The sequence below is a fragment of the Helianthus annuus genome, chromosome 9 (assembly GCF_002127325.2).
Source record: "Helianthus annuus cultivar XRQ/B chromosome 9, HanXRQr2.0-SUNRISE, whole genome shotgun sequence".
NCBI classification, from domain to species: Eukaryota; Viridiplantae; Streptophyta; class Magnoliopsida; order Asterales; family Asteraceae; genus Helianthus; species Helianthus annuus.
Genome location: NC_035441.2, coordinates 156,584,660 through 156,656,748, shown reverse-complemented (window position 1 = coordinate 156,656,748; position 72,089 = coordinate 156,584,660). Strand labels below are relative to the sequence as shown.

At 37.6% G+C, this 72,089-nt stretch overlaps 2 protein-coding genes across 4 annotated transcripts; both read left to right on the top strand.

Moving 5' to 3' along the window:
* Positions 1-33,209: 33,209 nt before the first annotated feature.
* LOC110879863 (ninja-family protein AFP3) lies at positions 33,210-35,218 on the top strand. Its single transcript, XM_022128392.2, has 2 exons — positions 33,210-33,882; positions 34,760-35,218. Exons 1-2 carry the CDS (start codon positions 33,336-33,338, stop codon positions 35,068-35,070), a joined length of 858 nt encoding a protein of 285 aa, XP_021984084.1. The 5' UTR covers positions 33,210-33,335; the 3' UTR covers positions 35,071-35,218.
* Positions 35,219-36,176: 958 nt separating this feature from the next.
* LOC110879864 lies at positions 36,177-40,376 on the top strand. Of its 3 annotated transcripts, none has more exons than XM_035977751.1 (2): positions 36,177-36,618; positions 40,158-40,376. In XM_035977751.1, the coding sequence occupies exon 1, from the start codon at positions 36,234-36,236 to the stop codon at positions 36,612-36,614; it is 381 nt and encodes a 126-aa protein (XP_035833644.1). In that variant the 5' UTR covers positions 36,177-36,233; the 3' UTR covers positions 36,615-36,618; positions 40,158-40,376. The 3 variants fall into 3 exon arrangements, with proteins under 3 accessions (XP_035833644.1, XP_021984086.1, XP_021984085.1); XM_022128394.2 differs by having other exon boundaries at positions 40,150-40,376; XM_022128393.2 differs by having other exon boundaries at positions 36,178-36,618; positions 40,138-40,376.
* Positions 40,377-72,089: the final 31,713 nt, after the last annotated feature.

The following is a 72,089-nucleotide window of genomic DNA, read 5'->3' as shown; positions in this document are numbered from 1 at the left end:
CATGGATTACGGTGGTAATCATGTATTGCGAACTGCCTCGGGCAGTCAACCCGCAGTCATTGGTATCAATAGATCCATGTCGATAATTAACATGCTTCGTTTTTCTCTGTGTACGTGCCGGTTATGCGAAAACTATTTCGAACTCTATATGCTATATCAAACTTGTGTGCTCACCTTTACATTCTATGTATTAACTTTATTTTAACGTATGTGACAGGCAATTAGGATGCTCATCTGCTAGGAAGGCGAGCTTAGAATAAGCGTCTAGAGCATAGTTGTCTGTAGATCTTGCAGATTGAGTCTCTAGAAGCATTTGAACAATTTTTATATTTAAAATCTGAGTTGTCGGAACAGAATATTTGACTTGATGTTATCTGTAATAATTTGTTTGCTATTTGAGGTACGGTATGGGACGTATTATATAAATTGAATAGTGATAATAATTGTTATGGAAACTTCTGGACAATCTGTTTCGCTCAGTGTCATGCCCCGATGATTCCGCCATCGGTTGGGGTGTGACAGATTGGTATCAGAGCCATAACTATAGGGAATTAGGCAAGACACGACCTAGTCCGGGTCGATGTCTTAGAGACCTAGACTATAGTTAGGAACCAACAGACCAAGTTTATGTGCTATATCCTGTTACTCTTCGCTATCACTGCACTCGAATTTTCGAATAGAGTCAAGCGATTTAGTCGAGATTAGGTGTGAAAACCGCAAAATCTTGACTAAATTGTTTGATCAATGTTGATTTTACCAATTTATCAATGATTTTCTCATTTCTTTAACAAACGAGGAGAATTATACCAAATCAGGAGTGAAATCCATATTTTGATGAATAATCTCCTCAATTTTTACTAAAACAAGGAAGAAGTTGCTAAGCTAGGGGTGAAACCTTAACCTTGACAACTTGTTCCAAATTTTTATTTTTCTCATCAAAGCCTCGACGGACTCCAACGACCTGAACTCACGAGTATGACCTAGGGAATGCGTGTTGCATGCCCAAGAAACGAGGCAGAGACACGATCCCGAAAGTCGAAATGTGACGACAAGTCTATTGTGAATAGTCGAATCGCTTTGGGTAGTCAACGTCTAATAGCCGCAGACAATCCATTTCTCGATTTTATGTATGTCGATTCAGAGCCCGCAATTGCCTACTCTGATCGTTCGTCGATTTTATATGTTTTATGTGTATATATCTGTTTATGTGTTTAAATTTTTGGAGGATTTTTCGATTTTACTATCACTTCGATCGACACGCACGACTCTCATAGCTATTCTACCTCAATACGCTAACAAGTCGCTGCAATTCTAGGCGACACTAAGCTATGTTATACGCTCATGTTATACTTGACATGCTATACGATTATACGGTACTACTCGATATAATATACGAACGACACGCGAGCTTTGAATGATAGGTTTCTGTATTCTGACTACCTCTGTGATTAAATGCCTATGTGCCTATGTGCTTCTGTGACTCTGTGCCCTACGTGCTTATGTGCTTCTGTGACTATGTGATTTGGTGCTTATGTGTTTATGTGATTCATGCCTTATCGTGTTCCTAGGCTTTAGTAAGTAGTAGACGTGTGAGGTGAGATTCGATTTGTTGTGTCTGAGACCTACGACGATGTCTATTGCAGACCATGTCGTCATCTGGACACCAAACCCCTCTTACCCGCCAAGAAAAGAGAGACAAGCGTCTCACTGCTATCATCGCCAAGCAAGTGGCAAAAGCTGTGAGCGAGGTGTATGAAAACGTCAGCAAATCGTCTGAGTAGTCGCGAACAGATGCTCCTAAAGATGCTAACAAGACTGTTTTCAGCTTCAAACAGTTTAAGGCATGCGGACCAAAAGAGTTTACCGGAGAAGATGGCCCTACCGCCATGTTTCAATGGTTCGATTCGGTTGAAGTCACTCTGCGCCAAAGCGGCTGTCCTGAAAATCTCCGTACCCTCAATGCGACCGGTGTCTTCCAGTCTCGAGCTCTAGACTGGTGGATGGCCGAACGAAACAAACGCGGGAATGATGCAGCTTATGAGCTGACTTGGGAAGACCTGAAGGCCATCATGATGGACGAATTCTGCCCTCCCCATGAACGCCAAAAGCTGGAGGACGAGTTTTGGAACATCAAACAGAAGGACGGAGACAACGTTGTTTTAACTGCTCGCTTCAAGCAGCTTAGCATTAACTGTCCCGATCAAGTCAAGACGCCAGACATGGCCATCAAGAAGTACATTCGAGCTCTACCTGATTGTGTTGCCGACTTTGTTCACGCCGCCAAGACATCATCAATTGAGGAGACCTACTTGCTTGCCGCCGAGATCAATGACAAGCGGGTAAAGTCTGGTTTCTGGGATAAGCCATCCAAGTCTCTGCATCAAGCTACTACTGCACCAACCGTCGACACCACCACTACTCAGCCATCCAAGTCATCACGCCGAAAGAAGAAGCACAACAACAGCAGCTCCAGCAACAAAAACTGTGCTGTCACAACAACTGCTGCTCCTCTGCAAGCCGTACAGGCTCAGCAACAGTCTTATCACCGACCAGCTCCAGTGACCAATGCACCGCCAGCAAAGCGTACTTACACAGGTCCCCACCCGCTCTGCCCGACATGCTCATATCATCATCCGGTGGGACTCGCCTGTCGTTTTTGCGCTCATTGTAACCTCTACGGTCATTTCACTGCTAACTGTCGCTACGGTCCTCGTCAAGCCCCAGTTCAAGCCACTGCTCATCAAGCTCTACTCCCAGCCCCTCAAGGCCAACCTGCAACTCAAGCACCCGCGGTCAATGCTCGAGTCTGCTTTGCATGTGGTGACCCTAACCACTTTGCAAACATGTGCCCAAACAGGGTAGTGAAACAAGAGCCCCAACAGTAGCAGCAGCAGCCCCAACACCAGCAACAAGCAGCCCGTGCCAGAACCTTCAACATCAACGCCCGTCAAGCCCAGGCTGACAACAACGTGGTTAATGATACGTTCCTTGTGAATGGTATTTATGCGTCATGTTTGTTTGATACTGGATCCGATAACTGCTTTGTGTCGTTTGAATTCGAGAAGCTCCTTAGTCGTAAGCGCTCTTATCTCCCCTCGTCATTCGAAGTTGAAGTCGCTACAGGAAGAGCTGTCACCGTTAACTCTGTTCTCCGTGATTGTACTCTCGAGCTCAACAATCATATCTTCCCTATCGACCTTATTCCGATGCAGCTCGGAAGCTTCGACATCATAGTAGGCATGGACTTTCTTCGCGAAAACCATGCTGAAGTTGTGTGTTTTGATAAGATGATTTGATTCTCGCTCACGAATGGTGATCTACTATGTGTATACGGTGAAACAGCTTCGAAAGGTCTCAAGCTCATGTCATGCATCCAAGCTAGCAAGTATCTCCGCAAGGAATACAGAGCTTTCTTGGCCAACATTGTAGTAGCGGAGAAGGAAAATAAAAGGAAGGCCGAAGTCAAAGACGTTCCAGTGGTCCGTGAATTTCCTCAGGTGTTCCCTGACAATCTTCCTGGACTACCGCCAAGTCGTGACATCGACTTTCGTATCGACCTTATTCCTGGAGCTAACCCTGTTGCCAAAGCTCCGCATCAACTCGCTCCATCCGAAATGAGGGAACTGTCAAACCAACTCCAGGAGTTACTCGAGAAAGGCTTTATTCGCCCGAGCACCTCTCCTTGGGGAGCACCAGTCCTTTTCGTTAAAAAGAAGGATGGGTCGTTCAGGATGTGCATCGATTATCGGGAATTGAATAAGTTATCCATCAAGAACCATTACCCTTTGCCTCGAATCGATGACTTGTTTGATCAGCTACAAGGTGCTAAGTGCTTCTCGAAGATCAATCTACGTTCAGGCTATCATCAATTGCGAATTCAAGAGGAAGACATCCCTAAAACCGCTTTTCGAACTCGATACGGCCATTACGAATTCGTTGTTATGCCTTTTGGTTTAACTAACGCACCCGCGGTTTTCATGGATCTGATGAATCGCGTGTATAAGCCATTTCTAGACCGTTTCGTCATCGTGTTCATCGACGATGTCTTGATCTATTCCAAGTCGAAAACCGAACACGCGCAACATCTACGTTTGGTTCTCGAGCTACTCCAGGGGAATCAACTCTACGCCAAGTTCTCCAAGTGCGAATTCTGGCTGGAGGAGGTTCAGTTTCTGGGTCACATCGTTAATAGTCAGGGTATTCATGTCGATCCCGCGAAGATTGGAGCAGTTAAGAGCTGGATTACGCCTAAAAACCCGTCTGAAGTTCGTTCTTTTCTCGGACTAGCGGGCTATTATCGATGATTTATCGAAGGATTCTCTAAGATCGCTGTGCCGCTTACCGCCCTTACTCATAAAGACAAGCCTTTTGTTTGGGGAACCGAACAAGAGTCTGCTTTTCAAACCCTCAAGCATATGCTTTGCAATGCTCCTGTCCTCACGTTGCCCGACGGAAACAACGATTTCATTGTCTATTGTGATGCCTCCAACCTTGGTCTTGGCTGTGTTCTCATGCAACGGGACAAGGTTATAGCTTACACATCTCGTCAGCTCAAAATCCAAGAGAAGAACTATACAACCCATGATCTCGAGCTAGGCGCAGTTGTTTTTGCTTTGAAGATTTGGCGACACTACCTGTATGGTACCAAGTGTACGATCTTCATCGATCACAGGAGTTTACAACAGATCTTTAATCAGAAAGAACTTAACATGCGTCAACGCCGATGGGTAGAACTTCTTAACGATTACGACTGTGAGATTCGTTATCACCCAGGCAAAGCAAATGTTGTTGCCGACGCGCTCAGCAGACGGAGTTATTTGCTCAGTATTCGCAATACCCAAGCCCAGCATGATCTCGAAAACCTCATCCGCGAAGCCCAGCATGCTTGTTTTAACGAACGCACCTTGAAGAAAGAGAGGATCTATCACGATGGAGCTCAGCCTGTAAGCAAGGCAAATGGGATCTTCTATTATCTGGACCGAATTTGGATCCCTAAGCGGACCGATTTGCGAAAGATTATAATGGACGAAGCCCACAAATCCCGATATTCTATTCATCCCGGTGCCGATAAAATGTACCAGGACCTTCGTTACAAGTACTGGTGGCTGGGCATGAAACGGGATATTGCTCTCTATGTTGGAAGTTGCCTAACTTGTGCAAGAGTTAAGGCCGAACATCAACGACCTTCTGGCTTACTCGAACAACCGCCGATCCCCATATGGAAGTGGGAGAGTATAGCTATGGATTTCATAACCAAACTTCCGCCCACGCCATCAGGTCACGACAACATTTGGGTTATAGTTGATCGTCTGACCAAATCAGCCCACTTTTTGCCAATACGGGAAGACTACAAGGTAGAACGACTAGCCCGAATCTACACCAACGAGATCATTTATAATCATGGTACGCCTCGTGACATCATTTCAGACCGTGATGCTCGGTTTACTTCGCGATTGTGGGAAACGTTTCAAGCAGCTCTTGGTACGTCGCTTAACCTGAGTACCGCATTCCATCCACAAACTGACGGACAGACTGAAAGAACGATCCGTACTCTTGAAGACATGCTCCGCGCGTGTGTCATAGACTTCGGTGGTAGTTGGAACAAATACCTACCGTTAGTCGAATTCTCGTACAACAACAGCTATCATGCCAGCATACAAATGGCACCATTCGAGGCCTTATATGGAAGAAGATGTCGCTCGCCTATTATGTGGCACGAGATCGGTCACTCGTAATTAACCTGTCCCGAGTTACTACAAGAAACAACTGACAAAATCCTCCAGATTCGAGACAACTTGTCGAAAGCCAGGGATAGACAGAAAAGTTACGCCGATAGAAGACGCAAACCCTTTGAATTTGACGTTGGCGATTACGTACTCCTAAAGGTATCACCTTGGAAGGGTGTGGTCAGATTCGGCAAGAAAGGGAAACTAGCGCCTCGATATGTTGGACGTTTTAAGATTCTGGAGAGAATCGGAAAAGTCGCCTACAGACTCGAACTACTGGAGGAACTTAGTAACGTCCACCCAACTTTCCATGTGTCAAACCTCCGAAAATGCCTAGCTGATCATGATCTGATTGTACCTCTCGACGACCTTCAAGTCAATGAAACGCTGCATTTCATAGAAAAGCCTCTCGAAATCATGGATCGCCAAACCAAGCAACTCAGACACTCGCGCATCCCTATCGTGAAAGTCCGATGGGAAGGCAAAAGAGGCGCGAAGTTTACTTGGGAACTCGAAAGCGAATGAAGGCTAAGTACCCGTAGTTGTTTAAATGAAGATCTGAAGCAAGAAATTGGTAAGATCATTCACGGTGCTGTGCAGCTTTCAGCCTAATTTCGGGACGAAATTCCCTAAACAAGGGGAGGCTGTAACACCCCGTGTTTTCAAATGTCAAAGTCAAAGTCAAAGTCCAAGTCAAGTTCGACTTCTTTGACTGTAATTAGTCTATTTTATGTTTTATTATTTGTATTATGTGGAGTAAGTGTTGTAAATCAAGGAATCGAAGTAATCGAATGTTTAATCGACGCGAAACGCTTTACGACTGTGAATAGTAGGAAGTAACAATGCGATAAAGTCAATCAATCAATAATCAAGCTAAACGATTCATCACTCGAACTCGAAACTCGAATTATGCGAATTTGGTGTTATATTACGTGTGTGTGTGTGTGCCTTATGTGTTACCTGTGCGTGCTTACTTTATGTTATGTGTGGTGATCAATCGAATCGAAACTCGAAACTCAATCGAAATCGAATTATGATGAATGGTAGCGAAAGGATAATGTGAAATATAGATGCTTGTATGTAGATATAGTGGTTGGGATTAAAAGTAATTTGAATAGGAAACTATCGTACTCGTATCATCTTCAATCGAAATCGAAATATCAGAAATCGTCACACCGAACACTCAAAGCAGGTTGTTGATCGATCAGGCTCCTAGCCGATCAAATAGCCCAGCCGATCGGACGGACTGTCTGATCGAGCAGGCTGTCCGATCGGGATGCCTGGCTGATCGGCCAGTTCTTTCCTCTTTGGGAAGCCTATAAATAGGCATGTCATTGTCATTCTTTCCACTTTTGGAAATCCTCTGACCGACCAGCTCGTGTTCTTCACTATTTCTCAGATTTCTCTCAATCCCGGTAAGATTTCATCCTAAGTCTTGTACGTTTTTGATCTATGCACACTCCTACACCTTTCTATCTTTCAAATATTGATTTCTAACTGTGAAATCATCAAGATCCAAGTATTCTAGGATGATGTCATCATGGTGTTCTTCAAGAACTTCATGTTTTGGCCTCAATCCACCAAGAATCACTTGGATCTTGTAACACCCCAAAAATGAAAGACACAATAAATAATAATAAACTTAATGTGATTAAGGAATGTATAGTAATATGGTACCTAAATGTGGGTTTTTAAATTAAGATTTACAAGTTAATAAACTTAAGGGGGGAAACATGGTAAATGCCAAACTATTAGATTAATAGTGAGAAAACCACAAAACCCACACACTGTACGTGTGTGGATCGACCAGGAACAAAGAAAAACAAGGGCTCACCCTTGTTCTCACCAAATTCACCAAATTGACAAGGGAAAATCGATGTTTATCAGTTGCATGTAGTAGAACTTCGATCATTTACCCATACCCAATCAAGTGGTAAGTCGAATTTCTGGATTTGATAAATTGTAGAATTAGGGTTTCGACCCAATCATGAAATCATGTTATGATTTGTGTTGTATAGATGATAAGAATACCCCCTAGAGTAGAAATCATGCTTGATTTTGGTTAATTGAAAGAAAGCCTCTATAAACCCACTTTGTGAACTTGTGATTATGAATATGAGGATTATAGGAATGATGAATAGATGTAATTTTACATGTAAATCAGCTTGTAGTACCCGAATGCTAGGTAAATTGATGTAGATTAAAGGAATTGTGAGAATTAGATTGAGTATGATGATGTATAGGATGGAATAGCAAGTCATGCTTAAAATGTTTGTACACTATGCTTTATTAAAGTAACGCACACTAGGTGTTCGATGAAATGCTTGAATGAGTAGTTATGTGTAAATTGGAAAATGGTGGAATGAAAGTAGGATACTAAACGAATGAATGATCATGTTGATTTAGGTGTGAAGGAAGAAGGTTCGAATTCTAAGAAGCCGGAAGGATCACAAGACCGAGGTATGTTCCGTTACATACGAAAGTTTACTTATAATTGTTAATATTTATATTGGACAACTCACGTATATTGTTTATACTAAGTCGTGGTGGTTATGATGCTAGTAAACAAATGGCAAATCTCTTGTGGATTTGTTTATGCTAATGAAGAATTATGCTATGTTATGCTAGTCGACCGATTAATGTAGCTAGGTCGAGTAAGGGTATGAGGCCACCCGACTAGAATGGGTGGTCATGTAAGCAAAAATTGTGATGTATGAAGTTCAACCCGTTATGCGGGTGGAATGTAAGGTTTATGTTGAAAGCAACCAATCCGTTATTACCGGGTTGTGAGCAATATGCTCAAATCTCTTGATGAGAAGATAAGCTTATCCATAAATGGGGTAAATCGAATGCGTAATGGTAACCTTGTATTCGAATGAATGTGGCTAATAAGTGGTGTTGGGAGCGAAATAAGTAATAAAACTAACATTTTTGAATTTGTTGTTGAATGTAGGTAAATCCTCGATTTAGGCGTATGGACGGCTTGGAACGTGCACACTTGGTTTACGCCCGCCTCACGCTTCCGTTAATAAGTCTTTTTGTTTAAAATGGGTCAAGTTTGGTGATATGTATCTAAGTCTATGTAGTATGTGGATATCTTGTCGTTGGGTAAATTTGGTAGTAGTAGTCATGTCGTGTCCAATGTAGACTTGCTTCGTTTTGGGTTCTTGACAAGAATGTTAAACTTTGAAGTTTGGTGTGTAAAACAGGTTGTTAACGGTTTTAAACGAATAGGTCATGCCGAATATTTTAAAATTTTCCTATTTATTTTATAAGTCGAACTAAGCGGGATATGGGGCGTATCAAGTTGGTATCAGAGCCTAGGTTTGAGGGATTCGAGCTGGAGTAATAGCGCTTGAACTCAAACCAATGGCTCGCTCGAAAGTGTGCTCATTCCAAGATCGCCAACGAGGTAAAAATTTAAGATTTCAGTAAACGCAAGTATGCATAGTAAGCTTATAATGCGGATATTGAAGATAAGTATTTTTATATGTAATGAGGGGAGGTGAAACGGGGATTCCAGGGACCGTATAGTTGAAATCGGCCTGAAAATACGATTAAAAGTGTTTAAACAAAGCTGCAGCGAAATCATCAAACGGAAGCCCGTCGCCGACGGGCACCTGGCCGTCGCCGACGCCCCTTTTGATGCCGACGCCCTAACCTCCTGCCTACGGGCAAAAGTGGCCGACGCCACTTTCTGTAACCCATCGCCGACGGGAGGCAATGCCGTCGCCGACGGCTGGCGGATTTCAATCCGCTGAAAAACCTTGTTTTTGTATTATTTTCGCGGTTCGAGTTCCCGAGTTGTTTAAAAACCATTTTATTGTCAAGTAAGACCCACATAAGGCCTAAAATGGTAGATGTAATCACGGGTATTGGTTAAGATCGAATGAAATCATAAAAGCCAAAAGTAATATGTCGGGTAATGTGGGCGAATGATGGAAACCTTAAAAGTGGACAAAGATTTAAAATATAAGAGTACGAATGAAAGAAACATGAATTAATGAACTATGATATATGGGAAGCTTATGATATGTATTAAACGAAAACATGACATTGTGTAGATGGCTGATGCAAGAAACGTCAATGAGGATGATGACCCTACCCGTCAAGAAGCCTTTAACAATAGGGTCATAGAGGTGGCGGAAGGGGTTATGCAAGCCAATCTCCCACGATTAGCTCAAGAGGTAGAAAGTAGGGTTTTGGGAGTCGTAGACGCTATGATGACAAGTAAGATCGAAGAGTTAAAAGAATTAATGGAAGGGGCTAGGGATAAAGGTAAAGATCGATGATGTACATATAAAGACTTCATGGCATGTAAACCTACCACTTACGATGGTAAAATCGATCCGGTGATGTGCCAAAGATGGATCTTAAGCATGGAGGCGGTGTTCAAACGAAGTCGGTGTGATGAGGAGGACCGAGTGATGTTCGCTACGGGACAACTCACTTTTCAAGCGAAAGACTGGTGGGATGCTTATAGTAAGGAGATAGGCGAGGACAAACTTCAGACAATGACTTGGCAAGAATTTAAAGAACCTTTCATGAAGTACCATTTCCCTCAGTCAGCCATCGATAAGATTCAAGAAGATTTCTTACGCCTCCGACAGAAAAACGAGACGATAAATGAGATATCCAGTATTTTCTTGGATAAGATGAAGTTTTGTACGGAGTTTGTGCAAACCGAAAGAATGAAGATCAATCGCTTTTACGGGATACTGAAGGCAGAATTTAGGGAATTCATCACTCCCTCGAAATGTGAAACCCTCGATGAGCTTATTAATCTGGCGCGGGATAGAGAAATTGAAATTAGAAGGCAAGAAGAACGTGGTGAGAAGAGGCCAATTGAAAAAGGTACGAGCTCGAGTCCATCAAAAAGGGGAAGGTTTCAAGACCAAGGGAGGAAGGAAAAGTCGAAAGGTGGAATCACTCCTTGCAAGACTTGTGGAAAGCTCCATACTGGGGAGTGTCTGTTGGGCAAAAAGGGGTGTTATAAATGTGGTAAGGAGGGACACTCGTCCTATCAATGCCCGAGTAACCCAAAGACTTGCTTCAATTGTTTCGAAAAGGGGCACATCAAATCTGAATGCCCAAAACTCCAGCAAGAGTCGAAGAAGGAAGATAAGAAACAAGAAGGTCCTAGGGCCAAGGGTAGAATGTTCCAAATTACATCCGAAGAAGCCAAGTCTCGTCCGAATGTGATTTCAGGTATCTTTTTACTAAACTCCATACCGGTTTATGTCCTGTTCGATACTGGAGCTACTATGTCATTTGTTTCGAATGAAATTATACAACATCCGTCCTTTAGGATCGAACGAATGCCAATGCCACTAGAAGTAGAAATAGCTGATAGTAAGATCTATATGTTACACGAGGTTTGTAGAAACTGTAAATTCACTATAGAAGATGAGGAATTTGACATCGACCTCATACCTATGGTTTTGGGGGAATTTAAAATGATTGTGGGGATGGATTGGTTGGCGCGACACCATGCGGAGATTGATTGTGAAAATAAGGTAATGTTCATCCAGGCTCCAAGTGGAAGACAATTGAGTATTCAAGGAGAGAGAAACGTAGAAACCAAGTTGTGCACCTTGGTCCAAGCTTACAAATACGTACTTAACGGGAGTAGAGCATACTTAGCTTATGTAGGAGATGCCCGACAAACCCTCCCGAAGCTTGAAGACGTTGAGGTCGTGAACGAATTTCCGGATGTATTTCCGGAAGAATTGCCGGGACTCCCTCCCGAAAGGGAGATAGAGTTTCGCATCGAATTAAATCCGGGCGCGAAGCCAGTTGCGAAGACTCCCTATAGACTTGCTCCCACCGAAATGCGAGAACTAATGACACAGTTACAAGATCTCCTAGATAAGGGCTTCATACGCCCAAGTGTGTCGCCTTGGGGAGCGCCCGTCCTTTTTGTTAAAAAGAAAGACGGGTCGATGCGTATGTGCATCGACTATAGAGAATTAAACAAACTACCATAAAGAACCGCTACCCTTTACCTAGAATTGACGACCTTTTTGATCAATTACAAGGGGCGGGCTGGTTCTCCAAGATAGACCTGCGTTCGGGGTACCATCAAGTTAGAGTACGGGAAGAGGATATTCCAAAGACTGCATTTAGAACCCGTTATGGGCACTATGAATTTCTAGTCATGTCGCTTGGATTGACGAACGCGCCAGCCGCATTTATGGATCTTATAAACCGGGTGTGCCGACCCATGTTAGACAAATCAGTAATCGTGTTCATAGATGATATCTTAGTCTATTCGCGAAGCAAAGCTGAGCATGCAAAGCACTTACGTGAAGTACTCGAAACCCTACGCAAGGAGAAACTTTACGCAAAATTTCCAAAATGCGCCTTCTGGCTCAGGGAGGTGCAGTTCCTAGGCCACGTGATCAATAGGGAAGGTGTTTTAGTGGATCCATCAAAGATTGATGCTGTAATGAAATGGGTTTCCCCGAAAAGTCCGACTGAGATAAGGAGTTTTCTAGGCCTCGCGGGATACTACAGGCGGTTCATACAGGATTTCTCGAAGATAACTCTACCCTTAACCAGACTGACGAGAAAGAAAGAAAAGTTTGTGTGGGGTAAGGAACAGGAAGAGGCCTTTCGTATACTGAAGGAGAAATTGTCGAGTCCTCCGGTCCTGACATTGCCAGATGAAACTGAAGATCTGGTTGTTTATTCAGATGCTTCACACCAGGGGTTAGGTTGTGTTTTGATGCAAAGGGGAAAGGTTATTGCATATGCGTCGCGGCAACTAAAGCCTCATGATGTGAACTACCCAACACATGATCTGGAATTGGCAGCGGTAGTGTTCGCCTTAAAGATTTGGAGACACTACCTTTACGGTGCGAAATGTACAATTTACTCGGATCATAAAAGCCTCAAGTATTTCTTTGAACAGAAAGATTTGAATATGAGGCAACGAAGATGGCTGGAACTTATCAAAGATTATGATTGTGATATCCTTTATCACCCGGGAAAAGCAAACGTGGTAGCCGATACGTTAAGCCGAAGAGAGTATCCGTCTCCTCTCCGTGTAAAGTCCATGAAGATGATAGTTACGCCACGATTACTTGAAACGATACGTGAATCTCAAATAAAGTCGCTTGGAGCAGAAGACTTAAAGAAAGAAAGATTAAAAGGCGTAATCAACAAATTAGAAGAAAATTCGACCGGACTCAAGACGCGATTCGGCCGAATTTGGATACCCCGATTTTGTGAAGTCAAGGCCGCACTACTCGACGAAGCACATAAGTCACGATATTCGGTCCACCCTGGGGCTACAAAGATGTATCGAGATTTAAAAACCAATTATTGGTGGCCGGGCATGAAACGCGATATCGTCAAGTATGTCGCAAAATGCTTAACGTGCTCTCAAGTGAAGGCGGAACACCAAAAGCCCTACGGGGAGTCACAACCATTGGGGATACCGTGTGGAAATGGGAAGAACTAACGATGGATTTAGTAACCAAGCTTCCAAGAACGAAAAAGGGGCATGATACAATATGGGTAATCGTAGATCGACTTACGAAAAGCGCCCACTTTCTGCCCATTAAAGAAGCTTATTCTTCCGAGAAAATGGCGGAAATCTACATGAACGAGATCGTGTCTCGACACGGGGTGCCCGTGTCAATCATCTCGGATCGGGATACTAGATTTACCTCTCGCTACTGGCAAAGATTTCACGAGAGTGTGGGAACGAAATTACACATAAGTATCGCCTACCACCCTCAAACTGACGGCCAGTCAGAAAGAACTATTCAAACACTTATCGATATGTTGAGAGCGTGTGCTTTAGATTTTGGGGGAAATTGGGATGACCATTTACCACTAGTGGATTTTTCTTATAACAATAGTTACCACAGTGGCATTCAAATGGCGCCTTACGAATTACTATACGGGAGAAAATGTAGAACTCCCGTATGTTGGGGGGAAGTGGGGCAAAGGGAGCTCGCGCCAAATGATTTAATAGCAGTAACAAATGAAAAGATTGAATTGATTAGGGCTCGTTTGAAAGCAGCCCAGGATCGACAGAAAGCTTATGCAGACAAGAGAAAGCGCCCTATCGAATTTCAAGTTGGAGATTTTGTTCTATTGAAGGTGTCGCCATGGAAAGGCATTATTCGTTTTCGTAAACGGGGTAAGTTAGGCCCTCGGTATATCGGGCCGTTTAAAATCTTGGCTCGAATTGGAAGGGTTGCATATCGGTTAGAATTACCGCCTACTCTAGACGGAATTCACAATACCTTCCACGTGTCGCAATTGAGAAAGTGTCTTGCGGACGAAACTGCACTAGTACCTCTTGACGACATTGAGTTAGACGAGGGGTTGAATTATGTCGAAAGACCAATAGCCATTAAAGATGTCAAGGTGAAGAAGCTCCGCAACAAGGCTGTCCGACAAGTGTTGGTACAATGGCGGCACCGAAAGGGGTCAGAACTCACATGGGAGGCGGAAGATGAAATGAAGAGGCACTATCCATTTCTTTTTGGTATGTATACGTTTAAAATGGTTGTATGTCCAGGTTTCGGGGACGAAACCTCTTTTAAGGGGGGTAGACTTGTAACACCCCAAAAATGAAAGACACAATAAATAATAATAAACTTAATGTGATTAAGGAATGTATAGTAATATGGTACCTAAATGTGGGTTTTTAAATTAAGATTTATAAGTTAATAAACTTAAGGGGGGAAACATGGTAAATGCCAAACTATTAGATTAATAGTGAGAAAACCACAAAACCCACACACTGTACGTGTGTGGATCGACCAGGAACAAAGAAAAACAAGGGCTTACCATTGTTCTCACCAAATTCACCAAATTGACAAGGGAAAATCGATGTTTATCAGTTGCATGTAGTAGAATTTCGATCATTTACCCATACCTAATCAAGTGGTAAGTCGAATTTCTGGATTTGATAAATTGTAGAATTAGGGTTTCGACCCAATCATGAAATCATGTTATGATTTGTGTTGTATAGATGATAAGAATACCCCCTAGAGTAGAAATCATGCTTGATTTTGGTTAATTGAAAGAAAGCCTCTATAAACCCACTTTGTGAAGTTGTGATTATGAATATGAGGATTATAGGAATGATGAATAGATGTAATTTTACATGTAAATCAGCTTGTAGTACCCGAATGCTAGGTAAATTGATGTAGATTAAAGGAATTGTGAGAATTAGATTGAGTAATGATGATGTATAGGATGGAATAGCAAGTTATGCTTAAAATGTTTGTACACTATGCTTTATTAAAGTAACGCACACTAGGTGTTCGATGAAATGCTTGAATGAGTAGTTATGTGTAAATTGGAAAATGGTGGAATGAAAGTAGGATACTAAACGAATGAATGATCATGTTGATTTAGGTGTGAAGGAAGAAGGTTCGAATTCTAAGAAGCCGGAAGGATCACAAGACCGAGGTATGTTCCGTTACATATGAAAGTTTACTTATAATTGTTAATATTTATATTGGACAACTCACGTATATTGTTTATACTAAGTCGTGGTGGTTATGATGCTAGTAAACAAATGGCAAATCTCTTGTGGATTTGTTTATGCTAATGAAGAATTATGCTATGTTATGTTAGTCGACCGATTAATGTAGCTAGGTCGAGTAAGGGTATGAGGCCACCTGACTAGAATGGGTGGTCATGTAAGCAAAAATTGTGATGTATGAAGTTCAACCCGTTATGCGGGTGGAATGTAAGGTTTATGTTGAAAGCAACCAATCCGTTATTACCGGGTTGTGAGCAATATGCTCAAATCTCTTGATGAGAAGATAAGCTTATCCATAAATGGGGTAAATCGAATGCGTAATGGTAACCTTGTATTCGAATGAATGTGGCTAATAAGTGGTGTTGGGAGCGAAATAAGTAATAAAACTAACATTTTTGAATTTGTTGTTGAATGTAGGTAAATCCTCGATTTAGGCGTATGGACGGCTTGGAACGTGCACACTTGGTTTACGCCCGCCTCACGCTTCCGTTAATAAGTCTTTTTGTTTAAAATGGGTCAAGTTTGGTGATATGTATCTAAGTCTATGTAGTATGTGGATATCTTGTCGTTGGGTAAATTTGGTAGTAGTAGTCATGTCGTGTCCAATGTAGACTTGCTTCGTTTTGGGTTCTTGACAAGAATGTTAAACTTTGAAGTTTGGTGTGTAAAACAGGTTGTTAACGGTTTTAAACGAATAGGTCATGCCGAAAATTTTAAAATTTTCCTATTTATTTTATAAGTCGAACTAAGCGGGATATGGGGCGTATCAGATCTAGCCGATTTCCACATAAACGAACTAAGATCTGTCACAGATCTGAACATTTACATGGTGTGAAGGATTGAAAGAATGATTTCCAACTTTCTTTCAACTCTTTTACACTCAATGCCTTCAAACCGGTAGAAACGGAGCTTGAGCCAACTCACTAATCATTCTAATGGTTGTGTGGTTCAAGATTCGGATTCTATCTACGAGGTTCACCGATCTCGAGATAAACTATAAACTCCGTTCCGAACCGTTCACCGGCTGGACTTGGGTGATTCCTGTCCGAGCAGGGGAAACAAGTAAGAACGAATGTGCCATGGTTCAACTCATTGCCAAAATACCTCGATATAATGTCAAACAATCAGAACAGCCAAGTGTTAGACAAACAGGCCGACCATGTCAGAATGTTGGCCGATCGAACAGGCTGTTCGAACGAACAGCCCAACCGATCGGACATGTCAGCCGATTGACCAGGCCAGCCGATCGGCTAGCACATGGCCCCACACTTTGACAATTTCATGAAGTATAGTATTGAACGAAGTGATGTTCGATCGAACTACGGTTTGGGTTGAATTACTCTTCGGATCATGAGATACTATGCTTCAACACTTAATCGGTTTTTCAACTCGTTCGACGTATTGGAGTGCCACCCGATCGAACATGATGTTCGATCAAGTGACATCCTGCTGAGGACTACTACTGAAGTGTCTAACCGATCGGTTAAGCCGGCCGATCGAATGGCCTGTTCGATCGATCGACCTGAAAGGTAAGAACACTTCAATGTTCTCAAATACTACAACGAAAATCTCAAAAGGACAAGCCATCATACACAAACACATCCTACTCAAAGGAAGAAACAATCCACTCGAACAATCCTACCGATCGAGCCTACCGGCCGATCGAACAGACTGTTCGAACGGACTGTCTAACCGAACGAACAACCCGTTCGATCGAACCTCCAGTTCGATCGACCAGGCTGTTCGACCCATCATTACTTGTTTCCATTTTACGCGTTACTCATTGTTATCCTATCGAACTATTCAGGCTAACCCTACTCTCAAGCGCTCCCTTCAATCCATCAATCCATCGCTGTGAGTATACTCGAACCCTTTTTGCTTTAGCACTTTTTGGTGTTACATACGTTACTTATCAAAAATCACAATCGAACACACTACTCAATTATTTAAACGCTAACCGTTCTGCATGTATTACGTGACTAAATGAATGCTTGTTGTTATGTTTACACGTGGAATGCTGTCTACCTGCCTTAACGACGTAGTACAATAGTTTGGACTCAGCACCCGTTCACACGGGGGTTGTTAAGGACAATTACATGCATGGATTACGGTGGTAATCATGTATTGCGAACTGCCTCGGGCAGTCAACCCGCAGTCATTGGTATCGATATATCCATGTCGATAATTAACATGCTTCGTTTTCCTCTGTGTACGTGCTGGTTATGCGTATGGGATAATGAACGTATTAAATACTGTCGCAATTTAGTTGTTATGGACTCTCTTGAGCAATCTTATTCGCCTAGTGCCTTGCCCCGATGATTCCGCCATCGGTTGGGGTGTGACAATAAACATCTAAAATCTCATTGAACTATTGAATTCCATGTTTTGTAATACAAATGGATGGATATATAAAACAAGTTCTGATCCTATGAAAGAGTTCCGGAATTCCTCCAATTAGATATGCATTTAACTTTAAAGTTCACACTAAACCATATATCGATTGAGAATCAATATATTGATCTAGAATGCATGGGTTTACTGCCTTTACATTCGGGTAGGGGCAGATTGCCGCTCGTGATTCGAGTGGTAAAATCGGGTTGCGAAAACGGGAGATCCTTACCAATTTAGTTGTCTCTTGGGGGTATTGACTTTTTGTATGTTTGAGATGATAATGACGTGAACTTAATTATTTTTTATTTATCTTATTACAATTAGAACTACTTTTTAACTCTAGACATGTTTACTTAACCATATTGATTGTTTATTTTTATTTTCGTTTTGATTAAAGTTTGCATAGTCTATAATAACTCGTCAATATATCATGTAGCAAATACATCCTCGCCAACATCCTCATACAACCCTGCTGCAAAGCGCGGGCACCATTACTAGTATTATATATACACACACATATGAAAACAAAGAGCTCGTGAATAGTAACCAAGAGTTTAAGCATCCGATTTTTATTTTTAAGTATTTGATTACTAATAGTACTATAAAATTTTATCTTTTAGTAATTTTAAATCCGCTCCTATGCTTAATTATTTTTTTACCATTCCATGTTATTGCCTCGCACGTTGTAATCATACGTTACCGCGGGCATTATTTATTAATCAATTTGAACTTTTAGTAATTTTAAAATAAATTATAAATCCGCATCTATATTTATTTATCATTTTACTATTCCATGTTATTTGCTTGTGCGTTGTGATTGTACGTTATCGCGACCATTGAATCAATATGCATCTGGTATAGAAATTAACATGTGCTTTACATTGATCAAAAACGGTAAGAACGAACATTGTACCGGCACCGAGTTGTTCATACAATATCGATCGGTCCATATTGTCATGGTACTGGTACCGATATTCATTTATCTTCGCAGACAGTTTTGTATAAATGATTTTTTTCCCAAACCGGAAACAATAAAAATGAATCTAGGCACCGGTACCGATGTTCGGTACGGTAGCGCTACAGTGTTAGTTTAGTAAAAGTAAAAACAATAAAATAAATACCGGTACCGAAACCTTGTTCGTTTGGTTTCAGTTTGGTTTACTACGGTAGCAGCACGATATCCGTTATCAAGAAGGAAATCGTAACTATGAATACATCCCAAACCTTTTTGAAATGATGGCTAGTGAATCGGATTGTAAGAAACCAACTAATTCAAACCCTAAAAAAAATAATTTAAATCAAACTCGAGTTGTTTTTGATAAACAAGTTTTGATGTAGTAGTGGTTGTTGAATCTTTTTGTCATGTTAGAGCCCGGGAGTGGGTTTAATGACCCAAATAGAAAGTTGAAGGGGCCGCTAGTTTCATCTTCATCGGATTTTGTTCGTCAATCTTCATCGAATTTTGGAGCACCGTTTTGAGGTAAGTTTTACATCAATCGACTCGTATCGTCGTTCTGATCAAAAGCCCTAAAACATCTGTTTCCGTTAAGTTTTTTAAAGGGGGACCAGTGGAGGAAAAATATGTGAAATGTTTGACTGGCAGGGAGAATATCAAAAGTGAGATTGTTAATGATCAATGAGGTCTACTAGTGATTATTACATGCCAATTTCCCTAGTTGTTTTTAAATGCAAGTAAAAACGGTGAAAATGATGCGAGTGATCTAAGCCCATAAAAAAAGTTATCCAAGCCTTGGTTCAAGTCCAGCACTCCAACGTCAAGCACAACATTCTAAAGCCATCCAAATATCCAAGCCAGAACCATACAATCATAAAAAACAAACATTAGAAAATGAAACAAACAATAAGAAAATATTAATCTATTTGACATTAAATTGTAGATGGGCATGTATTTTTTATACATACATTTTATACGAAGGGGAATAGCGCCAGGCAATCATGAAAGAGAATAGTGTCAGACAACTGGTACTTCCTCAATCGTCCGGTCAAATTACGATTTGTCCCGTTTAAATTTACAATTTTACCATTGGTTTTTGTTTTTTACCCTCTAAGTCAAATTACGATTTGCCCTCACTTCAAATTTACAGTTTTGCCTTTGTGTTTCGTTTTTTTCTGTCAAATTATGCTTTTGTCCCTGGTGTAAAATTACAGTCATGCCATCGTTTTATTGTTTTTTTAACAAAACTATCGTAGTATTTTGTTTTAATTGGTTTACTCAGTGTAGTTTTTATTTGTGCCAGGCGGCTGCCTGGTAGACGCTCATTTGTTCTGAAAAATTACGATTTTGCCACCAGTTTAAAATTATAGTTTTTCCCATCGTTTTTTAGAAAAAGTATGTTAGTGTTTTGTTTTAATTGGTTGACTCGATGCAATCTTTTTTTAGACCATATTATGAGTAGTATGCACAAGTAAGCGAAACACATATGTACATGTTATGAGAGAGAAATATTCGGCTTAGTGCCCCACAACGCGGACTAGGCAAAAACTAGTTTCAAAACATTCTCAAACCTGTTATCTTTTTAACGCCAAATGTTACAATAATTATACTCTTAAATTACATCAATTAATCCTAATTTACCTTATATCAGGATTTGAACCCTTTATCACCTAGAGAAAGCTGGAATCACGTCAAATCTGTTATACAAATACATAGAAGAATAGCAACATGTACTAACTCAATAATGCCTACACAAACATCAATGACCTGCAGTAAAACAAAACTAAAGAAAAAACCTAAATCAAACCTACATATATGATATATCTATAAACCTTTTCAAAGTCTCAAATTGAGACACAGAACCTACACCAAAATCAAGTGAACTTACACATAATGAAGATCCCATTGATTACATAACATTCCATAGTCTTAAATCAACTCAACCTACAATTGCTTCAAATCTACCTACACATAATGAAATAGTAGAATTTTTGTTCACAACCCAAAAAACATAATGCATGTAGATTTTGTTCCCGTAGATAATTTCATTGGAATTTTGGGATACTTGCCTTCGTTAAAACACAGACCGAAGATATGATTTAAAGTAGTGGCTCGATTCTATTTGGATTCGACAAATATAGGTAGAATTCAAATCAACAAAAGATGATTCGATTCCTCTAAAAACCCTAGTTATTCATCAAGTCCTAACCCAATCGGACAATAGAAAGTAAAAACACATGAATTTTGGATAACTTCCACAATCCATATCTAGAAAATATAACTCAAAATACTTAAAATAATTTCGTTTTGAAAACCTAACTCACTAACATCTATCTAGTTATCGACTTGACTAACAAGAATCTTAACAACCCTACAAACCTGTAAAAACCTACTCGTTTAGGGTCGGCCAATACTAGCTAGTTCACGGGTTTGGTTGTTCATACAAAGCGTCACTACAAGTCAAATTGCTAATTTATGATTGACTAGTTTCCATGTATAGAAAATCAGTGGCAAATCCAGATTTTTTTTCATTTTTTTCACGGTAAATTTTGAATCATTGACGGACCACTGGAGAGAGTATCATCGTGCCACCAGCAGAATCACCTGATCATATCCATCTTCACTAGGCAGCAGAACCACCCGATCATATCTATCTCCACTAAACATAATGTCTATACACCAATTTAGAAGAAAACCCAATAAATATAAAAAAAACACACTTTATGAGAATAGAACCTATGAGATATTGACAAAACCTTATTCCATACATATCACTAGACTATAAAGTAATGGCCCCCCTTGCCGAAAATTACGTTTCTCAATGAAGATTGTAGTCAAAAGTCAAAACATCCTAGTCACGAAACCACAGCAGCCACCGTGGCCCACATTATTGGACCACATTTTTGACTTCATCAGTCATACTCATCACCCACCGCCCTTCCACCCAACCCCCTTTTTTCTTCTTCTTCTTCTTCTTCTACCGTCCAAAAACACCAGTTTTTACTCCACTCCTCTCATCTCCTGCAAAAAACACACAATAATCAATGGATCAAACATCTCCACCAACAACCCCTCCGGCACCACCACCCTCCACCACCACTGCCCCCACTCCTCTTGTTGTCCCCAAGCCTTTCAAACACCCTGAAATGTAATAAAAATAAATTTCGTTAATTTATCCAACACAACACAATTAATTAATTTAGTTTTGTTTTGTTTTGTGGGTTATATAATAATTGTAGGTATATGAGTCCTACGGATTCAATCATGTCCCCTGTTTCAAAGGGAATATTTGCAAGAACAAAGTCTAAGAAATTATCTCGGCAACTAAGAAACACTTCTACAAGTAAAGAACAGCACAAGGTACATGTTCATCTCATGATTTATTTTTGTTTTAATTTAATATTGAATAGTGAATTGGTCTAAAAATATATGGCAGCTTCAACATTCCAAGTTTGGTGCTCTTGAAACTTGAAGGATTTTAATGGGTAGGTTGTGGGAATCTTGATGGAATTTGAAGGGAACCAAGAAAAGGGTTGATTGAACTCTTGATGCTTATGATCTTCATTAATATTAATATTATCCCTCTGTTTAATTTTGATTATAATTTATAATTGGTTTATTCCTCTGTTTAATTTTGATTATAATTTATAATTAGTTTTTTTTTTTTTTTTGTATTGTAAATTACAAAAATAAAAAAATGAAAATAGGTTTCAACATGTTACTCCAGAAGTTTGTTCTTCCTTCGACAACGTAGTCAAGTAGTCATAATACAAGGCCTGAGTTTGAGTCAAGTCGGTATTAACTCGGGTTTGAGATGGTAATAATACGAGTCGGTTTGAAGTTAACTGAGCTCGTATTCGTCTTGCCTCCAACTCGAGTCAACTTGTAATTTGACAGGTTAACTCGGTTTTCTTTATTTTATACGAGTCAATGAGCAAGTTACCCGAGCCAAGTCAACTTAACTTTTTATCTCAGCAATCTTCTAGCTAGTGAAGTTGTATCACATAATGGAAATGTGGAATAAGATAATCTTCTTAGTCACGAGAATGATTTTTGTTTTTGGTTGTGTTATGAAGTATATTGAATGAATATGCATACACAACTATATAGATATCAAGCATTTCTTGCACTCCACTAGTTAATAGTTTTGTTAACTATATAGAAAGACTGGCAATATAAAGTTGGTAGAAAAGATTGTTAATGCACAACCAAACTTCCAACACGAGTAGAGAAAATAGTGCATGATTACTAATACTAATGACACAATCTTGATGTCTAGCAAATATCTACGCATTTATGTGGGAGGTGTTTGTTTTTTCTTCTAACATTTTCAACAGAGCTGATGTCTGCAGGCGCGTAAACGTTACCCTTGAAGACTGTTTTTTTTAAACAGATCTGAACTCAACTTTTTTCATGTTAAAAAATAAGCTATGGATCCCCTTTTTAAAACATCTTCACAAAAACCCTAACATTCTTCTCCCTCGTATACGCTTAAAACATCAGCCCCTCCCACATCGGCCTCCCAGACGTCGCCACTCCTCCTCCGACCAGTTTTCTGGCGACCTCCCTCTTCTCCTTCGACCAGGTACTTCTTTTTTGCTTCTTGATTTAGCTTCTTAGACCTAATTTTTGCTTCTTGATTTAGCTTCTTTTTTGCTTCTCGTTTGTTAGCCCTTTTAGACCTAAATTTGCTTCTTGATACATACAAAATATTGGTGTTAAAGTTCTTGAATGTTTATATTTCATTGGTGTTTATATTTCATAGAAGATAGTTACATTAATGTTGGATTTGTTGAACATAAGGTTCTTGAATGTTGCACACAAAGTAGATGTTATTGGACATGTTATATACATGTTGTGATTCTTGATTGTCTTGTATGTTATGTGTGTGTACATATTTTCAGTTTATGCAGACAGTATCAACTTATAAAAAGTTAAAAACAATCAGTCTTATATTTTCAGCTTGTAGAGCTTCAGGCCACATCTTCAGTTGCAGACATGAAAACAGATGAAATCAGCTTGCAGACAGTTTATGTCTGCAAAAACAAACATCACCATAGTGAATGTCGAATAGTATATACATACCATATTTTCGGAGCAATAGCATCCTCAATGGTTCTGGGCGAGTAACCCAATCCCATCCCCCCATTCTTCCACAAAAATACCACCCCTAAGATTGTCCAATAACGCCATCAGACGACACATCATCCTCGACAACGCCCCAAAACTGAGGATGAGTGGGTGTTGTTATCTCATTTTGAGTGTGAAATTACATTAAACATTTGTTATGAATTACATCGAGATAGATGGTAAGGCTGGTGGGTGTGGTTTCGCGCCCCCGGCCACATCATCAGTTTTAGCGCCTCATGGCGCCCCTACCCACCCCGCCTCCGCCAATGAAGGCGCTATCTTTGGCCTCCGCCAAAGGAATAGCGGGCGTGAGAGGAAGAAAGCAATAGGGCCCACCTTCATCAACCAATCAGATTTTTTTTATTTATCTTTTTTTCATTTTCTTTTTTAATATAGTTAAAAGGGGTTTTATATGGGGCGTTATTCTACACCATGCAAGTTAACGGTAAAGCCCCCTGCTTATGTGTCACCTACGTGGCGTGATAAAGCCCTTAGGGGCTTTAAACTACACCCACCAGCCTAAACGGGCAACAAGCTGCGTCGTTGCCCCTTTTTGATAGCAAAACTAAGTCTTTTAAAAACTCCATCCATAGATCTCGGGGTCATAACATTACTATGCATGATCTTTTGAACTCGACTAAATGGATCCACAGCTTCTGACGTCAGGAAACCAAAAATATCAAAAGCAAATTGGATAAACATATATTGATTCTCAAGGCATCCTCTCGTGTTTGGTCACTCTCCCATAATCAGAAGCAGCCTTTAAAATTGTCTCATTTGAAACAGAGATTTCATATTCCCTCCAAGTTTACTATTCTATTCTCAAGTCATTTAAACACGTCATCAAACCTTCTACTTAGGGGGTGTTTGGCCAAGCTTTTTTTGACAAAGCTTATAGCTTTTTTAGCTTTTTTTATAAAATAAGTTTAACTTGGTGTTTGGCTTAGCTTTCTAAGCTTATTAGCTTATATAAGCTAATTTGAAGAAGCTTATTTGATGATGGTTTTTTAGCTTATTTGAATAACCTTCTTTGTGTAAGGGCAAATGATATAAAATTAGCTATAAGCTATCAAATGATAGAAAATAAGCTATAAGCTACTTAAAATATAAGCCAAAAAATAAAAGCTAGGCCAAACACCCGGTTATTAGGATTTAGGTGGCCCAACAACCCAGAGCATGTGGGTTCAAGTCCAATATAGGATAGGTGCTAACTATTATTGTTATAAAAAAGTTAAAATGTCAATTTTTGTCAAATCTTCAATTGATCCCAACCAACAAGGAATCGTAACTCCCATCTTCAAATCATAAAGGTCAATGTTAATAATGAATTTGTTTTACAGTTATGCCTACGCAAAAAAAAAAAAAAAAAAAAAAAAAAAAAAAAAAAAACTTAGAATACCACTTTTGAAGAGAAGTATATGGGGCAGAGGTACATATATGTGCATTAGGGGTGTTTATTGTAGGTCCGGCTAGGGGAGGATCTAGTCGTCCAATCCTTGTATACAAACCACCCCGGTTGTGCGGAATCCAACCGAGATAGCAAACCGAGATAGAACACGTAAATAAACGACACACAAGATTCAATGATTAACAACTCTGTATTAATACTATGAAAATCAGTTACAGCATAAGGTTTACAAACGTATTCTGTAAACTCTCTCTCAGTTCTCTCGTGTGTGTGTTCTGTGCTTTCTCTGTGCTCTCTATCTAGAGACTGTCTATTTATAGTCACAGCACCACGAAACGGAATCCAACTCGGCGAAACAGAACCTAGCTCGACGAAACAAACTATCAAACGACGAAACAGGGACTTGGTCGACGAAACTGATGTGTTTCGTCGACATCCTTTATGTTTCGTAGACTTTGGGCTTTGGCCCAACTGATGAGGCCAGAATTGAAGTGTTTCGCCGTGGTTGGTTAAGCCCAAATGTTTGCTTGTTTCGCCGATCTGTTTAACCCAAGGACCAAGGTTCAAAGCCCTTCTATATCTTGGCCCGCTTTTCTTGTTCTTTCACACGACGGAGGAAAGTCGTGTCTTTAACCGAATCACGTTAACCCGAGTCGCGTCCACAAATCGTGTATCAACATTTATGATTCTGGTTAAATTGTTTTTTTAGTTCAAACCATTTATTCTTACCAAACCAAAGAGTACAACTTTATATAAACTTGCATAAAATGTAAAATTAACATACAAAAAATATAGAATTTTAAGTAAATGATACAACATCAAATCAACCATGCAATGCAACAAAAATATAGAATTTTAGCATAAATACTTTAATATCGACAATCTAAAATTATATATAAACCTATTTAACAATAGTAGTTCTTTCCTTCCATCTTTGAGGTTTATTATGAAATGAGAGCTAGGTGTAGCTTAGAAACCCTATTTGTTATGATATAAGAGCTAGGTTTTGCTTAGAAACTTTATCGTTGTTGGTTGCTCAATATAAGTCCCCACAAATACATGAACCTTGGTCATTACCAACTCGCCTATCCTTAACCAAAGAGTCATCACTATCATCCAATGTCAACCCCTTGTTGCAAATCGTAAAACTTTGAGTTAACAACCATTTCCGTCCCTATGGTTTGTCTAATTATGTTAGTCTAGGCCAATTTCAAATTTGTGTCATTTCCGTCCCTAACATTTTTGAAACATGCCAGTTCCGTCCAGAAAAGTAACACCGAATCAAATAATTGGACAAACTATAGGAACGAAAATGGCAGTTAACTCATTTTTTTTTTTGAGGAGCTGACATATTTTAAGAATGTCAGGGACAGAAATGATACAAATTTAAAACTTGGCTTGAATTGGCATAACTGAACAAATCACAAATTTAAAACTTGGCTTGAATTGGCATAACTGAACAAATCATAAGGATGAAAATGACAATTGGCTCTAAAACTTTTGTAATTGGGCAATGTCAAAAGCGAAAACCCTAATAGACATTGATAATTGACTTGTCGTTCAATATTGGAAAACCCAAGAAAGTGTCAATCACCACACCAATGAAAGTTGTTCTCAAAGAGTCATCACCAACCAACAACAATTTCCAAGAAATCAAAAGTCGGACGCCCAGTCCTATTAAGCCAATAGCAGATATGTTCTTTTATTAGAATGCGGCATCATCGAAGAATAACACATCATAAGATATAAAATCATCATTTTCAAAAGTAACACCAAATTTATGGGGTCGGGGTTGATGACTTGGAAGTGGCTAGGATGGCCAGTATCGCTAAATGTGGAGCTGGCTCTTTCCCCTTCGTGTATCTTGGTATCCCCATCGGGGCTAATATGAAACGGGCAAGATTTTGGCAACCGGTTATTGATAAATTCACAAGTAAACTATCATCGTGGAAGTCTAGAACTTTATCTTTTGCGGGAAGAGTGACTTTAGCCAAAGCGGTCTTGGGAAGCCTCCCTTCCTATTTCCTCTCAATTTTTCATGCCCCTAAGAGTGTTTTGAATAAACTTGAAGGGCTCCGGCGTGACTTCATCTGGAGGAAATCGAACCGAGGTCACAAAGTCCGGTGGGTGCGGTGGAAAAGGATGTTAAAACCGAAGACTTTTGGGGGTGTGGGGATAGGCGGGATTAGGGAGTTTAATCTTGCTATGATCTCGAAATGGTGGTGGAGGTATAGGGAAGACCCGAACCATTTGTGGGTTAGGGTAGTGAGATCAATCCACTCGAAAAACAATGAAGACAATTTTATCCCGGTTAAGAAATCGATTACGGGAGTGTGGAAGGATATCAGTGGCATTGAAAGGGTATTAGACAAGTTGGGTATCAAACTTCAAGAGAAACTAAAAGCGAAAGTGGGAAACGGGTTAACCACTCGGTTTTGGAGAGACACCTGGCTCACCGATCAGCCCCTATTAAAACGGTTCCCCGATCTGTTTAATCTGGCAAAGAGAAAGAACGACAGTGTTGCCTCCTACTTGCAGGGCCCGGTTACTAACGGTTTTTGGAGTTGGGATTGGGTTAGAGCCCCGGAGTCGCCGTCGGAATGGTCTAGTTTTGCAACGCTCATGGCAATGCTGCAACAGGTTGTTTTCAGTGGTGATAAAGACTGCTGGGCATGGCAAAATGATGTTGGGAATCCTCTCGAAGTCAAAACAGTTAGGATGGAGATTATGGCTAAAGAGATTGAGCAGGAGGGGGGTGATCAGACTCCGGTTTACTGGAATAGTTGGGCAACCCCGAAGTCCAATTATCTCCTTTGGAGAGCCCTCCTCGGTAAAGTCGCCTCTAAAGTGGGTCTTCAGAAGAGAGGTATCAGCTTGCCGAACTTGACGTGTGACCGATGCGGCATTGAAGAGGAGTCTGTCGACCACATTTTTGCCTCATGTCTTTTTGCCAAAGGTTTTTGGTGGAATGTGTTCGTATGGATTAAAGTCCCTTTACCTCAAGACATGTCCAAACTGGGGAATATTTTCACCGTTTTGCATAACAGCCCGGGATGTAGACGGTGGAAGAAGCTCGTGTTGATGATAGCTACTGCGACGGTGTGGAAAATCTGGCATGCTCGAAACACTAAAACTTTTGATGGCATCTTTATTCCAATCAGAAAGATGGTTGATCAGTTAAAGGAGGAGACCTATTTGTGGATCTGTCATCGCGCCAAGATTCAAGTTCCGAAATGGGAAGACTGGCTAGATTTTAATGTGACGAATGCTTTGTAACTGTCTTTGCTTTCTTCTTTCTGTTGTTTGTCGGTTTCTTGTCTGTTTTCCAGCCCCTTGCTGGGCCCTTTATATATATATATAAAGTGCGATGCCGTTCAAAAAAAAACACCAAATCTTATCTGGACACCACTCAAAATCTTTAAACTAATGCTTTATAAAAACAAAAAAAATACATGAATAAAGTCTAAAAGCTCAGATAGAATTTGTATAACAGATGTTTATAAATAGAATCTTAAGACTTTGAACAATTTATATGGTTGCTTCATCTTTTCTTCGGCCGAAGGATAAAATTGGAAGGAATGTCATCTAAAAGGAAATAGTTCAAATGATATGAAGCCAAATAGGGGTAATTATCAAATAAATTGGAAAGAACCAAAAGCATCGGTTCCACTAGAAAGATGCTTTACACATCAAACAAATGTCACCATCCACTTTCTATGGTCAAATGACTTTTATTTTCAAGTGAATTTGCTTATCATACACTTAAAAACATAGTTTAACTAATTAGAACGTGTCTAATTCTTTGATTCAGCTAATTTTGGATACTTTGTAACTGTATATAGTTGAAACATCTCAAATCATAGTGTTCAAGTTTGTAAGCTTCTCTTTTGCTTTAGCTGTCATTTTAGATAATTTTGGGGTTAGTAATTAGTATCTGATACACAATATGGTATGATTTTAAAGCAATATATGATGATATATATAGCATGCATAAGAAATTATATTCTATTTTACATTTTTTGTAATTTAGAATTTCGAAAACTTTAAAGTTGTTCGTAGAAAAATTGCGGCAATAAAATATGCCAGTTTGTTACAAGTTCATGGCTTGGATTAAACAAAAACCAGTTGGTGTACAACTTGGTATATAATACAGTTAACTAGATATTGTTTTTAATTACAACATAAAAAGATATATCTGATGTAAAGGGTAAGTGGAATTAATAATAAAAATCTATACATTATAATAAATAAAAACAAACTTTGGCCACTTGGCGTTCACTTAGACTATTAAGTGTCATGTGGCAACCTCTTAATCCATTCTTATTGTATTTAGGAGGGAAAACACAAGGATTCAATCACAACATATGGTTTAAAGTTTGCCCATTGAATAATATATATTTAAATATTTCCTTAATTATGAACTAAAATTTAATGTTAAAAACGTAAGAATCTCATTAACATTAAAAGCAAATACAATAACTAATTTTTTCCTTAATTATCAATTGGATTGAATTTAGAATTTTTGAAATAGTATATGGTTTCGGCTCTAATTCAAATCCAAATTCCATAGTTAATTATTTCCTTATAATAAAATTTGATTTAAAATAGTAAGTGTGTCATTAAGATTAAAAACAAATATAATATTTATATCCTTCCTAACTTATCAAATAATTATATTTTTTTTTATTAAATTGTATATGGTAGGAAATCATTTTCGAGTTTAATTTAAATTTAAATTCAGTAACTAATAATAAGTTTGAACCAAATTTGATTTAACTAAATAAGTTTAAACCAATTTTAATTTAATAAGCATAATCATCTCATTAACATTAAAATCAAAATTAGTAATGGAACACTTCTTTCATTTAAAATTTTATATGTCATTTAAAATTTTATGTAAAGATTTCTTTAACGCTGTTAAATAATACAATTTATTGTGAGAACATCCGTGTAATACACGGGACTTAAACTAGTATAAACTAAATAAATCCAACTTGTGTGTTTAATTATATTTTCGGTAGCATATAACATCAGTTATTACAACTTGAGTAGGGTATGATTGACCAAAGGACGAATACAATTTGAGAATTGTATCTAATTTACAGAGAAACCTTCGAAATTTCTAATTTCTTCCAAGGGCTTTTTTCAATCAGTCTTCTAGTTCCATTTATATCTGTTATAAATCATCTTAGTTTTATTATTAAAAAAATGGCTAGTGGCTCAACTTATTTTCTCCTTAGGTCACCTGGTATACTTTAACACCCATAGGTATTAATCCTAGTTGGCATCCGTTAACACCTGGTAAACCGCTCCTGAGACCAAGCGTAATGGGGCGTTTTTTTTTAAAATTTTTGCCCCAAAACGCTCTATAACGCCCATATCCCCATTACGGGGGGGCGTTTTGGGGCGTTTTAAAACCAAAAATTCGTTGCCGGCGTTTAAATTAAAACGCCTAAGTGGTTTGTGTGATTGTTGACCTACCAATGACATTTACCCACATGTGCCACATGTATGTTGTGTGCTTTTTTTTTTCCTTAAAAATAATATGGGCATTATGGGGCATTATACCCACTACACCACTTTTGCTATAATGCCCCCTTGCTGACTAGGACGCCACATGGCGCAAAACGCCCCATGGTGGGGGCATTATAGTGTTTAACTAGGGCTGTAAACGAACCGAACGTTCAGTGAACAGTTCGTGAACCGTTCGGCGGGAAGTTCGTTTATGTTCGTTCGTTTAACAAACGAACGAACATGAACAAGAAATTCCGTTCGATTAGTTAAATGAACGAACATGAACAAAGGTCTCGTTCGTTCAATTGTGTTCGTGAACGTTCGGTAAGGTGTTCATGAACATTCGTTCATTTGCGTTCGTTTATGTTCGTGTTTTAGTTAAAGATTTTTTTACTTTCATATATTTTATCTATATTTTTTATACTATTAAACTTTTATTTATATCACTACCCTAACAATTAAACTAGAAAACCCTCTTTCACCTTGTTTATGCACCATTTCCCTTTCTTTTCTCATTATTTACATCGACGAATATGATCTACCTCCGTTCCACAATAAGGGATTCAAGTTCTAGATGCTACTATCTGGGCCATCCACCTTTATCCTTCATCGCGTTCGCCAAATTTATTTGTGTTCGCTTGTGTTCGTGAACCGTTCGTGAACATACTCATTTCCTTAATGAACGAACACGAACATAAAATCTCGTTCGGTAAGTGTTCATGAACCGTTCGTGAACACATTTATTTCCTTAACGAACGAACACGAACAAGGCCTCGTTCGTGTTCGTTCGGTTCGTTTACAGCCCTATGTTTAACCACTACACATGGTCTGAAGGGTGTTAAGAGACATTAAAAATTTCACATGTTAAGAAGTTAACTAGGAGAGAGAGTGAGTGAATCAAGCATTGCAAAATTTGCACACACAATAACAACATGCTATATATATGTATTTTAATTAATTTTAAGGGGCGTTAATGAGGTTAAACCATTTTCTTGGTGTGCGGTAAAGTGAAAGAGGGTAAAGTAGGTGATGTGGTGCCTACGTGTAGTTAAGGGGCGTGAAAGTATACCCCATAGCCTTACCTTCTACTTCAATGTAGCAGTTTGCAATTGAGATATATGCACTGACGGATCTAGAAAATTCGCATAGGGGTAACGTTTCAATAAAAAGGGGTAACGAAATCGAAAAAACATTAATTTTTTTCAGAATTTACACTACTGTCGGAGCATCACCGGAGCGTTTTCTATCACTCTATGTCCGCCCCTAGATATATGAGCTACTACTATAAAAATAATTCCCAAAAACAAATTCTTAAAAATTTATCTTCCATCTGATCTGTTTATATCCTAACAATTTTATTTTAGATAAAAGTATTTTTTTGTTTTTTCCTTTACTTTAAGTTTATTTTGACTCCGCTTAAGAATAAAATTATTTGGATATCAAATCGTCACTATAAAATGTTAGTATCCAGATATCTTCTTCCGCTTAAGAATAAAATTATTCGGATATCAAATCTTCACTATAAAAAGTTAGTATCCAGATATCTTCTTAACAACACAATCACGCAGAGGAATAAAAATAGCCATATTAATATTATTTTATTATGAAGATAAGTCAAACACAAATGATGATAGTAATATTTTCTTGGCAAAGAGCAGAGGGTGTGTAGTGGAAGGAGAAGATAATGTCCGTGCCTTAGGGTATTTTATGTCATGTAACGGTCCAGTCAACAAAGAGGTATTATTGGGCGTTTTCTAAAATGAGTGTAGTGGTGACGGGGCATTATTGAGGCATTAAATAAAATAAAGAAAAAACACCTAAAAATCTTATTGGATAACAAAAAGGGAGATGAAAGCTGATTGAACAAAGAGAAGGGGGCAAGGCGTTTTTAAAACCACGCCAAGGGGTTTTTTTTGAATTTTTTTTAAAAAAAAGCCCTATGTATTGGTTTGGGGGCGTTTTAGGCCTTTTTTTTAATTTAAAAAAAAACGTTCCACTACACATGGTCTCATATACTCTTATTTTATTATAAGTTTACCTATAAATTTATAAAATCTAAAATTATTTATAAAAAGAACATAATACTTTTTCAATATAGACTAAAATGCATGATTAACGTGAATCTCGTCTTTGACGTCCGAGGAAACAACGCCCACTGTTTCGTAGAAACCAATTAACCGGCAATCTATATTCTCTAAATCAATCAAATTCAACCACGTGTCTCAACGGCGTTCGCTGTCATTATCCAATCCCAAAATTCAGGAAAAAACAAATTCACCGAAACAAATTGCTTGACACGTTTCGTCCCACCCTTCATCCACGTCATCTCGACACTGGCATACAGCTAATCTAGAGAGAGAAACTAAAACAAACCATGCAGCAACCACAACACACGTGTCAATGACTCACCAACATTAATAAACCCATACGTGTCAACTTCCTACAGGCCCTCTTAAACACTAGTTTCGGCAATTTAAGTTTTCCACTTGCGTGGCCCTTTTCGTCTTTTTGTTAGTTCGAGGGCATTTTCGTCTTTTAACATGTCACTTATAAAATTCTCATTGTGTCTCCATCCCCCTTCTCTCTCGCCGGCTATTTCAAATCCTCTGTATTCTCTAGCGAAAATTTTACTACCGATCAGCTGCTTTTTTTTTCACTTTTTCACACAGAATAAAAATATTTCATAAATTTTTTATAATTATGACTGGAAGTAACGATTTGTTACCGAGGTTGTCGTCCGACAGCGGAAGTAACGATTTTCCGGCGGACGTTGAGTTGAGTTTAGGGTTGTCGTTGAACGGTAAATTAGGGTTAAAACCGGAAAGATTGGTGGGTAAGGATAACAATATTAATAATAATAAGTTATATCGTGCTTCTTCGGTTACGGATTTGGTGAATTTTCCGGTGGATGTGGAGTTAACGTTGTATTCGCCGTTAACGAGGACGTGTTCTCTGCCGCCGGAGACGGAGGTGGAGTGGCGGAAGAGGAAGGAGTTACAGTCGCTGCGTCGGTCGGAGGCGAAGCGGAAACGGGTTGAAAAGATGAAGAATGTTGTGGTGGTGAAAGGGAAAGTAGAAGAGGATTTGGAGGCAAATCGGAGGGGTTTGAAACGGTCTCCGACGCCGTCTCCGTCGCTTTCGTTACCGCCGGCGCCGCTGATGAGGTTTTCGTCGCAGGGATCAATTGGGTCTCAGGAAAGTGGTGGATCTTCTGGGGTATCTGATTTGGATAGTCAACCTTTTTCAGGTATGAAAGTTTTTTTTTTTTTTTAGTTCTTGATTATTACTAATTTTCTGCATTATTTACGTGTGGAAGTTAAAAAGAGGAAATTAAGAAAAATAAGTTGATCATAATTGTTTTTTTTTTCTTCCTTCTGAGTTAAAAAATATATTTTAAAATTTTTATTTGATCAATACAAAAACAAACGTTAAGGGGCACATTTTTTGCGTAACAGCTTTGAAAAGTACAAAATCATAAATTTAAACTCCTTTATAACATTTTTGTAGTTTTGGTTTGGAAGAGGACAACATGCGTTGAATATTGAATATTAGTTCATCTTTAGATTACTACTGTTATTGATGTATGTTTCGTTTGTTTCTTTTTCATTTGTACTGTTTCTTGAGCATCTTGCTTGAGTTTTATAAAATTCCGCCCTTTTTCAAAAAAAATTAGTTCATCTTTAGGACCGTTACAATAATATTTTTCACGTGTTGTATGCTTTTACCACAATCCCAACTTGTTATAGACTTCTAAATGTAAACATTTGTAGTTTATACGGCGTTTGGCACGCATGTTTACGTGTAATATGTGAAAGCATATGATTTGGACACTCCAATTAGGAAAAGTAGATATGATGATGTGACATAATTTAGGGTTTAACATTATTAAAATTATTAATTGAGTTTAAATCCAAGAAAGGTTCTTAAAATGTGAATAACAAAATATATGTACCTTCAAATTTAAGACGAATTACACTATTAAAATCAACATCGAAACTAGAACCTTCAATACTTTGAAAGAGCAGCACCAATGCACATAGATTGATGGACATTTTGTTGAACTTGTCTTTTAAAAAACGCGTCATCTTAATTCTTACTTATATTTCCTTAAATCTTTCTAACAGGAACAAATAGAGAGACAAGTGAAACCAACGATCGCTCTGAACTTAACAAAGTTAAATGCAATCCAAAGAGCAAAGACCACAAACATCGTGCATATGATGAAAGGATGCCGTGCGTTTCCACGAAAGGGGATGGGCCAGATGGCAAAAGGATACAAGGGTTTTTGTATAGATATGGAAAAGGGGAAGAAGTTAGAATAGTGTGTGTTTGTCATGGCAGCTTTCTAACTCCTGCGGAGTTTGTTAAACACGGCGGCGGTGGTGATGTTGAACACCCACTCAGACATATCGTTGTTACCTCTTTGTTTACTTGATATTTTGGGATTTCTTTTTCGAGAAGGATCTGGTGTACTATGATTTTCTAACCAAAGATGCATATGAAAGTACACAAGTATACCAAGTATTGTTGTTGAAAATGTTTCTATAGGTTTCTTTGTAAGGGTTTTTCGTTTGACTTGTTTCTATAGGTTTCTTTAGATCCCGTCCTGACTACTCCATTTTCTGTATCTTTGGGTATTTGTGTTATCCGTTCTTTAGGTGATACCCAAAATGATAAACTCTCACCTAAATCCATTCCTTGTTTTCTTAGCTATGCAGTTAATAATCGTGGTTACTTGTTCTATGATCCTCGTACTTCTTGCATGTATATTTCTCGTCATGTTATCTTTCATGAGACTGTCTTTGATATTCCTGATTCCTCATTAGTTTCTTCAGCTTCATCTTCTTTTGTTTTTCCTCATCTACCATTATTCTGTCTTCGTCTTTTTCTTCCTCCACGTCCCCTTCATCTGATTCCACTTCATCCCCTATCTCATCATCTCCTATTCCATCTTCTTCCTCATCATCCCGACCCCCTTCTCCACCTCCACCTCCCTTATTCATTATTTTAATCCTTACGGGTTCATGTTATTTACTAGCATTTGTTTAATCCTAACAAAGAAGCCAAAATGCAATTTTATACGGTCAGGTAGTGCTAGCTGCTAGGCCTATTGCTTGAAAAGTTCAGCGTGTGCACACCACTGGATAGGGGTGAGGTCCGTGAGGAAACATAACCAGATAGTCGAAAACCAATCCGTAACCAACAAAGACCCTGATGTAACCAGAAACCAACATAACCAATGATTTGGTTTTAGGCTTTTAAAATAACCAACGGTTCGGTCTCGGTTTCGCATACGGATGACAAACCTCCCTTGCCTGAGCGAATTAGATCTCTTGCCCTATCTATTTGCTTAGAAAAAGGATATGAATACGGGCCATATGGCTGTTAAAAAAAGCCCAACATACAACTCAGCCCATTAAGCTCTTAACAAACAGCCTGCCAATTGGGCTCATCTATTATCCAACCTCAAAGTTTTTCCTCTTTACAAAACACGTCCCTACATTTATCTAAACAACCCTTAACACCCCTCAACTTCTATAACCCCCATTTTATCTCACCTCTTCCATCACAAACCCTAATCCCCACAGATCTTCATCAATGGCATCCACAACCAAATCCTTCGTCCAAACCCTAAGGCGCTACATCAAAAAACCATGGGAAATCACCGGTCCATGCGCCGATCCAGAGTACAAATCCGCCATTCCTCTCGCCGTTGACTACCGGCCGTTTTGTCCGGCCACTGAACCGGCGAAGGCCATCGTTCCGACCGCCAATCCGGAGAACGTGTTCGACATCAAGTACTTCTCTCGCGATCAACGCCGTAACCGCCCGCCTATTCGCCGTACTGTGTTGAAGAAAGACGACGTCGTTAAGGCGATGAAGGAGAAGACGTTTGATGTTGCGGATTTTCCTCCGGTGTATTTGACGAAGGCTGTTGAGGAGGATTATAATGCTTGTGGTGGAGGTTATTGCAAATAATCAGGTGAGTTGTTTGTTTGTTTAACCCTAGTTTTCTGATTTTAAGTGTTGTTGAGATTCTGAACTACTTGTGGATACTAAAATGAGGTGTTTTGTGTTACTTTGATTATTTGATATGAGTTATTAATTGGTGTGATTATTAAAAATGATGTCTTTAGGTTAAGTAAATGGATGAATCGTAGATATGGTATGGACTATGGAGTCACTGTTTTCATTAAGGATCAAAAGTGATTATGATTTGTGATCTTATATTAGCTAGTTATATTAAGATAAACATAAACTCTCTTAGACGATTAGACGATTTTTACCTCATGATTCTTAACAACTTTCATCACCAACGGTTACAGTTTCTTCGATTTGTGCAATCATGCCTAGGATTTTAAAGAAAATTCTAGTTTCTCTAGACTTTTATCCAGAACTTGAATTCCCTCGGTCTTTCATGCTAAAACATTTTTGCAACCTTTAATATTATTTTAGGCTGGTTGTTATGGTGCGGTTTATTTCTAGCCTTTTGTTTTCATCTCACAGCTATGCCCCTTGATAGACTTGTCATTTTCAGTTGCTTTATTAACCTGCAAGTGATAAACTTGATCAGATAGGGATGCACAATTGGTCCTGGGCAGTGCTCCCGGGCTAAATAATCTTATCCTGCTAAGCCTGTTGAGCCGGATATTCTAATTGTTCTTGGTATTCCATAGAAATGGCTGATTATAATCTATCTCGAATTCCGGATCAAACCTGTTTAGTCTTGGAATGCTTCAGTTAGGTTGGTTCATTGGCCTTGGAAAATATAGTTATTAGTACTATTTATTTGATTTAAAGTTGTTTATTTCTCCCTTTATATATATATATATATATATATATATATATATATATATATATAGGGTAGGGATATGGTAAAAAGTGTCTAAAATGTGAGAAGGGTAAGAAGTGTTTTAAACCATTGGATATTTGATCTAATGGTTGAGATCAATAGGGTATAAAAATATAAATTGTGTTTAAATTAGAAGGACATTATGTAAAATTGAAGGGCAATAATGTCTTTTCCAATGTTTTAAATATGGTAACCGTATCCTACACAACCAAAACCCCCCATTAATCTCCTAAAAACTAGCTATTCAAATTTAATTGCTAAATTATATCGATCCTCAATTCTAAAAATACAAAAATATGTAACTGCTGCAAGAAACGTATAACACTATACATCCATCATATAACACTATACATCTATCATATAACACTATATAACAATATATAACACTATACATCCATCATAGACATGCTACCAGAAAAATATAACACTATATAACACTATGCATCCATCATCTAACACTATATAACCAAAGAACACTATATAACACCATGTAACACTATATAAAAAATATATAACACTATACAGTTCTGAATGGTAGTTGCACTACAAAATTAATAATTTATGGTGTTATATAGTGTTTTTTGATGGTTGCGCTACAGAATTATATAACACTACAGAATTATATAACACTACAGAATTATATAACACCAAAAACCATATTATAACACCATATAACACCAAGTAACACTATATAACACTATATAAAAAATATATAACACTATACAGTTCTGAATGGTTGTTGCACTACAGAATTATATAACACTACACAAATTCGTAGGTTAATTCCTAAATTCGAATTCCTATAATAAAGGGTGGCGGTTATTTTAGGCAGTTATCTTTTAATCAATTAATTGAAAGAAATAGAAAATTACTAATTCACCCTTTTGAATTAATTTAGATATAGGACACTTGTCCTCACCACATTATTTCTCACCCTTCTCACAAAAGTAGGACTTTGTACAGGATCCTCTACCTATATATATATATATATATTTGGTAATAATTTGTATTTTTTTCTTCCCATTCCTCCAACCGAACACCTTCTATTACCATCATTCCCAATTGCGACAAATCCTGCTTGAAATTGTATCATCGTCATCATCATACTCAGTAAATCCCACCAATAGCAAAGCTAAGGTAGGATCTGAGGAGGGTAAGATGTAGACAGCCTTACCTCTACCCCGTAGGAATAGAGAGGCTGCTTCCAGTGAGACCCCTGGCTCGATCTGCTTGAAATTGTATGTTGTCATTTTATTGTTGTTTGCTGTGAGAGCCGAGGTAATGTCTCACATATTTATGTTGCATTGTCTATTACTTGTCATGTTTTTGAATTGGAGGAAGGGTGCAGATTTTTCAATCCATAAAATAGGTGTTCAAAGGGGTCACGGGTATGGTCTGGTTGACCCTTCAAGACTTATGCCGTTTTTAAATTAAATTAACAACCATAATATTAAAATAAAATGTAATTTTAAAAACTATTACTTATGTCAAATAGGCCCGGGGTCTGGTCTTCTGATTAAGCAACTAAAATGTTAAACAGCCTTTAATACTTCTGATCAAAGCTTGCAAATAACACACTGCATCTCTACCTAAGTCAACCCTACAAGTTATAGTGGTTGTTTTCCACCTCTAATGCAACGGGTTTCCGAAAGCATTGCCTTCATAAAAACAGAGGTCGTGAAGTAAGCTAACTTGATCATCTACTTCCGTATCCATATTTTCTTCTTCCTTCCTCATTCTTTTGAACAACCCTCTACACCCTCGTCGTCGTTGTTGCCTTGAAGCCTCTTTTTGTAATGTCTTTTTAGTCTTTACTATGTTGTTCCACTCTCTTTCTTTTGTTTTCTTATTTTAACTTTTTTTAGATTTAGGTTTCTATTTTTTTACAGCTGGGATATTATTGTATGCGTGTATAAATATTTATCATGGCATGCCTCATCACACTAAAGTCTAGTTGATGATGTGGCATTTTCTGTAGGTGAAACCTGCAGAGTAGACATTTTTAACCGTGAAACCTATCATTTTCTTCTTTTTGGTGGTTTTAAAAGGATGTGTTAAATTTAGCATAAAAATATGTTATATGCCTGATTTGATAATTTGATTTATCATTTTGATTGAGCATCAATGGGGAGTTGGTTTACCTCTAAAAGTTAAAACTGTTATCTGAGCCAAATTGTAATTCGGTTTTTTAACTGTTTTGTATTTTGAGCCTTGATCAACCATTTTCAGTAGCTTTTTCGTTGATGAACATAATGACATTTGCTCAGGACAACTTAAAAAAGAATGGATTGATCCCATAATTACCTGATTTTCTTTATGCCTTGTTTATATGATGAATGCAACAAATATCATTCCAGATATTTGATTGACACCAAAGGGGCAAAACGTCTCTTTATCAATAAGACTAGATTTGGTATAGATTATGGTAAGTATGATAAGGATGGTTCATGCATAATGTCAGTATGTTGATGGGGAAGCCTATGAGACTTTTAGTTGCATTTTTTTAAACCTTATAGTTTTTCTTTGTTATATTAATTAATTGATTGATTTATGTTATTACCATTAAAATCTAAACATTGTGTGTTATGGGTAGATGATATATTGGTCCATTTGAGTTGATTATATTCATTGTACTGTGTGTCTAACCAGGTAATCTGGCAGGATTCTAGAACGATTTGCCTGGCACCAATAAATTCAAAATTGACGCAGAAGCTCTCTTTTTGGGTGGTTTTTCCTGCAGTCACATGGTTTCATGTATCGTTTCTTGTTTGTATGTGTTTTCATGTCTTTATAAGACCCAATGCAACAACTTTGTCATAACTCTTTGTAAGGATTTGTTGAAAGAAATTTATTAATTCTCTGATATGAAATAACCATACCTGGCAAAACTGGGATTCAACTTATTTTTTTGAGATTGGAAGAGGAATATAACATGTCAGGGAAATTACATTGAAACAGAAGGCAAACAGGCAACAAGCACTGGATCATATGAAGAAACGGTATTCAGTAAATAACTCAAATTATCTATAAAACCCCATGATCTGGCCATAGCAGTCCTTAGCATGGGTATAGAATTCAGCAGCAACTCACTTCAATATTTTATAATAAGGATAACCATCCATAGTTAATAAAGACTGCACTTCGATCTTCCTAGTTACACATAAATCCTATCACCACTACCCATCATTCGATTTAGAACCTTTTGAACATCGAGTCATTGATAGTACCAATTCTTAGCAGAGCCATATATTAAATCTAAAGAGAAACAGGTGTATCAGAATCAAACCATACCTGTTTAGTGGTGATTTCCAAACCATTTTAAGATGACAGCCAAAAAAAGTCGAATGTTCGGGAAACATGAAACTACGATAGCGAGACAGATTTTTCATAATGGAGCCAGAAAAGATGAAATTATGATATTCAGATACCGAATTCAAGAAACACTACCCAAGAAATCTGAACCAACGATGAAGAAGAGGAAGCAATCACCCCTTAGCTGTGATTGTGTTCTAACTTCCAACTTTCTAAGGATGTAGACGAGCACTACGTGAAGCACTGGATCAACAATGAAGAAGAGGAAGCTATCACTGATTGCCCATTCTAACAAACGAGCGTCCATTCCAACCCACCTCAGTTAAACGAGTGCCCATTATAAACCGTTCCATATTTTTCTCCTTTCCATTCAGCCACCACAAGGGGTGGTGTTCCTGGCGTGGAAAGGCCACCACGCCACTTTTCCATGCCCACACCATGTGGTCCAACTATAACCCATAATGACCCAAAAAGTTATTATATACACCCATAAGAACCCAAAATTGGGTAATTAGGTCAGTTTTGTCGGACCTGGAAATAATCAACGTTCGAAAAACTAGACAAGTATTGGAACGTATAATCTCATTGGCCTGCTCCACCGGAGCCATTATCACCACTTTCATCGCTAAACTCAGTCCATCCACGGAACATAAGTTACCGGTTCAACTGGAGTTTAACATAATGGGCCAAAACAAAGCTGTTGGACTGCAGTCTGATTTGGTTGTGAAAACTATGGATATAAACAACCAAGAAAATTAAAATTATAAACTAAAATTTGTATACCCATTGGGATTTCCAAATATGTTTAGCACTATTTTAACCCATATATAATTTTATCACACCAAGAACATTACAATTATAAAACAAAAATTAGTGTATTAGTAGATTTTTCTATTACCTAAAGACAGAAAAAAAATAATAAAAAGAAAATGTCTACAACTATGGTTCGGGTTAGCGAGCCGGGTATCACCTAATAGCATCGTCATACCATCTTGGTATAAAAATTTTAAAACTAGTCCCGTATTCGTGAAATTATTATAAAACTAATCCCATACCCGAATAGTCGTCCCAAAAGTTTCACTGTTTCAGCTTTGTCCATTGGATTCGGATGCGTTTGCAATTCCTTCTCAAAAGCGTGAATTAGTTTTGTATAACTGAGTGTTACGTAATAATTTTTGGGAGGAAAGTTGTGAGAAATCATGTCTTCACCAACAATAGTGTTCATGTTGATTTTAATCATAGCTTTCTAAAATTTTTGATCTTTGGTCGGGGTTTTCAAACTAAGCAACATATGTTTGTTTATTTAGTTAAGTTACTAAATTTATATGAACAACAAAATCTCAATGCGGTTCAATCCTGGAAAACCCGACTACCCGACCCTGAGTATGTTGAGAATTTTTAACATTCCTATAATTGGATAAAAGAATGGGCCAGACACATATATTGGGCCGAAATTCAAGCTTTAAGTATGTTGAGAATTTTTCACTCCATGCAAAGCCTAAACGACTCCCTCTGTCTCACGTTGGTATTACGTCCACCGACATCCAAAAATGTCCCGGTTGGGATCCTTTTATGTTAGATGGGCTGCTAGACTTGTCCAAAATGTGAATATGTATCCAGAAATGTGAATGTGTGCATGAAATTTACGAATGTTGATATTTTGAGAATCTCAGAATCTAATTAAGATTCTAAACTCAAGGTGACACTCCCCTGCCACTTCATCATCATAAGTTCATAACCATTGTCAACTACCACTGACCACAGGTCCACAACCATTTATTGAGGTCTGAGGGTAATTAAGGCGTAAAATTAATCGAACAAACATGGACGCTTAAACATAGAAATATTTTTGTTTTTTACGTTCAATAAGAAAATTATTTAATTATTAAACGAACAAACATATTAGTAAAATAGCGCATCACATAAGTATTATAATTAAAATTACATTATCTATTTTCTTAACTAAAGAAACATCATAAATAACATAAGACTTTCCGTCTAAGGGTAGAGGGTATAGTCAAACACCTTAAGGTGTTTACATGAAATTTTACCCAATAGTATTATGCCATGTCAACTCTCCATTCTACTCCTCATTTTACACTCAATCACTAGGTATAGTCAAACACCTATCAATTAAAAAAAAAAAAAACAAACAAAAAAACATGATTGGTCCCTCCTCTCTCTCCTCTCCTCTCAAACAAATCGGTGACTACACACCGAATTCCACATCCTCTCTCTCCAACTCAAACACCTAACTTAATCAAGTGGGGGTGGTCACCGATCGGTGACTCCACTCAAACACCCTTATACCCTCCACCCTAAGGGTGAAGAATGAATCGCTCAACTTTCAATTGATAGTACCAACTGTAATCTATAAAGACGAATTGAAGTATAGCAGATTATTGTTTTAAAATTACAATAAAAGGAAAAAAAAAAAACTAAACCTAAGGCCATGTGTTATGGGGCTTCATTAGGGCGCTGACATCATTACGGGAGGGTGCCGACGAGGGCACAGGGCAGGGGCTTGATGGGGATCACAGGCATAGAGCCAAGTTTGGTAAGTTTTATTTTTGTATTCTAATTAATAATTAAGATATAAACCAATTTCAAGTTTTGTGAACTCAATACCATATTTTGATAAAGTTCACCGTAACACACTTTAGTGGTGTGAAAGGTGAAAAAAGTGTGTCTACGCGCAAGGGCGCAACATACAAGGGGCCCAGGGGTGCCCCGGCCCCTGCCGACGTTTCTTTTAGTAGCGTTAATTTTTCCAAATTTCGTCCAATTTTTTTTTATAAATATAGAGGTCACCCCCACCAATTATATTTTGCCTAAAAATTCCCGCCCCATACCAATTTTCTTGTCAAAAACTTTTATAGGTGTTGTCGTATTGAGTTAAAAAAACGTGAAGAATGAAACTATTAGTAAAGTTTTATACTTGTTTTTAAACTTGAAGTGGGTTTTTAATAAAGTTCGAAACTCATTTTTATACAAATAAAACTTGAAGTACTTACCATTTTTCTCGCATCATCATAAATATATTAGGTCTTTGTATGTTAAACAATATTTATTTTTTTATGTGCAAGAACGGTCCTTTGAAGTTTGAATGAATGAAGATTTATTAGATATTTGGAGTTATTACTGTTTGATCCGGCCCGAATGTATAACCAAAAACATAGCAATAGAAAAAAAAAATTGGGTCCCATGAAAGTCATGCCCCGTGATACTTTTGGTCAAGTTCCACCACTCCCAACACGACCATACTTTATTATCTACATATACAATTACAAGATGGGGGAATAGTGCCAGGCAGCTGCCTGACACTCCCCCATTGGACCAACCATTTTTTAATTTTATTTTATTTCCAGTTTAAAATTACGCTTTCGTCCTTCGTTTAAAAATACGTTTTTGCCCCCAGTTCAAAATAAAATTATAATTTCGCCCCTAGCTCAAAATTATGCTTTTGCCCTCGGTTCAAAAACTCATTTTTAATTTTGTTCGCAGTTTAAATTTACGATTTTGCCCTTCGTTTAAAATTACGGTTTTGCCCTCAGTTCAAAATAAAATTTTGGTTTTCCCTCTACCTTAAAATTACAATTCTGCCCTCAGCTCAAAATTACGTTTTTTCCCACAGTTCAAAATAAAATTATGACCGTACATGTGTCGTCGTTGATTGCTACCATGAGGTCTTTCTTATTGTTTACGTTTTTGTGGGTTTTTTCAACTTTGATAAAAACTATATATATATATATATATATATAGAGAGAGAGAAAGTATAATGTACAAAAAGGCTTATCCTACATTAACGTACGCGACAACATATATAACTTGCGTGATTTTTTTTTGATCAACTATAACATGCGTGATTTGTATCCCATGCGTGATTATCACAAAAACTAGGGTTCCATGCGTGATTTTGTACCTCCATCCGTGATTAGCACAAAAACTAGGGTTCCATGCGTTATTTTTCCCTGATCTGATGGTTGACGCTGTCGCGTACGTGAAGTACGATAAGGCGTCTTGTATGTTAACCGCACTCTATATATATATATATATATAGTTATGTTTATTTTTTGGCAACATTCCAATATTAATTTTACTGAAAATGAAGTTGTATTCAAAATAAAGTATATGTTTGGTTCCAACTGAATCACTGCCAACCACACAATATCAGTACTAATACATGTACTCATTTCCATATAGTTGATACAAATCTCAACCTTATCATAAACAACTTTTGCATATGTTTGCATTGGTAATTTCTACGGACTATAATTACATAATTCGACTACCCTTTGACAACGGAGATTACATATTAAGTTTTTTCTTTTGTATATCACGTCTATGTTTAGTAAATGATTTTTCTTAATAGGCAATCGCTTTAAAATTGTCAGTGTTATTTGTTTTCACAAAATTAAAAAAGAACTTGTTATTAAGACCAAATTGTATCCAAATAATTTACTTAGTTACTAATAGTTTAAAATAACCTTCTAGGGTATTAACTTTTCATTTTGTAACGTTTGGAGGTATTAACTTCTAGGGTATTAACATAGTTAGTCCGTGTGGTTTGCACAAAATAACATACTTAGGTACTAATAGAATTTGATTTTAAACCTACAAATAATGTTAATACCTCCAAACGTTACAAAATGAAAAGTTAATATCTTAGAATGTGACTTTAAACTATTAGTACATAAGTATGCTACTTTATGCAAACCACAGAGACTAACTATGTAATTAACTCTAAATTTTATATGTATCACAAGGATATAATTATGCACTTTTTTGGGTAAAGAAGGATATAATTATGCACTTCAACTACACAACGACGATAAAGTTTTCTTATAAATATATTATCTACATATACAATTACAAGATGGGGGAATAGTGCCAGGCAGCTGCCTGGCACTCCCCTATTGGACCAACCTTTTTTTAATTTTATTTTATTTCCAGTTTAAAATTACGCTTTCGTCATTCGTTTAAAAATACGTTTTTGCCCCCAGTTCAAAATAAAATTATAATTTCGCCCCTAGCTCAAAATTATGCTTTTGCCCTCGGTTCAAAAACTCATTTTTAATTTTGTTTGCAGTTTAAATTTACGATTTTGCCCTTCGTTTAAAATTACGGTTTTGCCCTCAGTTCAAAATAAAATTTTGGCTTTCCCTCTACCTTAAAATTACGATTATGCCCTCAGCTCAAAATTACGTTTTTCCCCACAGTTCAAAATAAAATTATGATTCCCCCCCCCCCCCCCCCAGCTCAAAATTATGATTTCGCCTCTAGCTCAAAATATAATTACGATTTTGCCCTCTATACAGACATACATGTTATGAGAGAGAAATATTCGGTTTATTGCCCCGCAACACGGGCGGGGCAAAAACTAGTTTCCAACAAATCTCTAATGGAGCACCTTCAAAACACGTAGTCTTATAGTAACCAAGTTCCTAGGTATTCCACTAAGTTACTCGAATTTTGTTTGTTCTTCTAAATTCACTACAACACATTTATTAGATGTTTTAATCATAGGTAATTTTTTATAAAGTTTTAATATCTTTTATTAGAGTTAATTACATAGTTAGTCTTTGTGATTTGCACAAAGTAACATACTTAGGTACTAATAGTTTAAAATCACATTCTAGGGTATTAACTTTTCATTTTGTAACGTTTGGAGGTATTAACGTTATTTGTAAGTTTAAAATCACATTCTATTAGTACCCAAGTATGTTATTATGAGCAAACCACAGGGACTAACTATGTTAATACCCTAGAAGTTAATACCTTCAAACGTTACAAAATGAAAAGTTAATACCCTAGAAGGTGATTTTAAACTGTTAGTACCTAAGTATATTATTTTGTGAAACCACATGAACTAAGTATGTAATTAACTCCCTTTTATTATTATAAAGTTTGATCTAACTGTTTGTTTTTTTTATTGGTAGTTTTGACCTTTTAAGTTAAGCTAACATGTAACTATTAGAGATATATACTTAGAGATAAATATAACTTATAGATAAGATAATGTTTGTAATTTGAATTGTGTTTATCTTGTATCTCTCATCCTCTCTATAAGAGAAGGTTATTGATTATGAATGAAGCAAGGAAATCAGTTTTACGGTGCCATTAACTTTCTTATGGTATCAGAGCGATCAACGCTCAACCCCTAGCCGTCGTTTTTTCCGTTTTCCCGATCCAAATCGTTTCGACGATTTACAATGCCGGGCACTCAAACAGAACCCAAAAACGATCCCAAAACCGATCCCAAGCTGTCGAGTCTTCACCCTGCTTTCTCCGTTACGAACATCCAAAATAAAGTTCGTACACTCGATGGCACGAAAGTTACATACTCTTCTTGGGTCAAGCTTTTCAAGTTACACGCAAAAGCGTATAAAGTTTTAGATTATATCGATGGATCGAAGCCGCCAGAAGAAGCCGATGAAGGTCATGATGTTTGATACGAAATTGATGCTCTCATCCTACAGTGGATCTACGCAACGTTATATGACGATTATCTGGTTCGCATTCTTGAAACCGATGCCACGGCTCGGTCCGCATGGCTCAAGCTAGAGGGCATTTTTCTCAACAACAAGGGCTCACGGGCTACCACCCTTGAACACGACTTCACAAATCTTACACTTGGTGCATGTTCCTTTTTAGATGATTATTGTCAAAAATTAAAAGAGATTGCCGAGCAATTAGGTGATGTTGGATTTCCGGTCAGTGAACCGAGATCGGTGATGCAACTCGTCCGTGGTTTACCTACCGAATATGATGTTACCGTGGCTATTATCAACCAAACAACACCATCGTGGGACGATGCTCGCACCAGTTTGCAAAAGGAACAACAAAGGCAGGCAGCGAAACAATTTCCTCTTCGACCGTGCTGGTTACTCCTAACCCGTCCAAGTCCAACAACAGTGCCGAGAACCCCTATCCTCCGCCCAACCCATCACAAACTCCCTCTCAGCCGATGAGCCAAAACCCACCCGACCAACAACGTTTTTCTCCTTCCTATGAACCGGGTGGCCGTGGGGGTTACAGAGGCCGAGGTCGAGGCTACCGGGGCCGCAGACGTGGCTATCGGGGTCGTGGGGGATCCTATCCACCGTGGGCTTATCAACCTAACTACAATTATCAAAATACCTCAGGCCCAAACCAAACCCAGCAGGCCCAATACCAAAAATAGACTCCCCCTCCTACCCCTTACCCGTCCCAAGCATGGGCTCCAAACCAACCACCACCAGCCTATCCTACAGCCCAGTTTAACCATACACATCTCGCCTATCAACAGGCCCAGTTACCATTCCTTAATACCCAGCCCAATACCCCAACCCAATTCCCGGACCCGGCTGCCTTTAATGCCTTGAACCCGTCCGATGCCGGCTCGGCTTTTAACATGATTCAGCTCCCGACTCCAGATGCCTCTTGGAACATGGACACCGGTGCTTCTTCGCATATAACGGCTCACTCCGGTAAAATACTTTCTCCCTTGTCTTATTCGTCAAGTACTATATTAGTAGGTAATGGTCACCAATTGCCAAATCGGGACATTCCACCCATATTGTTTCCAACAAAACCTACCACCTTAAAAACGTTTTGCATTCACCTACCGTTATCAAAGATTTAATTTCTATTCAAAAATTTACACGTGATAATCTTGTTAGCATTGAATTTGATCCGTTTGTTTTTTTGTTGAAGGACCTCAAGACGGGAACCTTCCTTTCACGCCATGATAGCACGGGGGATCTCTATCCATTTACACCACCGACTTATGCTTTCGTCTCCACATCTTCATCCACCCCGTGGCATCAACGACTTGGTCACCCTGGCGTTTCTATCTTAAATTATTTGTCTAGTCATAATTTTATTCAATGTAATCGACTTTCTAGTTTTTCCGTTTGTTCATCATGTCAACTTGCTAACAGTACTCGTTTACCTTTTAATGATTCTGTTTCTGTTACTTTCGCACCGTTTGATATTATACATTGTGATCTTTGGACCTCCCGGTCCTTAGCAATTCAGGGTACAAGTACTATATGGTTCTCGTTGACAATTTCACGAAATATGTTTGGGTGTACCCTTTAAAATTCAAGTCCGAAACATTCACCACTTTTGTCAAATTCCATAAATTTGTTTCCACCCAGTTTAGCTGTCCCATTAAACCCTTCCAATGTGACCTTGGCGGTGAGTTCGATAACCATAATTTTCATAACTTTGCCTCTCAACATGGCATGGTTTTCCGGTTTGCGTGCCCTCAAACATCGCCTCAAAATGGTAGAGCCGAACGCATGCTTCGTCGCCTTAACAATATTATACGAGCTCTACTTGTCCATGCACATCTTCCACCACCCTTTTGGGCGGAAGCCCTTCATGCCGCTGCCTACTTACACAACATTCTCCCCACACCATTATTAAACCACCATACCCCCGCTTTTGCCCTATATCATCGACACCCGACCTATGACCATCTACGCGTCTTCGGATGTGCTTGCTACCCAAATGCCACAGCCACACAACCAAACAAACTTTTACCACGTTCCAAACATTGCATCTTTTTGGGCTATCCTCCTAACTTTAGAGGATATCGGTGCTTGGATCCTACATCCGGCCGCGTCATCATCTCTCGACACGTAATTTTTGACGAGGCAGATTTCCCGTATTCTTCACCCACTTCGGTTATGGCCTACCAGTTTTTGGATATTGATAACTCGCTCGCAATCCAATTTCTTGTCCCACACCGTCCCACTGTCTCGTCGGCTGAAGTCCCACCTCCCCTCACTGACCCACAAACTCCTTTACAATCGTCCGGCCCAATCCCTACCTATGGCCCATCTTCACAAACACCTAATACCGGCCCAACTCATTCACCTCCCCAACCCGTCACACCTGTTGCATCGACCGCTGCCCCATCGGTTCCACAATCATCACATCCGATGCAAACACGTTCTAAAGCGGGTATCTCTAAACCCAACCCTCGTTTCAACCTATCCACGGTCCGCACCATTTCTCCACTTCCCACATCGCACGTCAAAGCCGTTCAAGATCCAAATTGGCAAAAGGCTATGCTTAACGAATACAGTGCTTTGATTGATAACAGGACATGGGATTTAGTACCTAGACCGATAGGGGTGCCTATTATACAGTGTATGTGGTTATTTAGACATAAATTTAAATCGGATGGGACGTTGGAACGATACAAAGCAAGACTGGTTGTTAATGGGAAGTCGTAGACATGGTTGCAAAAGTCGCTAGGCGTTCCCTAGTCGGTAGACCGGGGAGTTGAGCGTACTCGGTCTAGGCGGAGAGTACTCGGGGAGTACTCGGAGATGTAAAATTACAAAGAAATTACTCTTTGGAGATTAAATATATGTCAAATAACATAAATTTACTAATATTTATAACAAAATACGTAAAAATGATATTCATTCTTTAATATGATAGGCGTAGAAATTATGTTTTATTATTATTTAAGTCAAACTAGGCCTGAGTTGACCTACTAAATCCAATTCTGGCCGAGGTTGACCGCGTTTGACCAACTCTGAGTAATTAGGCGGAGTCGAAGAAAGTAGCCTCGGCAGCCTACCTTGTAGCGACTACTCGGGGAGTACTCGGCCTTGGAAACCTTGTTTTACAACCATGGTCGTAGACAGTAGGCGTTGATTGTCATGAGACCTTTAGTCCAGTTGTTAAACCAACAACCATACGCACAGTCCTCAGTCTCGCAGTCACAAAAGCATGGCCTATTCACCAGTTAGATGTTAAAAGCGCATTTTTGCATGGTAATTTGGAGGAAACTGTGTTTATGCATCAACCACCAGGCTTCACAGATCCAAATATCCCGAATCATGTTTGCAGGTTGAAACGCTCGTTATATGGACTCAAACAGGCACCTCGCGCTTGGTATACACGATTTTCCAGTCACTTGCTTTCAAATGGGTTCAAGGGCAGCTCATGTTATTCATCGTTATTCATTTATAGACACGGGTCTTCTATTGCGTACTTACTACTCTACGTCGATGACATTATTGTCACGGCTTCGGACCCAAGTGTGCTACGGTCCATCATCACTATGCTTTCTAAGGAGTTTGCCATGACGGATTTGGGTTCGCTTCACCATTTTTTGGGGGTTGCGGTCACTCGTGACAATCACGGTTTGTTCTTATCACAGGCTCAGTACACACGTGACATACTACATCGAGCAAATATGACGGACTGCAAGCCTTGTGCAACCCTTTGTGATACCGGCTCCAAACTAAGTGCTTCAGATGGTGATCCTCTTCCGGACGGTACTTTATATCGTAGTCTAGCCGGTGCTCTCCAGTACCTCACTTTCACTAGACCGGATATCACTTACGCAGTCCAACAGGTGTGCCTCTTCATCATGCTCCACGGAAGTCGCACTTTGCGTTCTTAAAACGGATTTTACGTTACCTACAGGGGACCATCCATTACGGGTTACACATTTCAGCCACCGCCTCCATATCTCTCACTGCTTATTCGGATGCTGATTGGGGTGGCTGCCCGGACTCTCGACGCTCTACTTCTGGCTGTTGCATTTTTATGGGTGATAACCTTATTTCGTGGTCTTCAAAAAGGCAACCAACCATCTCCCGGTCTAGTGCTGAGGCTGAATATAGAGGCATCGCTAATGCGGTTTCAGAGACTACGTGGCTACGTAATTTGTTGCATGAACTTCACGTCCCTATCACCACGGCCACTTTAGTTTACTGTGACAATGTGTCAGCTGTGTACCTCTCCAAGAATCCGGTCCAACATCAGCGAACCAAACATGTGGAACTCGACATCCACTTCGTTCGAGAAAAGGTACTGATTGGTCATGTCAAGGTGCTACATGTTCCGTCCTCGTCACAATACGCTGATATTTTTACAAAGGGGCTGCCAAGAACTTTATTTCAGGAGTTTCGTTCCAGTTTGAGAGTTCATCCGCACCACGCTCAAACTGCGGGGGACTATTAGAGATATATACTTAGAGATAAATATAACTTATAGATAAGATAATGTTTGTAATTTGAATTGTGTTTATCTTGTATCTCTCATCCTCTCTATAAGAGAAGGTTATCGATTATGAATGAAGCAAGGAAATCAGTTTTACGGTGCCATTAACTTTCTTAGTAACTTGAAGAAAGTTATTGAAAAATAACGAAATTTAACTATTCCGTTTAGTCTTATAAGCAATGTAAAAAATATTGTAAGAATAAATCAATATGAAAACCTACATAATTTTACAGGTTAAAAAAGTTGAATAACTTTATGTAAATAGTATCAAATGTTAGTTATTCTTTAATAATTTTCATGTTCTTTATAGACAAACTTTGGAAAGTACTAAGGCATTTTGTGTCCATTTTAAGGGAAACAAAACACATGGTGTTGTTTTTTCTTTTGGAAATCCAGAACAGCATAAAAGAATATGTAACTATTACGCATGCTATTGGAGTTGTATAGTTTGTTTGGTACAACAATGTCACTGTTGCGCATGTTATTCTCCCGTCCACTGGATATACAATGTTATCTGGTTGATTTAATTGTTCAACTTTCACATCTTTTGCTTTCATTTTTCAATCCCCACCTCTTATTCTTTTTTTTTATTTCTTATAAATTAGTATATAGTCAAATTGTAGACAATTTTAAAAACTTATTTCTGCATATATAATTTGTGTTTTTTTTAACAATTTTATCATTTATATATATAGTAATTTAGTTGTAGTTTCTTAATTTAATTTAAGCGCAACATCATGGATAATTGAGTATTTACCAATGGGGTGGTGGTCCATTAGGAAAGCCAAAGCCTTTAAACATTTAAATTTGAGAGGGGAAGGTCTTGGGTTCAAGTCATATAAACGACAGAGAATAAAACAAATTCTTTAAAGCCATGCTTTATGGGCATTCTACCCCATTTTAATTAGAGGTCTCATTCAAAAGAGACAACAATTATCACTTCACTTCTTAAAACCTAAATTTCAGATCTACCAACCCAATATATCATCAATTAAGTTTTCCATGAAAATGAAATTCAGATCACATAACTTGGTTAAAATAAATGGATGAATTGATTAGTTATTAGTAATTAGAAGTGGAGAAAAATGACTTAAAAACTTATCACGTGCATGTGATCGTGGTGACACTTAATTGTGTTAATGGTGTTATTCTGTCCAAATTGTATCAAAATTTTACAAATGGAATTCACAAATTAACCAATAGTTTAAGTAGGAAATGGTAAAAAGACTGAAGCAAAAACCTCATGAGAACTGATATACAATTGCACAAACATACATAAACAAATTCACAACTCAAAACTAGCAACCAAAGAAAGAGCGCAAAAGATTTTGAGTGAGTTGATCAAGATCGATGTAACACATTACTATAGGGATGATAATGAGATGAGTATTGGTAACATAAATCTTAGACCTAATTGTAAAATAATGTCTTGTACCTGACCTTATACCTGCCGTATAATATCAAGTAATTAGATACATACATGTATTAAGTATACTCATTAGTTTATTAAAAATCATTTGCTGAGATGAGTACACAAATTTTTCTCTTACCAATCAAAGTTTTATATATTTAATGTTTTTAACTAAATAAAGTAAATATAGTAAATTACATACATATTATCAAAATATATATATAATATGGCAAAAGATCAAATACAAATAATTTTAACATACTAAACATACAAATTGAAGGAAAACCCAAAAAGATAAGGTGGCATTTTTGTAATTACCACCAACTATCAAAGTTACAACCAAAAATACCTAAAAAAAAACAATTTTTTTTTTTAACATTTTTTATTAAAAAATCGCTACATTTCGTTTGGAAAAAAAAATTTTTTTTTTGCCTGCTACTAAAAGTAGCGATTTTTTAATAAAAAATGTTAAAAAAATAAAATAAAATAATTTGTGTGTTTTTTTTTATTTTTTTAGATTTTTTTAGGTTTTTTGGGGGGTTTAGTTTTTAGCATTTTAGCTTGGGTGGGGGGGGGGGTTAGGTTTTTTTTTAGGTTTTTGGGGGGTGGGGGGGGGGGGTTAGGTTTTTTTAGGTTTTTGGGGGGTGGGGGGGGGGGGGGTTAGGTTTTTTTTGGGGGTGGGGGGAGTGGTTAGGTTTTTTAGTTATATTTGTAGAGTAACTTTGATAGTTATTAATAATTACAAAAATGCCACCTTGTCTTTTTGAGTTTTCCTTCAATTTGTATGTTTAGTATGTTAAGATTATTTGTACAAGAACTTTACCCTATATAATATCAACAAATGCATAAAAGAGCTCATTTTTTACATAATAAAGATCCTTGAATGAATTATTACTTTACAAGTGCCAAGGAAAAATAAAAATAATTTTTTTAGGTATATGTTTCTAGCAATTGGGTATCATCCAATATTATATCCATACCTAAACTTACGAATTTTTTTTATCAATCTCGTACCCGGTTCAATTCCATATCCGAACACCGGCCCGATGTTTGCATTCTGGGATTTCACGTCGAATTCGATTTTTTTGCCATCACTATCTACTACCACATAAGACATGTTCTTTATTGATTTCTTGTAAGTTTACAATCAAATATGAGAAAATATAGAAAAAAATATGCTAAAACCTCATAGGAAGACTTGTACCCCACCCTAGGTTCAACCAACTTGATAGTTGATACATAAGCCTAATAGTAATTCCATACTACAAAAAAATAAAAAAGATTTCGAAATTCTTTTTGCGAGAAGCTAGTGGCTAGATCATTATCAGTTAACTTTCTAATCAAGGGCGTAGCTTTGTGGGGGCGGGAGGGAGCGGCCGATCCTCTGAACTTTTCACTCAGTAGTGGAGGGTATGTAGTTTTCGTATAGAAATTTTTGGTATATACGTTTTTGACCCCCCGATTTTATAGAAATTTTTGGTATATACGTTTTCGACCCCTCGGTCGAAAATCTCAAGCTTCAGCACTGGTTCTAATCTTTGTTTGTTTAGTTAACACCAAAATAAGCTTGGTCCCAGTTTGCTGTCCAATTAATATATGATTTAGTAAAAATAATAAAAAATTTCACATCAGAATATTTTTACGAACCATCTGTTGTAGGTAAAATTTATCTGGATTTAATAAAACAATAATAATTAAGAACATAACAGATAACAAAAGAAAAAAAAACATTAATCAATACTTACCCATTAAAAAAAGCCGGAAACTTGCCCTAAAGTTGAGTCTCTTTCACATAAAAAGATTACCAGCGTCAGCACAATACCGTTCTAATGCTTGTACATGATGCACATGAAGTTGTACACTCGCCTAGATTTGTGAATTTGTTTTCTGTAAAAAGGTGCGAGCAATATGTAACCCTAATTTGTGCATAAAGTATAGCTAAAACGGGAATCTGCCCTAAAGTTTAATTCTTTTTCCTAGGTAAACAAAAACATTTCCTAATTTAACATGAAATAAATCAATCTATCTATCTATCTATATATATATATATATATATATATATATATATAGAAAGTATAATGTACTTCAAGGCTTAACCTACATTAACATACATGACAAAAAATATAACATGCGTATTATCATAGAACGTGCGTGATTATAGTCCCATACGTGATTATGTGGTCCCATGCGTGATTATGTGGTCCCATGCATGATTATGTGGTCCCATGCGTGATTATACCCCTGATCCAACGGTTACCATTGTCTCCTACGTGATGTATGATAAGGCTTTTTGTATGTTAACATTACTCTCTCTCTCTCTCTATATATATATATATATATATAATGTAAGTATCTATAGAAAACCCACTTTAATTTAGAAAACCCGGGAAACTCAAAGCTCCCGATGTTTTTTTTTCTTGAAAAAATTTACACATGTTATATACATGTTTTTAAGGGTTTTGGGCAAAAAAAATCAAAAAAGCGCCGAGTAGATATTTAAAAAAAAAAATAAACAAGTTTTAGTGTAACACATGTTACAAATATGTCAAATGAATGTAACATGTGTTACACCAAAACTTGTTTATTTTTTTTAAAAATATCTACTCGGCGCTTTTTTTATTTTTTTTGCCCAAAACCCTTAAAAACATGTATATAACATGTGTAAATTTTTTCAAGAAAAAAAAACATCGGGAGCTTTGAGTTTCCCGGGTTTTCTAAATTAAAGTGGGTTTTTTATAAATCCTTCCCCTATATATATATATATATATATATATATATATATATATATATATATATATATATATATATCTTGCACTTCATAAAGTTAAAGATTTGAATAGAAATTACAGGAAATATTTTGAAGTCACGTGTGAGAGTTAAGATTTGTTTTGTTTTGATCCAATTGAAGCCACATGTGAGAGTTAAGATTTTGATCCAAAGATGGAAGTAAATGTGTATGAAATCTTTCTGGCATGACTGCAAACTGCAGTCTGAGTGTTTAATTTGTTGTGTCTCTTTCCTGATCTGTTATTGTTTAAGTAGGAGTAGGAAGACTCCATTAAATCTTTGAAGGTAATTCCATTTTTATTAGTGACAAACCCTAAGCAACAAAAAGTTAAAGGGTGAAAGTGATCACACTCATGATTTCTACTGTGTCAACTCCAGTAAATAATACATGCATGTCTGGACATTAAACTTTGTCTCTATCTCACATAAAAATGATGATATAAATATAATAAGACATAGGATATAATGAGAAGAAATTTCTTATTAAGGCTATAGGGTGTGGTCATGACCCTCATGATCACCATGAGCATCCACATCAGCGTCATGTCACCTACTTCTAAGTCTATGGGGTGTGGGGGTCATGGATTGGAACATTATTTCCACATAAGATCATTAATTAAATGGTATACCATCCCCCTTCTTGATTGATGGTGGTTACCATGGATTAAACCACGATTACCACGACCCTCCTATTTGATAATTTTAAGACAAAAACAAATTAACAAAAATAAAGGGGATAGTGGTTTGGGTCATTACCACACCCTTAGGGTAGTGGTTTTGAATAATGGATTAAAAATAGATGATGTGGTGCCTATGTGGAGGGTCATGGTGGTCATGAGAGTTATGACCACACCCTATAGCCTAATCCATCATCCAAATCCACTACCCTAAGGGTATGGTCATGACTCAAACCACTATTATTTTACTTTAATTTATTTTTGTGAAAAGTAAAGAAAATATTAAATATGGAAAGTAGGCTCATGGTTGCCATGGTTTAATCCATGGGAATCATGGTGGATGAGGCAAGGGGGTGGTGTAGCAATCCATTAATGATCCTACGTGACGATTAATGACTCAACCATGCCCCTCACACCCTATAGCCTAAAAGGGTTTCTATCATGATCAGTTTAGGAGTCTTTTTGTTACGAGAAACTATGAAAATTAATGAATCATTCTAAATTTAAATATCCAAATTTTCAGTGGATTGAAAGTTTTAACTTTTGTATCCGCGGTATAGTGGAGTGTGTTTTTAGATCGTTTCATGGAAGTATGTTCTTCTCTCGCTCCCTTTGGATCTTCTTTTTTGTTTCGTTTGGCGTGGTTAGTTTTTGTTAGTTTCTCTTTTCTAGTCTTTTACTTGTTTTTGATGTTCTTCTTCTTCTTTTTTTTTTTTTTTTTTGGGTCATTTACAATTTTGTCTCATCCTGTCTAGTTTCTTATTAATAAGGCTTATATTATTAGAAATTTTCCTGTTAATTAATATTTAAAGCATTTTGGATTATCATACTTCTCACCACAAAAACATAAGGGGTATTTAATTATTACAGTTAAGTTATTCTATAACGGCTAAAATAAACAAGAACGGTAAGAATCCACTAGAGAGTGACACGTGTCTAATGAAAAAAATAAGTGGGAAAGATAGTTTCGCTCAAGAGAAAAAACTCAATATGCAAATGCTAGAAAATATGTGGAGAAAGAGTCAATAAATATATGATTCTCTTTATGCTCTTTCACTATTTTCTTTTCCTCAAAACTAATATCAACCCTTCAAATCTAAAAGATCAATGACCTAAAATCTTTCTTATTCTTCTTATTTATTTTGTATTTGATCTAAATCCATAATTATAATTTTACACTTTTGTTTGTTTTTTTTTATGATGGGGATTGGTTCTCACACAACTCACTTACAAAATTGTACACTAGATTCTCGGTGTTCATCTAAAAATCATATATAAGTTGGAAAAAAAAAACCCTCCCATTGTACATATTGTAATATTTGTTACACAAAAGTTAAAGAAAGAAGACTGGTATATTACGCTTTTACCCACCTACCTCTCTATCTACCCCATCCTTTATCTACTCATCCTTAGACCATGTGTTGCCATCTGACCTTAGTTATATTCATACAACTGTCATATTTTTTATGTCACTTTATAAGTCCATATTTATTTGGGAACCCCATCAGATCTTGATCTTTCGACACCTTGTCTCTAAACCAATGTTTAAGGACCCGATCGGAGGTCAACCCGGTCGTCTTACGGGATCAAAGGTCGAACCGATCCGACCGGATTTAAGACCCGGATTACGTCATAAATTATATAAAAATATATAAAATATAGAAAAAAGCTATGAAATAAACTCTAAAAAATAAATAAAAGATTAAGTAAATTATAAAGTTTAAACATTTATAAACAATATCATATAAGTTTAAAAAACTTATCGAACCCAGAGGACCAAACCTGCCATCCTTATAAAGATTTGAAAATACGAAGCATAACAAAGTTTGAACCTGTTTTGTAAAGACCTAAAAACCATAGGGACTATAAGCGTCAAAACCGCGAAACTTTTAAAAACAAACACAACAACACCTGCCATTCCGGTTATCACCATTCCGGTTATCACCTTCTCTGGAGAATTTCCAGCAAACCTGGAATCTTTATCTAAACGTTTTAAACTCGTTCTTCTTCGCGATAATTCTTTTCTCCACTCTAATCCTAACTAAATCTGGAGTATTATCTTGTTTTACGCTGTGAACTATGTTTATCCGTTAACCCCCCAAAAAAAAAAACCGGCCCGACCTCCGGGTCACTGTAGAAACAGGTTAAAGGGCTGAACCGGCCTGGTGGTGTTTCCGGATCCCGGCCAGACCAGCCCGGTTTTCCAAACGTTGCTCTATACAACTCGTATAGGGCTATTTGGTCATATAGAGAGAGTTGTGTTTGATCATGTTTCGTTGTTGACACATATGGCTTGTATGACCCCACACGACTCATATAGCTTTTTTTCCAAGTTTTTATTGGGTAGGTTTGCAAAATGTGTAGCTACACGCCACATATAAGAATAAGCCTATACATGTAATATAACATTGTATGTGTGGTATAGTGTTTTTTAATATATTTAAAAAATATATAATAATTTATAAAAATATATAAAAGAGTTAAATACTATTTTAGTTCTTATGGTATGCTCAAAATATCAATTTTAATCTAAAAGATTTTTTTTTTACTTTTTTAATATAATAGTTTGACTTCCATATTAATTTTGATCCAATTCACTAACTCCATCCATATTCTATGTTAATTTCTATTGAAAAGACCAAATTACCCTTAGCCTATTTCTAAACTAATATTTATCTATCTACAGTAATAAATAATAATATAATATTCTCTATACGCATTATATATATATATATATATATATATATATATATTCTCTTCTATTAAATAATAATTTAATTAAATCTACTTTAGATTATTACAAATTAATGAATATGTGTCACACCCCGATATTTCCACATAATCCGGTGGGCCCGGTGGGGAGTATCGTGACGTAGTTGATATCATCATAGACAATTAAACACAGATATAGCACAGCGGAAGGCTTGGAAGTTTAATTACTTTTACAACCCAAAGTGTTCAAAATTCAAACGAAAGAATATACAGGCGGTTGTAAAAGAGATCCACAGGCGGATCATTAAGTAAATACATAAAACAGAGTTTGACAGACTTTAGTCATCTAGGGATTTGCAAGATCCTCTTTATTAATGCCAAATAGCTCCAGCCTAGTTCGTGAGGTACCTGTCACTTAGTATTTGAAAAATACGTTAGTTTTCATTGGTAAATACAATTAACTGACTCATTTGAAAACATTTATGAAAATTGGTTTAAGTGCTTGAAGCACAAAAATTCTTTTATAACTTGGGACAATTTCATTTAAAATCTTGTATACAGCTTTACATGTTTGTCATACTTTTGGGGCCGGTTTGGAAACCGGTCATGATTAATTGACTCACCAATTATAAAACCCACAAAGGAGTTATCCCCAACTTGTGGGTAATTTATTATTTGGCATTTGCATCTGTCGGGTGTATGCCTACACCCTGATACGTGGTCGAATAACGGTGCTCGGTTATGTTTAAGTTTGAGTTTTTACTTAACTTTTAATCTTGAAAAGCCAACTTTTGATTAGATTTATATTTTGCAGGTCTAGAGAAGTTTAAGGTGCTTTTTGGGAGCTTTGCGAGCTACCGGGATGAAAAACGGACAACCGGGACGTGTTACGGATCAAACGGGAACTCAAGAAGCGAAAAACGGAGAATGGGAGATGGGGAGGTCGTCGGCGATGCCCCTTGGTGTCACACCCCAACTGATGGCGGAATCATGGGGGCGCGACACCGAGCGAAACAGATTGTCCAGAAGTTTCCATAACAATTATCATTACCATTCAATTTAAAATAACATGTCCCATACCATGTCTCAAACAGTAAACAAATTATTATAGACAAAATCTAGGCAAATAGTTCTATTCCGACAACTCGGATTTTTAAGCAGAGCAATTGTTTATCTGCTTCTAGAGACTCCTGATTACATTAGTACAGACAACTATTTGTTGGCCTCTAGAAACTTATTATAGCCTCGCTTTCCTAGCAGATAAGCGTCCTAATTACCTGTCACATACGTTAAAATAAAAGTCAATACATATAGTGTAAAGGTGAGCATACAAGTTTGATAGTAGCATATAGAGTTTGAAATAGTTTACGCATAACCAACACATACACAGAGGAAAACGAAGCATGTTAATTATCGACATGGATCTATCGATACCAATGACTGCGGGTTGACTGCCCGAGGCAGTTCGTAATACATGATCACCACTGTAATCCATGAAAATAATTGTCCTTAACAACCCCCGTGTGAACGGGTGCTGAGTCGAAACTATAGTACTATCGTCGTTAAGGCAGGTAGACAACATTCCACGTGTAAACATAACAACAAGCATTCATTTAGTCACGTTATACATGCGGTAACGGTTAGCGTTTAAAGTATTGCGTAGTGTGTTCGATTGTGATTTGTATAAGTAACGTATGTAACACCCAAAAGTGCATAAAGCAAAAAGGGATCGAGTATACTCACAGCGATTGATGGATTGAAGGGAGCGCTTGAGAGTAAGGTTAGCCTGAATAGTTCGATAGCATAAAGATAAGTGACGCGTAAAACGAACACAGGTGTCGAGGGGTCGAATGGTAGTTCAGCCGGATGGTAATCCGATCGGACGGCCAATTCGTGCGGATGATAATCCATTCGGATGGTTATCCGGTCAGACAGTAGTCCGGTCGGATGACTATTCGAGTGGATTGTTTCTTCCTATGAGAAGGATGTGTTTGTGTATGATGGTTTGACTTTTGAAGTTTTCGTTGTAGCATTTGAAATTATTGAAGTATCTCTACCTTTCAGGTTGGTCGACCGGATGGTAGTCCGATCGGACAGTAATCCGATAGGTTGACACTTCAGTGAGAACAAGTTCACAACAGGTTGTCACTCGATCGGACAACAGTCCGGTCGGGTGGCACCACTAGTGCATTGAACATGTTGAAAAATCGATCAAGTGTTAAAGTCAAGTATCTCATGATCCGAAGAGTAATCCGGTCGGATGATAGTCCGATCGGATAGCAATTCGTCAATACTTAACTTTAAATGAGGTTGATCAAGTGTGGGACCCAAAGTGTCGGTCGTTCGGGCGGCTGGTCGCTCAGATGGCTGTCTGGTCGGACAGTAGTCCGGTCGGATAGTCACTCCGTGCTGGTCGTTCCGTTCGTCTTTCACTTGGTCGTTTTGATCGTTTGTAGTTATATCGAGGCATTTTGATAACGTGTAAAACAACAGTAACCTTGTCACTACTTGGTGCTCCTGATCGGACAGGAATCACCCAGATCCGGTCAGTCAGCTTTTCGGGATGGTATTCCATGTTTAACCCGAAATTGGTACCTCATGGCTAGAACCCGGATCTTGAGCTAACACGACCACAGATCGGGTTGTAAGTCGGCACAAGTTTCGATTCTATCGGTTTTGAGGGCATTGAGTGTAAAAGAACGAGAAAACTTGTGGTTATTTCTTTCAACTCTTTTATCCTTTTGGAAATGTTTAGATCTATGCGAGATCGTTGTGAAATCATGTGGAAATCCTTCAGATCTGAGTTGTTCTTGGTGGAATGAGGTCAACCTTGAAATTCATAAGAACTTCATGATGACGTCACCCTAGAATACCCCAAATCTTGATGATTTCACGGTTAAAAGTTAAGATTCAAAAGATAGAAAGGTGTAGGAGTGCGTGTAGATTAGGAAAGTACAATATTTAGGTCGAGATCTTACCTGAATCGAGAGAAATCTGAGAAAAGGTGAGGAGAGCGTGCTGTTCGGTCAAAGGATTTCCAGAAATGGAAAGTGTGAAAGTGACATGGGTATTTATAGGATTCCAAAAGAGGAAACGGTGGGTCGGTCGGATGACACCACACCCGGATGATAGGTCGGTCAGATGACACACCAACCGGATGGCAGCCCGGTCGGATGGCGATCCGGCCGGCTGGCATCTGGTTCGAGTGCGCGGCGCGACGATTCTTGATATTTCGATTTCGATTGCGAGCGATGCGAATGCGATAGAATTTCCTATTCAAATTACTTTTAATCCCAACCACTCATATCTCGCATTATCTCTTCTCCACCAATTATCATACAATCATCCTTAATTCGTATTCGATTTGCGATTGCGATTCGATTGCGATGAGTTCAATTGCGATTCGATCGATTACCACATAACGTAAATAAACATGCACAAGTAACACATAAGGCACACTCACACATATAATAATCACCAAAATGCGTAATTCGAGTTTGCGAGCGCGACGTTGATTAGATTAGTTCGATTATCGTTTAATTGACTTTATCGCATTGTTACTTCCTATTATTCACAGTCGTAAAGCGATTCGTATTGATAAATATACTTCGATTACTTCGATTATAATTACTTACTCCACATAATACAACTAACGCAACATATGTGACAACCCTCACAATTACAGGTACCGTACAATTAATTAATCTTAATTATGTGCTTAATGACTGTGCTTGATTACAACTGACAATTTAAACTGCTTTCTGATTTATGTTACCTACATACATATGCATCATATCTCATACTGTCACTCCATTTATTACACACAAACTTTAGTGACAAATTTGATGCACAAAGCACAGTTAGCACACTGAACGGATAATTCAGAAACATGCTGATAATGCCAGCACACAGACAGACAATGTTTTTGAGGCCAGTATGAGCCAGGACAGGATATTACACTAGTATGGAGTGTAGGAAAGTGAAGACCATAAAACTGCGTCACTAGGTGATAGTTTAAGTGTTGGGAAGTGCCTAATACACATTTTAAGTGCAGAATTCTGCATTTTCAGCAAAAATTCAGCATTTAACATGCTAGTAATGTGCAAAAATATGGCAGAATGGTCTTGTATGCTTTCCTAAGTGTTGGGAATTAAATGTGACACAAAAATATATATAAAAGACACTTTTCGGAATAATTAAGCACTTTAACGGAACGGTATCTAACTGAACAACCGGACCTTACCCGGAACACCAAAATTTTGCCAAACACATTGTTTTATTATTTCTTGGCTATTCATGATCCCCGAACACCCTAAAACCCACTAAAATACCCACTAACTAACATATGGAATTATATACTTAGAATTGAACTTGCACTTACCAACTTGTTACAAAATTTACATCAACCCCCCCCATACCCGATTTCGGTCACAAGGACCCACCCCCCATACCTCACTAGATTTACTTCAATATTTTATTTGATTACTTGCTTGTATGAATAAGCAAAATATGTAGTAAGATGATTATAAGTATGGTGCTTACAAGATCATATCATTCCATATCTTCCACAAGATCACACCATCTCTTTCACTCTCCTCTCCCTCCCTCTCGGCTCACCATAACCGCCACCATCACCACCTATTCACCATCATCTTCTTCTATTTTCAAGTTTCATTCAAGATTAGAAGGTGATTCAAGGGAGCTTGTAACTTGTGGATCGTCAAAGCGCTTCATTACTTGCTTTCATCATCCATTTTCACCATCTTTTCACTAGAGATCTTCCCTAGCTTTAAGCTAGTAGTAAGTTCTTGTTAAACTCTTGTTCATCTTGTTTTTATGGTTAAAAGTTGTGGTATGATAAGCATGTTTAAAATACTAAAGAACAAGAACTGAAAACATGAGCATAAAACTTTACATGGAGATTACATGATGAAATGTTGTTAGTATGTTGTTGTAGTGAATATGTTGTTGATTGCATATTGATTCTTGGTTGTGTGATGTTAATCACCATACGGATCTTGTTAGATGATGTTTAGAAATATGAATTAACAAGACTAGAAGGTGATTATGTGATATATGGAATAATCATCTTCTAAGTCTAAGCATGAACTTGGAAGAAAGTAATTTTTCTTGAAATATAATTAAACAAGTAGGTTGATGAGCATGTAGATCCAAGTTTTATAAAAGATTTTTGTAAATAAACCAAGTTAGGGAATTGATTTTTGGAAAAACCATGACTTTACATGCACTTGCACCATTTTTGGACATAAAATAAGTGTGAAAACATTTTATTCACAAGAAGAGTTCAAAAGGTTAATTTTTGTAGAAATGGTTTACAAGTTGTAAACACTAAACTTTTGTAAGAAAATGGTTTTTAAAGAAATAAATACGTTTTGGAAGGTAACTAAACCCACTAAAAGCTTTACCAAGTTACTACGCGTTTTCGGGATGTATCAAGTTCATGATTAATATGTAACGCATGCAGTTTTGCTCTTAGTGATGTATAATTGTTTAAGGATTGATTGTTGATTGATTTTAAAAAGAAAATGATATGCTTAATAGCATGGACACCTCCGTTTTTAGGGGAAACCCTGGCGAAATTTTCTAAAAATCACAAGACTTAGAAAATTATTCTCTAACAAGTGTTTACAAATGTGTTTAACTTTGTTTTCGGAAGTAAACATCGCCATAAGTTTTGTTACAAAATTTCAAAGTGTCGGAGGTGGGTTTTCGTAAGTAAAAGCGGATAAATATATATTTAGAACATATATTTTATACTAAAACGCTTGTGTGAATATTTGTTTGATTTGTGAACTAGTTATATTATTTTAGGGCAAAATAATGAAACTTAAAGATTATTTTGGATACAAAGAGTGAAAATATATATTATTTTTGGGAAAAATATATATTTTGAGAACACATTATTTTCGACAAATACGTTAGATATATTTTCTAAGTGGGACTTAAAAATGTATTCTTTTCGAACTACCAAAATACATGTATAAAATACCCCCATCCTTGGGAAGGGAATACACACATAAAATATGAATACGAAATAGTTGTCTAACTATTAATTCAAGACCTAAAACATAATGTAAGTTAAAATAATTATTATTATTATAACTTGGAATAATATCAAAGTAACGTAACTCAAACCGTAAATACAAAAGCAAGGCACGACCCTTTCGTCTAATAGACATTAGTACGGTGTAGGTTATCGTGTAGCTGACAAGGTTTGAGTACGAGTACAGGAGACGCATTATAGTGAGTTCATGTCCCCCTTTTCTCTTAACTGTTTTCAGTTTTATAACTTTGGGGGTGAAATACATGTTACAATTATTACAAACATTTTTATACATGGTATGGTTAGCTTAAGGAGGGCATACTACTTAGATCATGTGAGTGATGGGCAGGACACTTAAGGCCATTAATCCTCGTCGTAGGACCGAGGGACATGAGTGATAGATCTATTTGGGTGTAGCGAGCCCACACCCATGAGGCCGGGGCGGCCCATAGTGGTGACTGTGTCTTACAGCCGGAAGCCTGGTGCAACTCCGCTAGGTTTGAGTTTTCCCGTATCACTTCACACATACCAGTGGCTTTGCAACCCATTGGTGATCTCTTTTTCCTTAATGCTATATACTAGGGACTTTCATACATACAGACATATTTCAAAGGTTTATACATACTCACATACGCATGAACTCGCTCAACTTTTGTTGATTTATCAAACTACATGTATTTCAGGGAATTGATCGGATCTGGAAAGTGTCTGCATATGTGTCAAGCTGCGTACTAAATAAAGATGTCATCCAGGACTGTAAGGTTTGGGAGGTGTAACCCTTTCCTGGACGGGTCACACGTCTCCAAACCTCGTTTTATTTTAAGTCTTTGTGGAGTCTCAGGAACACGGTTAAACATTTTCATGGGTTGTAATTTATTTTGGTAGCAACGTTCTTAAGAAAAGTATGTATGGTATTTTCTAAGACTTAATTAATGGATGAATATCTTCTGTTTTATCATATAGCATTGTTATGATTGTTGCTATGGTATTAAGAAGTCACACCAAATAAACCCACGCTTCCGCAAAAGCCAGGGTGTGACAACATAAAATAGGCTATATACAGTCAAAGAAGTTAAAACAGGGATTGACCAAGGAGAGATAGATTGTAATTAGCAATCTTTTCTTCCTTTGACTTCAATCTTGACTTTGACTTTGACTTTCGAAACACTGGGGTGTCACACTTGGAAACGCCTATCGGCCAAATATGCGCGTATCCAGGAAAACAAGCCGTCGGAGAAATTCTAGCAAATGGGAGGCCATCGCCGACGGGTCCCCAGGCCGTCGGCGACGGGCTTCATTTTCTTCATACACGAAATTTGCTTGTTTGGTGTTAAAAACGAATTCTATTGGCTCTTGGGGCATTGAAGTCAGGGGTTACACATTATTTTGAGTTTGAACTTTGATCTTGGACCCTTTTCTCATCACCACTTCACTTTCAATCAATCCACAACACCAACCACCATCTGAATCATTCGATTGAAGACCCGATTCTTCATCACTTCATTCCCTAACCCTAACTACCATCAATCCATTCATCACCATTATTTAACCTAAACCCTAATCATCATCATTCACCATTCAAAAGATTCAATATGTTCCAAATCAAGTTTCCTTTATCCGGTGATAGCGTTCGTCCTTCCATGAGCGGCTAATTCCTTGGAGGTTTCACCCCGGTGTAAACTTTTGTAAGATTTAGGTTTTGCTATGTGTTGATTTTTGTTTTGTGACAACTTGAATTACATTTGAAGCTTGAGACAATTGTCCTACGTTTGTATTGCATTTATGAATTGTCGAATGAATGATTAAATTTGACTTTGTGAAAATGTATTTATGCCTTGTCTCTTGATAGGATTTGTTAGTCCAAGGTAACGAAGTGCATCATGGTCCATTATCTATGACGTTGATAGTGATTGGCACCTAAGCTTTGTGATTATTGACCCGTTAATGAATTAATTCGAGTAAACCAAATTAAAACACATAGTAATCCTAGGTCTTGCATTTGTTGAAACCGGGTGTGAACCTTGTTATTTCATATTATTTTATTAATCAAGTTTTCTCGCAATCGTAATTCCTAGTAGTTACTTAATTCAATCGATTCCGTTAGTTTAATTCACATCTTTTCAATCAAACAAAACTACAAAAATACTTTAGCAAGCTTCATAAGTTGTGACATTTGTTTAAATTCATTCAAATCCATTTGCAAACCACATACTCTTCGTGGTTCGACCCCTTGCTACCACTAGCTATCGTTAAGGGTAATTAGGGCTTATAAATCTTATCTTTGACCGGAGCGCGACACTCCGATCAAATTTTGGCGCCGTTGGGTCCGATCAAAGATAATATTTATAAACCCTAATTACCCTTAACAAATAGCTAGGGGTAGCAAGGGGTCAAAACACGAAGAGTATGTGGTTTGCGAATGGACTTTGAATGAATTGTAGAAGTTGTCACTTGTATGAAGCTTGCTAAGTTGTTTTTGTGGTTTTTGTTTATTAAAGAGATGTTGACTAAAAATTACTAAAACTATTGGTTTGATAACTACTAATGATTAACAATTGTAAGAAAACTTGATTACTAAAACGATATGGAATAACAAGGTACACACCCGGCTTCAACAAATGCAAGACTTAGGGTCACTACGCGTTTTAGTTTGATTTACTCGAATTAATTCATTAACGGGTCAACAATCACAAAGCTTAGGTGCCAATCGCTATCAACGTCATAGACAACGAACCACGATGCACTTCGTTACTTTGGACTAACAAATCCTATCAAGAGACAAGGAGGCATAAATACGTGTATTCGTTTCACAAAGTCAAATTTAATCATTCATTCGACAATTCATAAATGCAATACAAACATAGGACAATTGTCTCAAGCTTCAAATGTAATTCAAGTTGTCACAAAACAAAAATAAACACATATCAAAACCTAAATCTTACAAAAGTTTACACCAGGGTGAAACCTCCAAGGAATTAGCCGCTCACGGAAGGACGAACGCTATCACCGGATAAAGGAAACTTGATTTTGAACATATTGAATCTTTTGAATGGTGAATGATGATGATTAGGGTTTAGGTTGAATGATGGTGATGAATGGATTGATGGTAGTTAGGGTTATGGAATGAAGTGATGAAGAATCGGGTCTTTAATCGAATGATTCGGATGGTGGTTGGTGTTGTGGATTGATTGGAAGTGAAGTGGTGATGAGAAAAGGCTCCAAGATCAAAGTTCAAACTCAAAATAATGTGTAACCCCCGACTTCAATGCCCCAAGAGCCAATAGAATTCGTTTTTAACACCAAACAAGCAAATTTCGCGTTTGAATAAAATGAAGCCCGTCGCCGACGGCCTGGGGACCCGTCGGCGACGACCTCTCGTTTGTTGGAACTTATCCGACGGCTTGTTTTCCTGGATACGCGCATATTTGGCCGACGAGCGTTTCCAAGGGGCATCGCCGACGACCCTAGGGGCGTCGCCGACGACCTCCCCATCTCCCATTCTCCGTTTTTTGCTTCTTCAGTTCCCGTTTGATCCGTAACACGTCCCGGTTGTCCGTTTTTCATCCCGGTAGCTTGTAAAGCTCCCAAAAAGCACCTTAAACTTCTCTAGACCTGCAAAATATAAATCTAATCAAAAGTAGGTTTTTCAAGATTAAAAGTTAAGTAAAAACTCAGACTTAAACATAACCAAGCACCGTTATTCGACCACGTACCACGGGTTTGATTCTGACATTGCAGATGATCGCCCTACTACTTCTTTCCAATATTGTTAAGATGTAATGATGCCCACAAAATGGGGTCCTACGACTTTATGCATTAACACACACAACTTATACTAGGTCTTGAAAGAACGACTTTAGACGATTGTCTCGCAGAGTACACAAAACAACTTTCCAAAAGGTGTTGGTGTTTTTAAAGTAAAATTTTGTGAAGTCATAACCAACATAGTTAATGGTAACATCCAGGGGCGTGAAAGCTCAAGTGACTCTTTCTTAATCAGGTATAAAAACCATCTATCTTTAATTTATTTATTTTATGTCTTTCTTATAAAAATTTACAAAATCAACTCTTTTTTATGGTTTGACTAGACGTTAATGACACTTCGGTACTAAAAGTTCTTGCATCCTTGGACGACCTCCGTATCTTACCATCACTATATTACGCCAAAGGTATATGCGCTGCGCTTGCCCCAACATGTTCTTTTGAGTGATCAAATTTTATCATGTTTACTAAATTAAAGACGTGATTTTGTGCAAAAACTACCTAAAAATAACCAATATTTATATACATTCAAGCTCATCTCACACTTGTCTCTCTCCCAATAACTTGGGATGAAAAATAACCACACAGACAATCAACCAACCTGGTTAAACTTGATTCTTAACAAAAGATAATACATGTAAAAAAGATCCGACTCGATGCACCACTCCTAGTTGAATCCACGATCTGTGATGCTCAATGCAATCAAGCATCGTATGTATCTACGACAGTGGTCTCCAATCTGGCTAATGATGGCCTTCTTCATGAAGGCCCCATCACCAATTTGTGGCTACCAGCTTGGCCAAGCCAGTATCCTTTTGCCCATTATCCCTTGTAAGAATAGACGTGTTATTGTCTCTGGGATCCTATATAAGCATGTCACCTTTGACCACCTGCGTATCTACATTTGTTGGGGCTTGCCATACATTTGAAATTGTACAGAAGATTTGAAACTGTACAGAAGGCTCAATGTCGAGAATCGTCAAGCCAGAGGGTGGTGGTAGGTGTTGGGGGTGAAAAGAAAATGTATATAATATAAATTACTTAAAATTATATAAAATTAAATTTTATCTAAAAGTATTAGGTATAAATAATATACTATTTAATTATTTTTTTTAATATTTTCTAAATATATTTTTATGGTATACTGTGTATTATACCATCTGTTAGTTTTGAAGGTTAGTGGACGCAATATCACCGACAACTGACTACAACTCTTGTGTCTCCCCTTCCGCTAACGACTGACTCCCCACTTCTTTTCTACTTCTTCAATCGGTAAGTGATTTTCATTTCCATGCGATGGGTTAGCTCATAATCAACGTCTGACTAACTTGGATTGAGGCACTGACGACTTAGATCTCAATCTACCACTCATCACCAACATCATACGAACTTAGAATGAAGAAGTCGACAATTGAGATTTCAATTTTGTTGTGTAAACCTAAATCGACAAATCAAGTTACAATCGGTTGAATTTGCTTTCCATACATAGTAAATCAATTTGTTTTACTTGGTATAAATCATTTGATATATTGTCCCACTATTATTTGTAACCGTAAATCAATATAAAGTTACAAATTACAATTTTTTTTTATTAATATTGTCATAATATTATATTAAGTAAATTAAATATTATGTCAGTTTAAAAGGAAAAAAAATTAAAACAAGCAACCAATTAGTAAAAGATTGTATTTTCTTAGCGTTATAATTAGAAAAACTTAATATTAAAACATGCAACCAATTGGTAAAAGATTGTATTTTCTTAGCGTTATAATTAGAAAAACTTAATATTTAAATTGACTTATAAATCTATGGATATATTTGAGAGCTCGTGTGTATTGCACGCCATAAAAGCTCCATAAAAGCAAAGCTTATTTTTTATTTTTTCCATTCCTCACCTTGCACAGCTTGATTTTCCTTTTAGAACGGAAACTCGATATATAAATAAAATAGCGATACCACCCTTTACTATTCTTTTTATTACAATTCCCAAAAAAGTACGTTTTAGCTCAAGTTGCTTCCATTTGCATCTAATAATTCCTTTTTCTAGTAAGCATAGAATTTGTTCAACAACGTATTGGTATCCTAAAGCTCTACTTTCAGAATGATTTTTTTTGATTAGAATGTATCTATATTGGTATAATGTCATTACAAGTTCGATGATTCTTATTTAGGTTAAAATACTTAATAAGACACATTTATTACGTATTTAAACATTTTGCAACATATTCTATATTGTACTATCGGGGAGGGGGGTTGCCGAACGGGGAAGGGGTGCCGATGGTGGATCGGTGAGCGGTGAGGCTTTTCTTCGGTGAGTATACACTGATTGGGAAGAGGAGGGAATGAGGAGAGATGAGGGTTTAATGGTGGGTCTCAATCCTTTTCAACCAATCATATTTTTTTTTTAAAATTTTTTACCACTCTTTATGTGTTTGAACCATTGCCAGTGAGTGAGTGCAAAATGCGAAATGGAATGAGGACTTGACATGAGATGATACCCTTCACCCTAAGTAAAGCTAAAGAAGCATAATGTGTAAAGTTCAAGATTATATACGGTTGCGGATTACGTCATACCCTAATTAACATAATAGCTATTCATATTTTTCTATCGTTTAATACAATATATATTATGATTTATTAGATATTATATGAGTTCGTTGCTACCAATTTTACGTTGATTTTGTTTTTTTGTTTTTTTTTTTTTTTTTTGTGTTCCTATTGTCAAGGGAAAGGAAATCATTGTAAGCATCAAATACATCTGAAGTTTCATTATCAAACTCAAGATTAAAGTTCCAAACACAAATACTGGTGCTTTATTTATCATATGTTTTGTGCTTAAAAAGTATAACTAAGATTACTACAT

Excerpts from the sequence above, each read along its gene's own strand:
- LOC110879863 (XM_022128392.2), top strand. The coding sequence starts at position 33,336 with ATGACTGGAAGTAACGATTTGTTACCGAGGTTGTCGTCCGACAGCGGA. Across the intron at positions 33,883-34,759 it reads GGATAGTCAACCTTTTTCAG|GAACAAATAGAGAGACAAGT; the intron begins GTATGAAAGTTT and ends TCTTTCTAACAG.
- LOC110879864 (XM_035977751.1), top strand. The coding sequence starts at position 36,234 with ATGGCATCCACAACCAAATCCTTCGTCCAAACCCTAAGGCGCTACATC.